This window comes from Anomaloglossus baeobatrachus, unplaced genomic scaffold (genome assembly GCF_048569485.1).
Source record: "Anomaloglossus baeobatrachus isolate aAnoBae1 unplaced genomic scaffold, aAnoBae1.hap1 Scaffold_46, whole genome shotgun sequence".
NCBI classification, from domain to species: Eukaryota; Metazoa; Chordata; class Amphibia; order Anura; family Aromobatidae; genus Anomaloglossus; species Anomaloglossus baeobatrachus.
Genome location: NW_027443940.1, coordinates 908076 through 980164, shown reverse-complemented (window position 1 = coordinate 980164; position 72089 = coordinate 908076).

Here is a 72089-nt window from a genome sequence, read left to right as displayed (position 1 = left end):
CCCATTATGACATCATCAACCCATTATGACATCATCGACCCATTATGACATCATAGACCCATTATGACATCATCGACCCATTATGACATCATCGACCCATTATGACATCATCGACCCATTATGACATCATCGACCCATTATGACATCATAGACCCATTATGACATCATCAACCCATTATGACATCATCGACCCATTATGACATCATAGACCCATTATGACATCATCGACCCATTATGACATCATCAACCCATTATGACATCATCGACCCATTATGACATCATCGACCCATTATGACATCATCGACCTTTTATGACATCATCGACCCATTATGACATCATAGACCCATTATGACATCATCGACCCATTATGACATCATCGACCTTTTATGACATCATCGACCCATTATGACATCATAGACCCATTATGACATCATCGACCCTTTATGACATCATCGACCCATTATGACATCATCGACCCTTTATGACATCATCGACCCATTATGACATCATCGACCCTTTATGACATCATCGACCCAATATGACATCATCGACCCATTATGACATCATCGACCCATTATGACATCATCGACCCTTTATGACATCATCGACCCATTATGACATCATCGACCCATTATGACATCATCGACCTTTTATGACATCATCGACCCATTATGACATCATCGACCCATTATGACATCATCGACCCATTATGACATCATCGACCCATTATGACATCATCGACCCTTTATGACATCATCGACCCATTATGACATCATCGACCCATTATGACATCATCGACCCATTATGACATCATCAACCCTTTATGACATCATCGACCCATTATGACATCATCGACCCATTATGACATCATTGACCCATTATGACATCATAGACCCATTATGACATCATCGACCCATTATGACATCATCAACCCTTTATGACATCATCGACCCATTATGACATCATCGACCCATTATGACATCATCGACCCATTATTACATCATCGACCCATTATGACATCATCGACCCTTTATGACATCATCGACCCTTTAAGACATCATCGACCCATTATGACATCATCGACCCATTATGACATCATCGACAGATTATGACATCATCGACCCTTTATGACATCATCGACCCATTATGACATCATCGACCCATTATGACATCATCGACCCTTTATGACATCATCGACCCATTATGACATCATCGACCCATTATGACATCATCGACCCATTATGACATCATCGACCCTTTATGACATCATCGACCCTTTATGACATCATCGACCCATTATGACATCATCGACCCATTATGACATCATCGACCCATTATGACATCATCGACCCATTATGACATCATCGACCCTTTATGACATCATCGACCCATTATGACATCATCGACCCATTATGACATCATCGACCCTTTGTGACATCATCGACCCATTATGACATCATCGACCCATTATGACATCATCGACCCATTATGACATCATCGACCCATTATGACATCATAGACCCATTATGACATCATCAACCCATTATGACATCATCGACCCTTTGTGACATCATCGACCCATTATGACATCATCGACCCATTATGACATCATAGACCCATTATGACATCATCGACCCCTTATGACATCATCGATCCATTATGACATCATCGACCCATTATGACATCTTTGACCCATTATGACATCATCGACCCATTATGACATCATCGACCCATTATGACATCATCGACCCAATATGACATCATCGACTCATTATGACATCATCGACCCATTATGAAATCATCGACCCAATATGACATCATCGACTCATTATGACATCATCGACCCTTTATGACATCATTGACCCTTTATGACATCATCGACCCATTATGACATCATCGACCCATTATGACATCATAGACCCATTATGACATCATCGACCCATTATGACATCATCGACCTTTTATGACATCATCGACCCATTATGACATCATCGACCTTTTATGACATCATCGACCCATTATGACATCATAGACCCATTATGACATCATCGACCCTTTATGACATCATCGACCCATTATGACATCATCGACCCTTTATGACATCATCGACCCATTATGACATCATCGACCCTTTATGACATCATCGACCCAATATGACATCATCGACCCTTTATGACATCATCGACCCATTATGACATCATCGACCCTTTATGACATCATCGACCCATTATGACATCATCGACCCATTATGACATCATCGACCCATTATGACATCATCGACCCATTATGACATCATCGACCCATTATGACATCATCGACCCATTATGACATCATCGACCCTTTATGACATCATCGACCCATTATGACATCATCGACCCATTATGACATCATCGACCCATTATGACATCATCGACCCATTATGACATCATCGACCCTTTATGACATCATCGACCCATTATGACATCATCGACCCATTATGACATCATCGACCCTTTGTGACATCATCGACCCATTATGACATCATTGACCCATTATGACATCATAGACCCATTATGACATCATCGACCCATTATGACATCATCAACCCTTTATGACATCATCGACCCATTATGACATCATCGACCCTTTATGACATCATCGACCCATGATGACATCATCGACCCATTATGACATCTTTGACCCATTATTACATCATCGACCCATTATGACATCATCGACCCAATATGACATCATCGACTCATTATGACATCATCGACCCTTTATGACATCATCGACCCTTTATGACATCATCGACCCATTATGACATCATCGACCCATTATGACATCATCGACCCATTATGACATCATCGACCCATTATGACATCATCGACCCTTTATGACATCATCAACCCATTATGACATCATCGACCCATTATGACATCATCGACCCTTTGTGACATCATCGACCCATTATGACATCATTGACCCATTATGACATCATAGACCCATTATGACATCATCGACCCATTATGACATCATCAACCCTTTATGACATCATCGACCCATTATGACATCATCGACCCATTATGACATCATCGACCCATTATGACATCATCGACCCATTATGACATCATCGACCCTTTATGACATCATCGACCCTTTATGACATCATCGACCCATTATGACATCATCGACCCTTTATGACATCATCGACCCATTATGACATCATCGACCCATTATGACATCATCGACCCTTTATGACATCATCGACCCATTATGACATCATCGACCCTTTATGACATCATCGACCCATGATGACATCATCGACCCATTATGACATCATCGACCCATTATGACATCATCGACCCATTATGACATCATAGACCCATTATGACATCATCGACCCATTATGACATCATCGACCCATTATGACATCATCGACCCTTTATGACATCATCGACCCATTATGACATCATCGACCCATTATGACACCATCGACCCATTATGACATCATCGACCCAATATGACATCATCGACTCATTATGACATCATCGACCCTTTATGACATCATCGACCCATTATGACATCATAGACCCATTATGACATCATCGACCCTTTATGACATCATCGACCCATTATGACATCATCGACCCTTTATGACATCATCGACCCATTATGACATCATCGACCCATTATGACATCATCGACCCATTATGACATCATCGACCCATTATGACATCTTCGACCCATTATGACATCATCGACCCATTATGACATCATCGACCCTTTATGACATCATAGACCCATTATGACATCATCGACCCATTATGACATCATCGACCCTTTATGACATCATCGACCCATTATGACATCATCGACTCATTATGACATCATCGACCCATTATGACATCATCGACTCATTATGACATCATCGCCCCATTATGACATCATCGACCCTTTATGACATCATCGACCCATTATGACATCATCAACCTTTTATGACATCATCGACCCATTATGACATCATAGACCCATTATGACATCATTGACACATTATGACATCATCGACCCTTTATGACATCATCGACCCATTATGACATCATCGACCCATTATGACATCATAGACCCATTATGACATCATCGACCCATTATGACATCATCGACCCATTATGACATCATCGACCCATTATGACATCATCGACCCTTTATGACATCATCGACCCATTATGACATCATAGACCCATTATGACATCATCGACCCATTATGACATCATCGACCCTTTATGACATCATCGACTTATTATGACATCATCGACCCTTTATGACATCATCGACCCATGATGACATCATCGACAGATTATGACATCATCGACCCTTTATGACATCATCGACCCATTATGACATCATCGACCCTTTATGACATCATCGACCCATTATGACATCATCGACCCATTATGACATCATCGACCCATTATGACATCATCGACCCTTTATGACATCATCGACCCATTATGACATCATCGACCCATTATGACATCATCGACCCTTTATGACATCATCGACCCATTATGACATCATCGACCCATTATGACATCATCGACCCATTATGACATCATCAACCCTTTATGACATCATCGACCCATTATGACATCATCGACCCATTATGACATCATTGACCCATTATGACATCATAGACCCATTATGACATCATCGACCCATTATGACATCATCAACCCTTTATGACATCATCGACCCATTATGACATCATCGACCCATTATGACATCATCGACCCATTATGACATCATCGACCCAATATGACATCATCGACTCATTATGACATCATCGACCCTTTATGACATCATCGACCCATTATGACATCATCGACCCATTATGACATCATCGACCCATTATGACATCATCGACCCATTATGACATCATCGACCCTTTATGACATCATCGACCCATTATGACATCATCGACCCATTATGACATCATCGACCCTTTGTGACATCATCGACCCATTATGACATCATTGACCCATTATGACATCATAGACCCATTATGACATCATCGACCCATTATGACATCATCAACCCTTTATGACATCATCGACCCATTATGACATCATCGACCCATTATGACATCATTGACCCATTATGACATCATAGACCCATTATGACATCATCGACCCATTATGACATCATCAACCCTTTATGACATCATCGACCCATTATGACATCATCGACCCATTATGACATCATCGACCCATTATGACATCATCGACCCATTATGACATCATCGACCCATTATGACATCATCGACCCTTTATGACATCATCGACCCATTATGACATCATCGACCCTTTATGACGTCATCGACCCATTATGACATCATCGACCCATTATGACATCATCGACCCATTATGACATCATCGACCCATGATGACATCATCGACCCATTATGACATCATCGACCCATTATAACATCATCGACCCATTATGACATCATCGACCCATTATGACATCATCGACCCATTATGACATCATCGACCCATTATGACATCATCGACCCTTTATGACATCATCGACCCATTATGACATCATCGACCCTTTATGACATCATAGACCCATTATGACATCATCAACCCATTATGACATCATCGACCCATTATGACATCATAGACCCATTATGACATCATCGACCCATTATGACATCATCGACCCATTATGACATCATCGACCCATTATGACATCATCGACCCATTATGACATCATAGACCCATTATGACATCATCAACCCATTATGACATCATCGACCCATTATGACATCATAGACCCATTATGACATCATCGACCCATTATGACATCATCAACCCATTATGACATCATCGACCCATTATGACATCATCGACCCATTATGACATCATCGACCTTTTATGACATCATCGACCCATTATGACATCATAGACCCATTATGACATCATCGACCCATTATGACATCATCGACCTTTTATGACATCATCGACCCATTATGACATCATAGACCCATTATGACATCATCGACCCTTTATGACATCATCGACCCATTATGACATCATCGACCCTTTATGACATCATCGACCCATTATGACATCATCGACCCTTTATGACATCATCGACCCAATATGACATCATCGACCCATTATGACATCATCGACCCATTATGACATCATCGACCCTTTATGACATCATCGACCCATTATGACATCATCGACCCATTATGACATCATCGACCTTTTATGACATCATCGACCCATTATGACATCATCGACCCATTATGACATCATCGACCCATTATGACATCATCGACCCATTATGACATCATCGACCCTTTATGACATCATCGACCCATTATGACATCATCGACCCATTATGACATCATCGACCCATTATGACATCATCAACCCTTTATGACATCATCGACCCATTATGACATCATCGACCCATTATGACATCATTGACCCATTATGACATCATAGACCCATTATGACATCATCGACCCATTATGACATCATCAACCCTTTATGACATCATCGACCCATTATGACATCATCGACCCATTATGACATCATCGACCCATTATTACATCATCGACCCATTATGACATCATCGACCCTTTATGACATCATCGACCCTTTAAGACATCATCGACCCATTATGACATCATCGACCCATTATGACATCATCGACAGATTATGACATCATCGACCCTTTATGACATCATCGACCCATTATGACATCATCGACCCATTATGACATCATCGACCCTTTATGACATCATCGACCCATTATGACATCATCGACCCATTATGACATCATCGACCCATTATGACATCATCGACCCTTTATGACATCATCGACCCTTTATGACATCATCGACCCATTATGACATCATCGACCCATTATGACATCATCGACCCATTATGACATCATCGACCCATTATGACATCATCGACCCTTTATGACATCATCGACCCATTATGACATCATCGACCCATTATGACATCATCGACCCTTTGTGACATCATCGACCCATTATGACATCATCGACCCATTATGACATCATCGACCCATTATGACATCATCGACCCATTATGACATCATAGACCCATTATGACATCATCAACCCATTATGACATCATCGACCCTTTGTGACATCATCGACCCATTATGACATCATCGACCCATTATGACATCATAGACCCATTATGACATCATCGACCCCTTATGACATCATCGATCCATTATGACATCATCGACCCATTATGACATCTTTGACCCATTATGACATCATCGACCCATTATGACATCATCGACCCATTATGACATCATCGACCCAATATGACATCATCGACTCATTATGACATCATCGACCCATTATGAAATCATCGACCCAATATGACATCATCGACTCATTATGACATCATCGACCCTTTATGACATCATTGACCCTTTATGACATCATCGACCCATTATGACATCATCGACCCATTATGACATCATAGACCCATTATGACATCATCGACCCATTATGACATCATCGACCTTTTATGACATCATCGACCCATTATGACATCATCGACCTTTTATGACATCATCGACCCATTATGACATCATAGACCCATTATGACATCATCGACCCTTTATGACATCATCGACCCATTATGACATCATCGACCCTTTATGACATCATCGACCCATTATGACATCATCGACCCTTTATGACATCATCGACCCAATATGACATCATCGACCCTTTATGACATCATCGACCCATTATGACATCATCGACCCTTTATGACATCATCGACCCATTATGACATCATCGACCCATTATGACATCATCGACCCATTATGACATCATCGACCCATTATGACATCATCGACCCATTATGACATCATCGACCCATTATGACATCATCGACCCTTTATGACATCATCGACCCATTATGACATCATCGACCCATTATGACATCATCGACCCATTATGACATCATCGACCCATTATGACATCATCGACCCTTTATGACATCATCGACCCATTATGACATCATCGACCCATTATGACATCATCGACCCTTTGTGACATCATCGACCCATTATGACATCATTGACCCATTATGACATCATAGACCCATTATGACATCATCGACCCATTATGACATCATCAACCCTTTATGACATCATCGACCCATTATGACATCATCGACCCTTTATGACATCATCGACCCATGATGACATCATCGACCCATTATGACATCTTTGACCCATTATTACATCATCGACCCATTATGACATCATCGACCCAATATGACATCATCGACTCATTATGACATCATCGACCCTTTATGACATCATCGACCCTTTATGACATCATCGACCCATTATGACATCATCGACCCATTATGACATCATCGACCCATTATGACATCATCGACCCATTATGACATCATCGACCCTTTATGACATCATCAACCCATTATGACATCATCGACCCATTATGACATCATCGACCCTTTGTGACATCATCGACCCATTATGACATCATTGACCCATTATGACATCATAGACCCATTATGACATCATCGACCCATTATGACATCATCAACCCTTTATGACATCATCGACCCATTATGACATCATCGACCCATTATGACATCATCGACCCATTATGACATCATCGACCCATTATGACATCATCGACCCTTTATGACATCATCGACCCTTTATGACATCATCGACCCATTATGACATCATCGACCCTTTATGACATCATCGACCCATTATGACATCATCGACCCATTATGACATCATCGACCCTTTATGACATCATCGACCCATTATGACATCATCGACCCTTTATGACATCATCGACCCATGATGACATCATCGACCCATTATGACATCATCGACCCATTATGACATCATCGACCCATTATGACATCATAGACCCATTATGACATCATCGACCCATTATGACATCATCGACCCATTATGACATCATCGACCCTTTATGACATCATCGACCCATTATGACATCATCGACCCATTATGACACCATCGACCCATTATGACATCATCGACCCAATATGACATCATCGACTCATTATGACATCATCGACCCTTTATGACATCATCGACCCATTATGACATCATAGACCCATTATGACATCATCGACCCTTTATGACATCATCGACCCATTATGACATCATCGACCCTTTATGACATCATCGACCCATTATGACATCATCGACCCATTATGACATCATCGACCCATTATGACATCATCGACCCATTATGACATCTTCGACCCATTATGACATCATCGACCCATTATGACATCATCGACCCTTTATGACATCATAGACCCATTATGACATCATCGACCCATTATGACATCATCGACCCTTTATGACATCATCGACCCATTATGACATCATCGACTCATTATGACATCATCGACCCATTATGACATCATCGACTCATTATGACATCATCGCCCCATTATGACATCATCGACCCTTTATGACATCATCGACCCATTATGACATCATCAACCTTTTATGACATCATCGACCCATTATGACATCATAGACCCATTATGACATCATTGACACATTATGACATCATCGACCCTTTATGACATCATCGACCCATTATGACATCATCGACCCATTATGACATCATAGACCCATTATGACATCATCGACCCATTATGACATCATCGACCCATTATGACATCATCGACCCATTATGACATCATCGACCCTTTATGACATCATCGACCCATTATGACATCATAGACCCATTATGACATCATCGACCCATTATGACATCATCGACCCTTTATGACATCATCGACTTATTATGACATCATCGACCCTTTATGACATCATCGACCCATGATGACATCATCGACCCATTATGACATCATAGACCCATTATGACATCATCGACCCATTATGACATCATCGACCCTTTATGACATCATTGACCCTTTATGACATCATCGACCCATGATGACATTATCGACCCATTATGACATCATCGACCCTTTATGACATCATCGACCCATTATGACATCATCGACCCATGATGACATCATCGACCCATTATGACATCATCGACCCATTATAACATCATAGACCCATTATGACATCATCGACCCATTATGACATCATCGACCCTTTATGACATCATCGACCCATTATGACATCATCGACCCATTATGACATCATCGACCCATTATGACATCATCGACCCATTATGACATCATCGACCCTTTATGACATCATCGACCCATTATGACATCATAGACCCATTATGACATCATCGACCCCTTATGACATCATCGATCCATTATGACATCATCGACCCATTATGACATCTTTGACCCATTATGACATCATCGACCCATTATGACATCATCGACCCATTATGACATCATCGACCCAATATGACATCATCGACTCATTATGACATCATCGACCCATTATGACATCATCGACCCAATATGACATCATCGACTCATTATGACATCATCGACCCTTTATGACATCATTGACCCTTTATGACATCATCGACCCATTATGACATCATCGACCCATTATGACATCATAGACCCATTATGACATCATCGACCCATTATGACATCATCGACCCTTTATGACATCATTGACCCTTTATGACATCATCGACCCATGATGACATTATCGACCCATTATGACATCATCGACCCTTTATGACATCATCGACCCATTATGACATCATCGACCCATGATGACATCATCGACCCATTATGACATCATTGACCCATTATGACATCATAGACCCATTATGACATCATCGACCCATTATGACATCATCGACCCTTTATGACATCATCGACCCATTATGACATCATCGACCCTTTATGACATCATCGACCCATTATGACATCATCGACCCATTATGACATCATCGACCTTTTATGACATCATCGACCCATTATGACATCATCGACCCTTTATGACATCATCGACGCATTATGACATCATCGACCCATTATGACATCTTTGACCCATTATTACATCATCGACCCATTATGACATCATCGACCCAATATGACATCATCGACTCATTATGACATCATCGACCCTTTATGACATCATCGACCCTTTATGACATCATCGACCCATTATGACATCATCGACCCATTATGACATCATCGACCCATTATGACATCATCGACCCATTATGACATCATCGACCCTTTATGACATCATCGACCCATTATGACATCATCGACCCATTATGACATCATCGACCCTTTGTGACATCATCGACCCATTATGACATCATTGACCCATTATGACATCATAGACCCATTATGACATCATCGACCCATTATGACATCATCAACCCTTTATGACATCATCGACCCATTATGACATCATCGACCCATTATGACATCATCGACCCATTATGACATCATCGACCCATTATGACATCATCGACCCTTTATGACATCATCGACCCTTTATGACATCATCGACCCATTATGACATCATCGACCCATTATGACATCATCGACCCATTATGACATCATCGACCCTTTATGACATCATCGACCCATTATGACATCATCGACCCATTATGACATCATCGACCCTTTATGACATCATCGACCCATTATGACATCATCGACCCTTTATGACATCATCGACCCATGATGACATCATCGACCCATTATGACATCATCGACCCATTATGACATCATCGACCCATTATGACATCATAGACCCATTATGACATCATCGACCCATTATGACATCATCGACCCATTATGACATCATCGACCCTTTATGACATCATCGACCCATTATGACATCATCGACCCATTATGACACCATCGACCCATTATGACATCATCGACCCAATATGACATCATCGACTCATTATGACATCATCGACCCTTTATGACATCATCGACCCATTATGACATCATAGACCCATTATGACATCATCGACCCTTTATGACATCATCGACCCATTATGACATCATCGACCCTTTATGACATCATCGACCCATTATGACATCATCGACCCATTATGACATCATCGACCCATTATGACATCATCGACCCATTATGACATCTTCGACCCATTATGACATCATCGACCCATTATGACATCATCGACCCTTTATGACATCATAGACCCATTATGACATCATCGACCCATTATGACATCATCGACCCTTTATGACATCATCGACCCATTATGACATCATCGACTCATTATGACATCATCGACCCATTATGACATCATCGACTCATTATGACATCATCGCCCCATTATGACATCATCGACCCTTTATGACATCATCGACCCATTATGACATCATCAACCTTTTATGACATCATCGACCCATTATGACATCATAGACCCATTATGACATCATTGACCCATTATGACATCATCGACCCTTTATGACATCATCGACCCATTATGACATCATCGACCCATTATGACATCATAGACCCATTATGACATCATCGACCCATTATGACATCATCGACCCATTATGACATCATCGACCCATTATGACATCATCGACCCTTTATGACATCATCGACCCATTATGACATCATAGACCCATTATGACATCATCGACCCATTATGACATCATCGACCCTTTATGACATCATCGACTTATTATGACATCATCGACCCTTTATGACATCATCGACCCATGATGACATCATCGACCCATTATGACATCATAGACCCATTATGACATCATCGACCCATTATGACATCATCGACCCTTTATGACATCATTGACCCTTTATGACATCATCGACCCATGATGACATTATCGACCCATTATGACATCATCGACCCTTTATGACATCATCGACCCATTATGACATCATCGACCCATGATGACATCATCGACCCATTATGACATCATCGACCCATTATAACATCATCGACCGATTATGACATCATCGACCCATTATGACATCATCGACCCATTATGACATCATCGACCCATTATGACATCATCGACCCATTATGACATCATCGACCCATTATGACATCATCGACCCTTTATGACATCATCGACCCATTATGACATCATCGACCCATTATGACATCATTGAACTTTTATGACATCATCGACCCATTATGACATCATAGACCTATTATGACATCATCGACCCATTATGACATCATAGACCCTTTATGACATCATCGACCAATTATGACATCATCGACCCATTATGACATCATAGACCCATTATGACATCATCGACCCATTATGACATCATCGACCCATTATGACATCATCAACCCATTATGACATCATCGACCCATTATGACATCATCGACCCAATATGACATCATCGACCCATTATGACATCATCGACCCATTATGGCATCATAGACCCATTATGACATCATCGACCCATTATGACATCATCGACCCATTATGACATCATCGACCCATTATGACATCATCGACCCTTTATGACATCATCGACCCATTATGACATCATCGACCCATTATGACACCATCGACCCATTATGACATCATCGACCCAATATGACATCATCGACTCATTATGACATCATCGACCCTTTATGACATCATCGACCCTTTATGACATCATCGACCCATTATGACATCATAGACCCATTATGACATCATCGACCCATTATGACATCATCGACCCTTTATGACATCATCGACCCATTATGACATGATCGACCCATTATGACATCATCGACCCTTTATGACATCATCGACCCATTATGACATGATCGACCCATTATGACATCATCGACCTTTTCATCGACCCATTATGACATCATCGACCCATTATGACATCATCGACCCATTATGACATCATCGACCCTTTATGACATCATCGACCCATTATGACATGATCGACCCATGATGACATCATCGACCCATTATGACATCATCGACCCATTATGACATCATCGACCCATTATGACATCATCGACCCATTATGACATCATCGACCCATTATGACATCATCGACCCATTATGACATCATCGACCCTTTATGACATCATAGACCCATTATGACATCATCGACCGATTATCACATCATCGACCCATTATGACATCATCGACCCATTATGACATCATCGACCCATTATGACATCATCGACCCATTATGACATCATCGACCCATTATGACATCATCGACCCATTATGACATCATCGACCCATTATGACATCATAGACCCATTATGACATCATCGACCCATTATGACATCATCGACCCATTATGACATCATCGACCCATTATGACATCATCGACCCTTTATGACATCATCGACCCATTATGACATCATCGACCCATTATGACACCATCGACCCATTATGACATCATCGACCCAATATGACATCATCGACTCATTATGACATCATCGACCCTTTATGACATCATCGACCCTTTATGACATCATCGACCCATTATGACATCATAGACCCATTATGACATCATCGACCCATTATGACATCATAGACCCATTATGACATCATCGACCCATTATGACATCATCGACCCATTATGACATCATCGACCCATTATGACATCTTTGACCCATTATGACATCATCGACCCATTATGACATCATCGACTCAATATGACATCATCGACTCATTATGACATCATCGACCCTTTATGACATCATAGACCCATTATGACATCATCGACCCATTATGACATCATCGACCCATTATGACATCATCGACCCATTATGACATCATCGACCCATTATGACATCATCGACCCATTATGACATCATCGACCCATTATGACATCATCGACCCTTTATGACATCATCGACCCATTATGACGTCATAGACCCATTATGACATCATTGACCCATTATGACATCATCGACCCTTTATGACATCATCGACCCATTATGACATCATCGACCCATTATGACATCATAGACCCATTATGACATCATCGACCCATTATGACATCATCGACCCTTTATGACATCATCGACCCTTTGTGACATCATCGACCCATTATGACATCATCGACCCATTATGACACCATCGACCCATTATGACATCATCGACCCAATATGACATCATCGACTCATTATGACATCATCGACCCTTTATGACATCATTGACCCTTTATGACATCATCGACCCATTATGACATCATAGACCCATTATGACATCATCGACCCATTATGACATCATCGACCCTTTATGACATCATCGACCCATTATGACATGATCGACCCATTATGACATCATCGACCCTTTATGACATCATCGACCCATTATGACATGATCGACCCATTATGACATCATCGACCTTTTCATCGACCCATTATGACATCATCGACCCATTATGACATCATCGACCCATTATGACATCATCGATCCTTTATGACATCATCGACCCATTATGACATGATCGACCCATTATGACATCATCGACCCATTATGACATCATCGACCCATTATGACATCATCGACCCATTATGACATCATAGACCCATTATGACATCATCGACCCATTATGACATCATCGACCCTTTATGACATCATCGACCCATTATGACATCATAGGCCCATTATGACATCATCGACCCATTATGACATAATCGACCCAATATGACATCATCGACTCATTATGACATCATCGACCCTTTATGACATCATCGACCCATTATGACATCATCGACCCATTATGACATCATAGACCCATTATGACATCATCGACCCATTATGACATCATCGACCCATTATGACATCATCGACCCAATATGACATCATCGACCCATTATGACATCATCGACCCATTATGACATCATCGACCCTTTATGACATCATCGACCCATTATGACATCATAGACCCATTATGACATCATCGACCCTTTATGACATCATCGACCCATTATGACATCATCGACCCATTATGACATCATAGACCCATTATGACATCATAGACCCATTATGACATCATCGACCCATTATGACATCATCGACCCTTTATGACATCATCGACCCATTATGACATCATCGACCCATTATGACATCATCGACCCATTATGACATCATCGACCCTTTATGACATCATCGACCCATTATGACATCATCGACCCTTTATGACATCATCGACCCATGATGACATCATCGACCCATTATGACATCATCGACCCATTATGACATCATCGACCCATTATGACATCATAGACCCATTATGACATCATCGACCCATTATGACATCATCGACCCTTTATGACATCATCGACCCATTATGACATCATCGACTTATTATGACATCATCGACCCATTATGACATCATCGACCCTTTATGACATCATCGACCCATTATGACATCATCGACCCATTATGACATCATCGACCCATTATGACATCATCGACCCATTATGACATCATCGACCCAATATGACATCATCGACTCATTATGACATCATCGACCCATTATGACATCATCGACCCAATATGACATCATCGACTCATTATGACATCATCGACCCTTTATGACATCATTGACCCTTTATGACATCATCGACCCATTATGACATCATCGACCCATTATGACATCATCGACCCATTATGACATCATCGACCCTTTATGACATCATCGACCCATTATGACATCATCGACCCATTATGACATCATCGACCCTTTATGACATCATCGACCCATTATGACATCATCGACCCTTTATGACATCATCGACCCATGATGACATCATCGACCCTTTATGATATCATCAACCCATTATGACATCATCGACCCATTATGACATCATCGACCCATTATGACATTATCGACCCTTTATGACATCATCGATCCATTATGACATCATCGACCCATTATGACATCTTTGACCCATTATGACATCATCGACCCATTATGACATCATCGACCCATTATGACATCATCGACCCAATATGACATCATCGACTCATTATGACATCATCGACCCATTATGACATCATCGACCCAATATGACATCATCGACTCATTATGACATCATCGACCCTTTATGACATCATTGACCCTTTATGACATCATCGACCCATTATGACATCATCGACCCATTATGACATCATAGACCCATTATGACATCATCGACCCATTATGACATCATCGACCCTTTATGACATCATCGACCCATTATGACATCATCGACCCATTATGACATCATCGACCCATTATGACATCATCGACCCTTTATGACATCATCGACCCATTATGACATCATCGACCCTTTATGACATCATCGACCCATTATGACATCATCGACCCTTTATGACATCATCGACCCATGATGACATCATCGACCCATTATGACATCATCGACCCATTATGACATCATCGACCCATTATGACATCATAGACCCATTATGACATCATCGACCCATTATGACATCATCGACCCATTATGACATCATCGACCCTTTATGACATCATCGACCCATTATGACATCATCGACCCATTATGACACCATCGACCCATTATGACATCATCGACCCAATATGACATCATCGACTCATTATGACATCATCGACCCTTTATGACATCATCGACCCATTATGACATCATAGACCCATTATGACATCATCGACCCTTTATGACATCATCGACCCATTATGACATCATCGACCCTTTATGACATCATCGACCCATTATGACATCATCGACCCATTATGACATCATCGACCCATTATGACATCATCGACCCATTATGACATCTTCGACCCATTATGACATCATCGACCCATTATGACATCATCGACCCTTTATGACATCATAGACCCATTATGACATCATCGACCCATTATGACATCATCGACCCTTTATGACATCATCGACCCATTATGACATCATCGACTCATTATGACATCATCGACCCATTATGACATCATCGACTCATTATGACATAATCGCCCCATTATGACATCATCGACCCTTTATGACATCATCGACCCATTATGACATCATCAACCTTTTATGACATCATCGACCCATTATGACATCATAGACCCATTATGACATCATTGACCCATTATGACATCATCGACCCTTTATGACATCATCGACCCATTATGACATCATCGACCCATTATGACATCATCGACCCATTATGACATCATCGACCCATTATGACATCATCGACCCATTATGACATCATCGACCCTTTATGACATCATCGACCCATTATGACATCATAGACCCATTATGACATCATCGACCCATTATGACATCATCGACCCTTTATGACATCATCGACTTATTATGACATCATCGACCCTTTATGACATCATCGACCCATGATGACATCATCGACCCATTATGACATCATAGACCCATTATGACATCATCGACCCATTATGACATCATCGACCCTTTATGACATCATTGACCCTTTATGACATCATCGACCCATGATGACATTATCGACCCATTATGACATCATCGACCCTTTATGACATCATCGACCCATTATGACATCATCGACCCATGATGACATCATCGACCCATTATGACATCATCGACCCATTATAACATCATCGACCGATTATGACATCATCGACCCATTATGACATCATCGACCCATTATGACATCATCGACCCATTATGACATCATCGACCCATTATGACATCATCGACCCATTATGACATCATCGACCCTTTATGACATCATCGACCCATTATGACATCATCGACCCATTATGACATCATTGAACTTTTATGACATCATCGACCCATTATGACATCATAGACCTATTATGACATCATCGACCCATTATGACATCATAGACCCTTTATGACATCATCGACCAATTATGACATCATCGACCCATTATGACATCATAGACCCATTATGACATCATCGACCCATTATGACATCATCGACCCATTATGACATCATCAACCCATTATGACATCATCGACCCATTATGACATCATCGACCCAATATGACATCATCGACCCATTATGACATCATCGACCCATTATGGCATCATAGACCCATTATGACATCATCGACCCATTATGACATCATCGACCCATTATGACATCATCGACCCATTATGACATCATCGACCCTTTATGACATCATCGACCCATTATGACATCATCGACCCATTATGACACCATCGACCCATTATGACATCATCGACCCAATATGACATCATCGACTCATTATGACATCATCGACCCTTTATGACATCATCGACCCTTTATGACATCATCGACCCATTATGACATGATCGACCCATTATGACATCATCGACCTTTTCATCGACCCATTATGACATCATCGACCCATTATGACATCATCGACCCATTATGACATCATCGACCCTTTATGACATCATCGACCCATTATGACATGATCGACCCATGATGACATCATCGACCCATTATGACATCATCGACCCATTATGACATCATCGACCCATTATGACATCATCGACCCATTATGACATCATCGACCCATTATGACATCATCGACCCTTTATGACATCATAGACCCATTATGACATCATCGACCGATTATCACATCATCGACCCATTATGACATCATCAACCCATTATGACATCATCGACCCATTATGACATCATCGACCCATTATGACATCATTGAACTTTTATGACATCATCGACCCATTATGACATCATAGACCTATTATGACATCATCGACCCATTATGACATCATAGACCCTTTATGACATCATCGACCAATTATGACATCATCGACCCATTATGACATCATAGACCCATTATGACATCATCGACCCATTATGACATCATCGACCCATTATGACATCATCAACCCATTATGACATCATCGACCCATTATGACATCATCGACCCAATATGACATCATCGACCCATTATGACATCATCGACCCATTATGGCATCATAGACCCATTATGACATCATCGACCCATTATGACATCATCGACCCATTATGACATCATCGACCCTTTATGACATCATCGACCCATTATGACATCATCGACCCATTATGACACCATCGACCCATTATGACATCATCGACCCAATATGACATCATCGACTCATTATGACATCATCGACCCTTTATGACATCATCGACCCTTTATGACATCATCGACCCATTATGACATGATCGACCCATTATGACATCATCGACCTTTTCATCGACCCATTATGACATCATCGACCCATTATGACATCATCGACCCATTATGACATCATCGACCCTTTATGACATCATCGACCCATTATGACATGATCGACCCATGATGACATCATCGACCCATTATGACATCATCGACCCATTATGACATCATCGACCCATTATGACATCATCGACCCATTATGACATCATCGACCCATTATGACATCATCGACCCATTATGACATCATCGACCCTTTATGACATCATAGACCCATTATGACATCATCGACCGATTATCACATCATCGACCCATTATGACATCATCAACCCATTATGACATCATCGACCCATTATGACATCATCGACCCATTATGACATCATCGACCCATTATGACATCATCGACCCATTATGACATCATCGACCCATTATGACATCATAGACCCATTATGACATCATCGACCCATTATGACATCATCGACCCATTATGACATCATCGACCCATTATGACATCATCGACCCTTTATGACATCATCGACCCATTATGACATCATCGACCCATTATGACACCATCGACCCATTATGACATCATCGACCCAATATGACATCATCGACTCATTATGACATCATCGACCCTTTATGACATCATCGACCCTTTATGACATCATCGACCCATTATGACATCATAGACCCATTATGACATCATCGACCCATTATGACATCATAGACCCATTATGACATAATCGACCCATTATGACATCATCGACCCATTATGACATCATCGACCCATTATGACATCATCGACCCATTATGACATCTTTGACCCATTATGACATCATCGACCCATTATGACATCATCGACTCAATATGACATCATCGACTCATTATGACATCATCGACCCTTTATGACATCATAGACCCATTATGACATCATCGACCCATTATGACATCATCGACCCATTATGACATCATCGACCCATTATGACATCATCGACCCATTATGACATCATCGACCCATTATGACATCATCGACCCATTATGACATCATCGACCCTTTATGACATCATCGACCCATTATGACGTCATAGACCCATTATGACATCATTGACCCATTATGACATCATCGACCCTTTATGACATCATCGACCCATTATGACATCATCGACCCATTATGACATCATAGACCCATTATGACATCATCGACCCATTATGACATCATCGACCCTTTATGACATCATCGACCCTTTGTGACATCATCGACCCATTATGACATCATCGACCCATTATGACACCATCGACCCATTATGACATCATCGACCCAATATGACATCATCGACTCATTATGACATCATCGACCCTTTATGACATCATTGACCCTTTATGACATCATCGACCCATTATGACATCATAGACCCATTATGACATCATCGACCCATTATGACATCATCGACCCTTTATGACATCATCGACCCATTATGACATGATCGACCCATTATGACATCATCGACCCTTTATGACATCATCGACCCATTATGACATGATCGACCCATTATGACATCATCGACCTTTTCATCGACCCATTATGACATCATCGACCCATTATGACATCATCGACCCATTATGACATCATCGATCCTTTATGACATCATCGACCCATTATGACATGATCGACCCATTATGACATCATCGACCCATTATGACATCATCGACCCATTATGACATCATCGACCCATTATGACATCATAGACCCATTATGACATCATCGACCCATTATGACATCATCAACCCTTTATGACATCATCGACCCATTATGACATCATAGGCCCATTATGACATCATCGACCCATTATGACATAATCGACCCAATATGACATCATCGACTCATTATGACATCATCGACCCTTTATGACATCATCGACCCTTTATGACATCATCGACCCATTATGACATCATCGACCCATTATGACATCATCGACCCTTTATGACATCATCGACCCATTTTGACATCATCGACCCATTATGACATCATCGACCCTTTATGACATCATCGACCCATTATGACATCATCGACCCTTTATAACATCATCGACCCATTATGACATCATCGACCCTTTATGACATCATCGACCCATTATGACATCATCGACCCATTATGACATCATCGAACTTTTATGACATCATCGACCCATTATGACATCATAGACCTATTATGACATCATCGACCCATTATGACATCATAGACCCTTTATGACATCATCGACCAATTATGACATCATCGACCCATTATGACATCATAGACCCATTATGACATCATCGACCCATTATCACATCATCGACCCATTATGACATCATCGACCCATTATGACATCATCGACCCATTATGACATCATCGACCCATTATGACATCATCGACCCATTATGACATCATAGACCCATTATGACATCATCGACCCATTATGACATCATCGACCCATTATGACATCATCGACCCATTATGACATCATCGACCCTTTATGACATCATCGACCCATTATGACATCATCGACCCATTATGACACCATCGACCCATTATGACATCATCGACCCAATATGACATCATCGACTCATTATGACATCATCGACCCTTTATGACATCATCGACCCTTTATGACATCATCGACCCATTATGACATCATAGACCCATTATGACATCATCGACCCATTATGACATCATCGACCCTTTATGACATCATCGACCCATTATGACATCATCGACTCATTATGACATCATCGACCCATTATGACATCATCGACCCTTTATGACATCATCGACCCATTATGACATCATCGACCCTTTATGACATCATCGACCCATTATGACATCATAGACCCATTATGACATCATCGACCCTTTATGACATCATCGACCCATTATGACATCATCGACCCATTATGACATCATAGACCCATTATGACATCATCGACCCATTATGACATCATCGACCCTTTATGACATCATCGACCCATTATGACATCATCGACCCATTATGACATCATCGACCCATTATGACATCATCGACCCATTATGACATCATCGACCCTTTATGACATCATCGACCCATTATGACATCATCGACCCTTTATGACATCATCGACCCATTATGACATCATCGACCCTTTATGACATCATAGACCCATTATGACATCATCGACCCATTATGACATCATCAACCCATTATGACATCATCGACCCATTATGACATCATCGACCCATTATGACATTATCGATCCATTATGACATCATCGACCCATTATGACATCATCGACCCATTATGACATCATCGACCCATTATGACATCATCGACCCAATATGACATCATCGACTCATTATGACATCATCGACCCATTATGACATCATTGACCCAATATGACATCATCGACTCATTATGACATCATCGACCCTTTATGACATCATTGACCCTTTATGACATCATCGACCCATTATGACATCATAGACCCATTATGACATCATCGACCCATTATGACATCATCGACCCTTTATGACATCATCGACCCATTATGACATCATCGACCCATTATGACATCATCGACCCATTATGACATCATCGACCCATTATGACATCATCGACCCTTTATGACATCATCGACCCATTATGACATCATCGACCCTTTATGACATCATCGACCCATGATGACATCATCGACCCATTATGACATCATCGACCCATTATGACATCATCGACCCATTATGACATCATCGACCCATTATGACATCATCGACCCATTATGACATCATCAACCCTTTATGACATCATCGACCCATTATGACATCATCGACCCATTATGACATCATCGACCCATTATGACATCATCGACCCATTATGACATCATCGACCCATTATGACATCATCGACCCATTATGACATCATAGACCCATTATGACATCATCGACCCATTATGACACCATCGACCCATTATGACATCATCGACCCAATATGACATCATCGACCCTTTATGACATCATCGACCCATTATGACATCATCGACCCATTATGACACCATCGACCCATTATGACATCATCGACCCATTATGACATCATCGACCCATGATGACATCATCGACCCTTTATGACATCATCGACCCATTATGACATCATCGACCCATTATGACACCATCGACCCATTATGACATCATCGACCCAATATGACATCATCGACTCATTATGACATCATCGACCCTTTATGACATCATCGACCCTTTATGACATCATCGACCCATTATGACATCATAGACCCATTATGACATCATCGACCCATTATGACATCATAGACCCATTATGACATCATCGACCCATGATGACATCATCGACCCTTTATGACATCATCAACCCATTATGACATCATCGACCCATTATGACATCATCGACCCATTATGACATTATCGACCCTTTATGACATCATCGATCCATTATGACATCATCGACCCATTATGACATCTTTGACCCATTATGACATCATCGACCCATTATGACATCATCGACCCTTTATGACATCATCGACCCATTATGACATCATAGACCCATTATGACATCATCGACCCATTATGACATCATCGACCCTTTATGACATCATCGACTTATTATGACATCATCGACCCTTTATGACATCATCGACCCATGATGACATCATCGACCCATTATGACATCATAGACCCATTATGACATCATCGACCCATTATGACATCATCGACCCTTTATGACATCATTGACCCTTTATGACATCATCGACCCATGATGACATTATCGACCCATTATGACATCATCGACCCTTTATGACATCATCGACCCATTATGACATCATCGACCCATGATGACATCATCGACCCATTATGACATCATCGACCCATTATAACATCATCGACCGATTATGACATCATCGACCCATTATGACATCATCGACCCATTATGACATCATCGACCCATTATGACATCATCGACCCATTATGACATCATCGACCCATTATGACATCATCGACCCTTTATGACATCATCGACCCATTATGACATCATCGACCCATTATGACATCATTGAACTTTTATGACATCATCGACCCATTATGACATCATAGACCTATTATGACATCATCGACCCATTATGACATCATAGACCCTTTATGACATCATCGACCAATTATGACATCATCGACCCATTATGACATCATAGACCCATTATGACATCATCGACCCATTATGACATCATCGACCCATTATGACATCATCAACCCATTATGACATCATCGACCCATTATGACATCATCGACCCAATATGACATCATCGACCCATTATGACATCATCGACCCATTATGGCATCATAGACCCATTATGACATCATCGACCCATTATGACATCATCGACCCATTATGACATCATCGACCCATTATGACATCATCGACCCTTTATGACATCATCGACCCATTATGACATCATCGACCCATTATGACACCATCGACCCATTATGACATCATCGACCCAATATGACATCATCGACTCATTATGACATCATCGACCCTTTATGACATCATCGACCCTTTATGACATCATCGACCCATTATGACATCATAGACCCATTATGACATCATCGACCCATTATGACATCATCGACCCTTTATGACATCATCGACCCATTATGACATGATCGACCCATTATGACATCATCGACCCTTTATGACATCATCGACCCATTATGACATGATCGACCCATTATGACATCATCGACCTTTTCATCGACCCATTATGACATCATCGACCCATTATGACATCATCGACCCATTATGACATCATCGACCCTTTATGACATCATCGACCCATTATGACATGATCGACCCATGATGACATCATCGACCCATTATGACATCATCGACCCATTATGACATCATCGACCCATTATGACATCATCGACCCATTATGACATCATCGACCCATTATGACATCATCGACCCTTTATGACATCATAGACCCATTATGACATCATCGACCGATTATCACATCATCGACCCATTATGACATCATCAACCCATTATGACATCATCGACCCATTATGACATCATCGACCCATTATGACATCATCGACCCATTATGACATCATCGACCCATTATGACATCATCGACCCATTATGACATCATAGACCCATTATGACATCATCGACCCATTATGACATCATCGACCCATTATGACATCATCGACCCATTATGACATCATCGACCCTTTATGACATCATCGACCCATTATGACATCATCGACCCATTATGACACCATCGACCCATTATGACATCATCGACCCAATATGACATCATCGACTCATTATGACATCATCGACCCTTTATGACATCATCGACCCTTTATGACATCATCGACCCATTATGACATCATAGACCCATTATGACATCATCGACCCATTATGACATCATAGACCCATTATGACATCATCGACCCATTATGACATCATCGACCCATTATGACATCATCGACCCATTATGACATCATCGACCCATTATGACATCTTTGACCCATTATGACATCATCGACCCATTATGACATCATCGACTCAATATGACATCATCGACTCATTATGACATCATCGACCCTTTATGACATCATAGACCCATTATGACATCATCGACCCATTATGACATCATCGACCCATTATGACATCATCGACCCATTATGACATCATCGACCCATTATGACATCATCGACCCATTATGACATCTTCGACCCATTATGACATCATCGACCCTTTATGACATCATCGACCCATTATGACGTCATAGACCCATTATGACATCATTGACCCATTATGACATCATCGACCCTTTATGACATCATCGACCCATTATGACATCATCGACCCATTATGACATCATAGACCCATTATGACATCATCGACCCATTATGACATCATCGACCCTTTATGACATCATCGACCCTTTGTGACATCATCGACCCATTATGACATCATCGACCCATTATGACACCATCGACCCATTATGACATCATCGACCCAATATGACATCATCGACTCATTATGACATCATCGACCCTTTATGACATCATTGACCCTTTATGACATCATCGACCCATTATGACATCATAGACCCATTATGACATCATCGACCCATTATGACATCATCGACCCTTTATGACATCATCGACCCATTATGACATGATCGACCCATTATGACATCATCGACCCTTTATGACATCATCGACCCATTATGACATGATCGACCCATTATGACATCATCGACCTTTTCATCGACCCATTATGACATCATCGACCCATTATGACATCATCGACCCATTATGACATCATCGATCCTTTATGACATCATCGACCCATTATGACATGATCGACCCATTATGACATCATCGACCCATTATGACATCATCGACCCATTATGACATCATCGACCCATTATGACATCATAGACCCATTATGACATCATCGACCCATTATGACATCATCGACCCTTTATGACATCATCGACCCATTATGACATCATAGGCCCATTATGACATCATCGACCCATTATGACATAATCGACCCAATATGACATCATCGACTCATTATGACATCATCGACCCTTTATGACATCATCGACCCTTTATGACATCATCGACCCATTATGACATCATCGACCCATTATGACATCATCGACCCTTTATGACATCATCGACCCATTTTGACATCATCGACCCATTATGACATCATCGACCCTTTATGACATCATCGACCGATTATGACATCATCGACCCATTATGACATCATCGACCCATTATGACATCATCGACCCATTATGACATCATCGACCCATTATGACATCATCGACCCATTATGACATCATCGACCCTTTATGACATCATCGACCCATTATGACATCATCGACCCATTATGACATCATCGACCCATTATGACATCATCGACCCATTATGACATCATTGAACTTTTATGACATCATCGACCCATTATGACATCATAGACCTATTATGACATCATCGACCCATTATGACATCATAGACCCTTTATGACATCATCGACCAATTATGACATCATCGACCCATTATGACATCATAGACCCATTATGACATCATCGACCCATTATGACATCATCGACCCATTATGACATCATCAACCCATTATGACATCATCGACCCATTATGACATCATCGACCCAATATGACATCATCGACCCATTATGACATCATCGACCCATTATGGCATCATAGACCCATTATGACATCATCGACCCATTATGACATCATCGACCCATTATGACATCATCGACCCATTATGACATCATCGACCCTTTATGACATCATCGACCCATTATGACATCATCGACCCATTATGACACCATCGACCCATTATGACATCATCGACCCAATATGACATCATCGACTCATTATGACATCATCGACCCTTTATGACATCATCGACCCTTTATGACATCATCGACCCATTATGACATCATAGACCCATTATGACATCATCGACCCATTATGACATCATCGACCCTTTATGACATCATCGACCCATTATGACATGATCGACCCATTATGACATCATCGACCCTTTATGACATCATCGACCCATTATGACATGATCGACCCATTATGACATCATCGACCTTTTCATCGACCCATTATGACATCATCGACCCATTATGACATCATCGACCCATTATGACATCATCGACCCTTTATGACATCATCGACCCATTATGACATGATCGACCCATGATGACATCATCGACCCATTATGACATCATCGACCCATTATGACATCATCGACCCATTATGACATCATCGACCCATTATGACATCATCGACCCATTATGACATCATCGACCCTTTATGACATCATAGACCCATTATGACATCATCGACCGATTATCACATCATCGACCCATTATGACATCATCAACCCATTATGACATCATCGACCCATTATGACATCATCGACCCATTATGACATCATCGACCCATTATGACATCATCGACCCATTATGACATCATCGACCCATTATGACATCATCGACCCATTATGACATCATAGACCCATTATGACATCATCGACCCATTATGACATCATCGACCCATTATGACATCATCGACCCATTATGACATCATCGACCCTTTATGACATCATCGACCCATTATGACATCATCGACCCATTATGACACCATCGACCCATTATGACATCATCGACCCAATATGACATCATCGACTCATTATGACATCATCGACCCTTTATGACATCATCGACCCTTTATGACATCATCGACCCATTATGACATCATAGACCCATTATGACATCATCGACCCATTATGACATCATAGACCCATTATGACATCATCGACCCATTATGACATCATCGACCCATTATGACATCATCGACCCATTATGACATCATCGACCCATTATGACATCTTTGACCCATTATGACATCATCGACCCATTATGACATCATCGACTCAATATGACATCATCGACTCATTATGACATCATCGACCCTTTATGACATCATAGACCCATTATGACATCATCGACCCATTATGACATCATCGACCCATTATGACATCATCGACCCATTATGACATCATCGACCCATTATGACATCATCGACCCATTATGACATCATCGACCCTTTATGACATCATCGACCCATTATGACGTCATAGACCCATTATGACATCATTGACCCATTATGACATCATCGACCCTTTATGACATCATCGACCCATTATGACATCATCGACCCATTATGACATCATAGACCCATTATGACATCATCGACCCATTATGACATCATCGACCCTTTATGACATCATCGACCCTTTGTGACATCATCGACCCATTATGACATCATCGACCCATTATGACACCATCGACCCATTATGACATCATCGACCCAATATGACATCATCGACTCATTATGACATCATCGACCCTTTATGACATCATTGACCCTTTATGACATCATCGACCCATTATGACATCATAGACCCATTATGACATCATCGACCCATTATGACATCATCGACCCTTTATGACATCATCGACCCATTATGACATGATCGACCCATTATGACATCATCGACCCTTTATGACATCATCGACCCATTATGACATGATCGACCCATTATGACATCATCGACCTTTTCATCGACCCATTATGACATCATCGACCCATTATGACATCATCGACCCATTATGACATCATCGATCCTTTATGACATCATCGACCCATTATGACATGATCGACCCATTATGACATCATCGACCCATTATGACATCATCGACCCATTATGACATCATCGACCCATTATGACATCATAGACCCATTATGACATCATCGACCCATTATGACATCATCGACCCTTTATGACATCATCGACCCATTATGACATCATAGGCCCATTATGACATCATCGACCCATTATGACATAATCGACCCAATATGACATCATCGACTCATTATGACATCATCGACCCTTTATGACATCATCGACCCTTTATGACATCATCGACCCATTATGACATCATCGACCCATTATGACATCATCGACCCTTTATGACATCATCGACCCATTTTGACATCATCGACCCATTATGACATCATCGACCCTTTATGACATCATCGACCCATTATGACATCATCGACCCTTTATAACATCATCGACCCATTATGACATCATCGACCCTTTATGACATCATCGACCCATTATGACATCATCGACCCATTATGACATCATCGAACTTTTATGACATCATCGACCCATTATGACATCATAGACCTATTATGACATCATCGACCCATTATGACATCATAGACCCTTTATGACATCATCGACCAATTATGACATCATCGACCCATTATGACATCATAGACCCATTATGACATCATCGACCCATTATCACATCATCGACCCATTATGACATCATCGACCCATTATGACATCATCGACCCATTATGACATCATCGACCCATTATGACATCATCGACCCATTATGACATCATAGACCCATTATGACATCATCGACCCATTATGACATCATCGACCCATTATGACATCATCGACCCATTATGACATCATCGACCCTTTATGACATCATCGACCCATTATGACATCATCGACCCATTATGACACCATCGACCCATTATGACATCATCGACCCAATATGACATCATCGACTCATTATGACATCATCGACCCTTTATGACATCATCGACCCTTTATGACATCATCGACCCATTATGACATCATAGACCCATTATGACATCATCGACCCATTATGACATCATCGACCCTTTATGACATCATCGACCCATTATGACATCATCGACTCATTATGACATCATCGACCCATTATGACATCATCGACCCTTTATGACATCATCGACCCATTATGACATCATCGACCCTTTATGACATCATCGACCCATTATGACATCATAGACCCATTATGACATCATCGACCCTTTATGACATCATCGACCCATTATGACATCATCGACCCATTATGACATCATAGACCCATTATGACATCATCGACCCATTATGACATCATCGACCCTTTATGACATCATCGACCCATTATGACATCATCGACCCATTATGACATCATCGACCCATTATGACATCATCGACCCATTATGACATCATCGACCCTTTATGACATCATCGACCCATTATGACATCATCGACCCTTTATGACATCATCGACCCATTATGACATCATCGACCCTTTATGACATCATAGACCCATTATGACATCATCGACCCATTATGACATCATCAACCCATTATGACATCATCGACCCATTATGACATCATCGACCCATTATGACATTATCGATCCATTATGACATCATCGACCCATTATGACATCATCGACCCATTATGACATCATCGACCCATTATGACATCATCGACCCAATATGACATCATCGACTCATTATGACATCATCGACCCATTATGACATCATTGACCCAATATGACATCATCGACTCATTATGACATCATCGACCCTTTATGACATCATTGACCCTTTATGACATCATCGACCCATTATGACATCATAGACCCATTATGACATCATCGACCCATTATGACATCATCGACCCTTTATGACATCATCGACCCATTATGACATCATCGACCCATTATGACATCATCGACCCATTATGACATCATCGACCCATTATGACATCATCGACCCTTTATGACATCATCGACCCATTATGACATCATCGACCCTTTATGACATAATCGACCCATGATGACATCATCGACCCATTATGACATCATCGACCCATTATGACATCATCGACCCATTATGACATCATCGACCCATTATGACATCATCGACCCATTATGACATCATCAACCCTTTATGACATCATCGACCCATTATGACATCATCGACCCATTATGACATCATCGACCCATTATGACATCATCGACCCATTATGACATCATCGACCCATTATGACATCATCGACCCATTATGACATCATAGACCCATTATGACATCATCGACCCATTATGACACCATCGACCCATTATGACATCATCGACCCAATATGACATCATCGACCCTTTATGACATCATCGACCCATTATGACATCATCGACCCATTATGACACCATCGACCCATTATGACATCATCGACCCATTATGACATCATCGACCCATGATGACATCATCGACCCTTTATGACATCATCGACCCATTATGACATCATCGACCCATTATGACACCATCGACCCATTATGACATCATCGACCCAATATGACATCATCGACTCATTATGACATCATCGACCCTTTATGACATCATCGACCCTTTATGACATCATCGACCCATTATGACATCATAGACCCATTATGACATCATCGACCCATTATGACATCATAGACCCATTATGACATCATCGACCCATGATGACATCATCGACCCTTTATGACATCATCAACCCATTATGACATCATCGACCCATTATGACATCATCGACCCATTATGACATTATCGACCCTTTATGACATCATCGATCCATTATGACATCATCGACCCATTATGACATCTTTGACCCATTATGACATCATCGACCCATTATGACATCATCGACCCTTTATGACATCATCGACCCATTATGACATCATAGACCCATTATGACATCATCGACCCATTATGACATCATCGACCCTTTATGACATCATCGACTTATTATGACATCATCGACCCTTTATGACATCATCGACCCATGATGACATCATCGACCCATTATGACATCATAGACCCATTATGACATCATCGACCCATTATGACATCATCGACCCTTTATGACATCATTGACCCTTTATGACATCATCGACCCATGATGACATTATCGACCCATTATGACATCATCGACCCTTTATGACATCATCGACCCATTATGACATCATCGACCCATGATGACATCATCGACCCATTATGACATCATCGACCCATTATAACATCATCGACCGATTATGACATCATCGACCCATTATGACATCATCGACCCATTATGACATCATCGACCCATTATGACATCATCGACCCATTATGACATCATCGACCCATTATGACATCATCGACCCTTTATGACATCATCGACCCATTATGACATCATCGACCCATTATGACATCATTGAACTTTTATGACATCATCGACCCATTATGACATCATAGACCTATTATGACATCATCGACCCATTATGACATCATAGACCCTTTATGACATCATCGACCAATTATGACATCATCGACCCATTATGACATCATAGACCCATTATGACATCATCGACCCATTATGACATCATCGACCCATTATGACATCATCAACCCATTATGACATCATCGACCCATTATGACATCATCGACCCAATATGACATCATCGACCCATTATGACATCATCGACCCATTATGGCATCATAGACCCATTATGACATCATCGACCCATTATGACATCATCGACCCATTATGACATCATCGACCCATTATGACATCATCGACCCTTTATGACATCATCGACCCATTATGACATCATCGACCCATTATGACACCATCGACCCATTATGACATCATCGACCCAATATGACATCATCGACTCATTATGACATCATCGACCCTTTATGACATCATCGACCCTTTATGACATCATCGACCCATTATGACATCATAGACCCATTATGACATCATCGACCCATTATGACATCATCGACCCTTTATGACATCATCGACCCATTATGACATGATCGACCCATTATGACATCATCGACCCTTTATGACATCATCGACCCATTATGACATGATCGACCCATTATGACATCATCGACCTTTTCATCGACCCATTATGACATCATCGACCCATTATGACATCATCGACCCATTATGACATCATCGACCCTTTATGACATCATCGACCCATTATGACATGATCGACCCATGATGACATCATCGACCCATTATGACATCATCGACCCATTATGACATCATCGACCCATTATGACATCATCGACCCATTATGACATCATCGACCCATTATGACATCATCGACCCATTATGACATCATCGACCCTTTATGACATCATAGACCCATTATGACATCATCGACCGATTATCACATCATCGACCCATTATGACATCATCAACCCATTATGACATCATCGACCCATTATGACATCATCGACCCATTATGACATCATCGACCCATTATGACATCATCGATCCATTATGACATCATCGACCCATTATGACATCATCGACCCATTATGACATCATAGACCCATTATGACATCATCGACCCATTATGACATCATCGACCCATTATGACATCATCGACCCATTATGACATCATCGACCCTTTATGACATCATCGACCCATTATGACATCATCGACCCATTATGACACCATCGACCCATTATGACATCATCGACCCAATATGACATCATCGACTCATTATGACATCATCGACCCTTTATGACATCATCGACCCTTTATGACATCATCGACCCATTATGACATCATAGACCCATTATGACATCATCGACCCATTATGACATCATAGACCCATTATGACATCATCGACCCATTATGACATCATCGACCCATTATGACATCATCGACCCATTATGACATCATCGACCCATTATGACATCTTTGACCCATTATGACATCATCGACCCATTATGACATCATCGACTCAATATGACATCATCGACTCATTATGACATCATCGACCCTTTATGACATCATAGACCCATTATGACATCATCGACCCATTATGACATCATCGACCCATTATGACATCATCGACCCATTATGACATCATCGACCCATTATGACATCATCGACCCTTTATGACATCATCGACCCATTATGACGTCATAGACCCATTATGACATCATTGACCCATTATGACATCATCGACCCTTTATGACATCATCGACCCATTATGACATCATCGACCCATTATGACATCATAGACCCATTATGACATCATCGACCCATTATGACATCATCGACCCTTTATGACATCATCGACCCTTTGTGACATCATCGACCCATTATGACATCATCGACCCATTATGACACCATCGACCCATTATGACATCATCGACCCAATATGACATCATCGACTCATTATGACATCATCGACCCTTTATGACATCATTGACCCTTTATGACATCATCGACCCATTATGACATCATAGACCCATTATGACATCATCGACCCATTATGACATCATCGACCCTTTATGACATCATCGACCCATTATGACATGATCGACCCATTATGACATCATCGACCCTTTATGACATCATCGACCCATTATGACATGATCGACCCATTATGACATCATCGACCTTTTCATCGACCCATTATGACATCATCGACCCATTATGACATCATCGACCCATTATGACATCATCGATCCTTTATGACATCATCGACCCATTATGACATGATCGACCCATTATGACATCATCGACCCATTATGACATCATCGACCCATTATGACATCATCGACCCATTATGACATCATAGACCCATTATGACATCATCGACCCATTATGACATCATCGACCCTTTATGACATCATCGACCCATTATGACATCATAGGCCCATTATGACATCATCGACCCATTATGACATAATCGACCCAATATGACATCATCGACTCATTATGACATCATCGACCCTTTATGACATCATCGACCCTTTATGACATCATCGACCCATTATGACATCATCGACCCATTATGACATCATCGACCCTTTATGACATCATCGACCCATTTTGACATCATCGACCCATTATGACATCATCGACCCTTTATGACATCATCGACCCATTATGACATCATCGACCCTTTATAACATCATCGACCCATTATGACATCATCGACCCTTTATGACATCATCGACCCATTATGACATCATCGACCCATTATGACATCATCGACCCTTTATGACATCATCGACCCTTTATGACATCATCGACCCATTATGACATCATCGACCCATTATGACACCATAGACCTATTATGACATCATCGACCCATTATGACATCATAGACCCTTTATGACATCATCGACCAATTATGACATCATCGACCCATTATGACATCATAGACCCATTATGACATCATCGACCCATTATCACATCATCGACCCATTATGACATCATCGACCCATTATGACATCATCGACCCATTATGACATCATCGACCCATTATGACATCATCGACCCATTATGACATCATCGACCCATTATGACATCATCGACCCATTATGACATCATAGACCCATTATGACATCATCGACCCATTATGACATCATCGACCCATTATGACATCATCGACCCATTATGACACCATCGACCCATTATGACATCATCGACCCAATATGACATCATCGACTCATTATGACATCATCGACCCTTTATGACATCATCGACCCTTTATGACATCATCGACCCATTATGACATCATAGACCCATTATGACATCATCGACCCATTATGACATCATCGACCCTTTATGACATCATCGACCCATTATGACATCATCGACCCATTATGACATCATCGACCCATTATGACATCATCGACCCATTATGACATCATCAACCCTTTATGACATCATCGACCCATTATGACATCATCGACCCTTTATGACATCATCGACCCATTATGACATCATCGACCCTTTATGACATCATAGACCCATTATGACATCATCGACCCATTATGACATCATCAACCCATTATGACATCATCGACCCATTATGACATCATCGACCCATTATGACATTATCGATCCATTATGACATCATCGACCCATTATGACATCATCGACCCATTATGACATCATCGACCCATTATGACATCATCGACCCAATATGACATCATCGACTCATTATGACATCATCGACCCATTATGACATCATTGACCCAATATGACATCATCGACTCATTATGACATCATCGACCCTTTATGACATCATTGACCCTTTATGACATCATCGACCCATTTTGACATCATAGACCCATTATGACATCATCGACCCATTATGACATCATCGACCCTTTATGACATCATCGACCCATTATGACATCATCGACCCATTATGACATCATCGACCCATTATGACATCATCGACCCATTATGACATCATCGACCCTTTATGACATCATCGACCCATTATGACATCATCGACCCTTTATGACATCATCGACCCATGATGACATCATCGACCCATTATGACATCATCGACCCATTATGACATCATCGACCCATTATGACATCATCGACCCATTATGACATCATCGACCCATTATGACATCATCAACCCTTTATGACATCATCGACCCATTATGACATCATCGACCCATTATGACATCATCGACCCATTATGACATCATCGACCCATTATGACATCATCGACCCATTATGACATCATCGACCCATTATGACATCATAGACCCATTATGACATCATCGACCCATTATGACACCATCGACCCATTATGACATCATCGACCCAATATGACATCATCGACCCTTTATGACATCATCGACCCATTATGACATCATCGACCCATTATGACACCATCGACCCATTATGACATCATCGACCCATTATGACATCATCGACCCATGATGACATCATCGACCCTTTATGACATCATCGACCCATTATGACATCATCGACCCATTATGACACCTTCGACCCATTATGACATCATCGACCCAATATGACATCATCGACTCATTATGACATCATCGACCCTTTATGACATCATCGACCCTTTATGACATCATCGACCCATTATGACATCATAGACCCATTATGACATCATCGACCCATTATGACATCATAGACCCATTATGACATCATCGACCCATGATGACATCATCGACCCTTTATGACATCATCAACCCATTATGACATCATCGACCCATTATGACATCATCGACCCATTATGACATTATCGACCCTTTATGACATCATCGATCCATTATGACATCATCGACCCATTATGACATCTTTGACCCATTATGACATCATAGACCCATTGTGACATCATCGACCCTTTATGACATCATCGACCCTTTATGACATCATCGACTTATTATGACATCATCGACCCTTTATGACATCATCGACCCATGATGACATCATCGACCCATTATGACATCATCGACCCATTATGACATCATCGACCCTTTATGACATCATCGACCCATTATGACATCATCGACCCATTATGACATCATCGACCCTTTATGACATCATCGACCCATTATGACATCATCGACCCTTTATGACATCATCGACCCATTATGACATCATCGACCCTTTATGACATCATCGACCCATTATGACATCATCGACCCATTATGACATCATCGAACTTTTATGACATCATCGACCCATTATGACATCATAGACCCTTTATGACATCATCGACCAATTATGACATCATCGACCCATTATGACATCATAGACCCATTATGACATCATCGACCCATTATCACATCATCGACCCATTATGACATCATCGACCCATTATGACATCATCGACCCATTATGACATCATCGACCCATTATGACATCATCGACCCATTATGACATCATCGACCCTTTATGACATCATCGACCCATTATGACACCATCGACCCATTATGACATCATCGACCCAATATTACATCATCGACTCATTATGACATCATCGACCCTTTATGACATCATCGACCCTTTATGACATCATCGACCCATTATGACATCATCGACCCATTATGACATCATCGACCCTTTATGACATCATCAACCCATTATGACATCATCGACCCATTATGACATCATCGACCCTTTATGACATCATCGACCCATTATGACATCATCGACCCATTATGACATCATCGACCCTTTATGACATCATCGACCCATTATGACATCATCGACCCATTATGACATCATCGACCCTTTATGACATCATCGACCCATTATGACATCATCGACCCATTATGACATCATCGACCCATTATGACATCATCGACCCTTTATGACATCATCGACCCATTATGACATCATCGACCCATTATGACATCATCGACCCATTATGACATCATAGACCCATTATGACATCATCGACCCATTATGACATCATCGACCCATTATGACATCATCGACCCTTTATGACATCATCGACCCATTATGACATCATCGACCCATTATGACATCATCGACCCTTTATGACATCATCAACCCATTATGACATAATCGACCCATTATGACATCATCGACCCTTTATGACATCATCGACCCATTATGACATCATCGACCCTTTATGACATCATCGACCCATGATGACATCATCGACCCTTTATGACATCATCAATCCATTATGACATCATCGACACATTATGACATCATCGACCCCTTATGACATCATCGACCCATTATGACATCATCGACCCATTATGACATCATCGACCCATTATGACATCATAGACCCATTATGACATCATCGACCCATTATGACATCATCGACCCATTATGACATCATCGACCCTTTATGACATCATCGACCCATTATGACATCATCGACCCATTATGACATCATCGACCCTTTATGACATCATCAACCCATTATGACATCATCGACCCATTATGACATCATCGACCCTTTATGACATCATCGACCCATTATGACATCATCGACCCTTTATGACATCATCGACCCATTATGACATCATCGACCCATTATGACATCATCGACCCAATATGACATCATCGACTCATTATGACATCATCGACCCTTTATGACATCATCGACCCTTTATGACATCATCGACCCATTATGACATCATCGACCCTTTATGACATCATCGACCCATTATGAAATCATCGACCCATTATGACATCATAGACCCATTATGACATCATCGACCCATTATGACATCATAGACCCATTATGACATCATCGACCCATTATGACATCATCGTCCCATTATGACATCATCGATCCATTATGACATCATCGACCCTTTATGACATCATCGACCCATTATGACATCATAGACCCATTATGACATCATCGACCCATTATGACATCATCGACCCTTTATGACATCATCGACCCATTATGACATCATCGACCCATTATGACATCTTTGACCCATTATGACATCATCGACCCATTATGACATCATCGACCCAATATGACATCATCGACTCATTATGACATCATCGACCCTTTATGACATCATAGACCCATTATGACATCATCGACCCATTATGACATCATCGACCCATTATGACATCATCGACCCATTATGACATCATCGACCCATTATGACATCATCGACCCATTATGACATCATCGACCCTTTATGACATCATCGACCCATTATGACATCATAGACCCATTATGACATCATCGACCCATTATGACATCATAGACCCATTATGACATCATAGACCCATTATGACATCATCGACCCATTATGACATCATCGACCCTTTATGACATCATCGACCCATTATGACATCATCGACCATTTATGACATCATCGACCCATTATGACATCATCGACCCATTATGACATCATCGACCTTTTATGACATCATCGACCCATTATGACATCATCGACCCATTATGACATCATAGACCCATTATGACATATTCGACCCATTATGACATCATCGACCCTTTATGACATCATCGACCCATTATGACATCATCGACCCATTATGACATCATCGACCCATTATGACATCATCGACCCTTTATGACATCATCGACCCATTATGACATCATCGACCCATTATGACATCATCGACCTTTTATGACATCATCGACTCATTATGACATCATCGACCCATTATGACATCATCGACCCATTATGACATCATCGACCCATTATGACATTTTTGACCCATTATGACATCATTGACCCATTATGACATCATCGACCCTTTATGACATCATCGACTCATTATGACATCATCGACCCTTTATGACATCATCGATCCTTTATGACATCATCGACCCATTATGACATCATCGACCCATTATGACATCATAGACCCATTATGACATCATCGACCCATTATGACATCATCGACCCTTTATGACATCATCGACCCATTATGACATCATCGACCCATTATGACATCATCGACCCATTATGACATCATCGACCCATTATGACATCATCGACCCTTTATGACATCATCGACCCATTATGACATCATCGACCCTTTATGACATCATCGACCCATTATGACATCATCGACCCATTATGACATCATCGACCCATTATGACATCATCGACCCATTATGACATCTTTGACCCATTATGACATCATCGACCCTTTATGACATCATCGACCCATTATGACATCATCGACCCATTATGACATCATCAACCTTTTATGACATCATCGACCCATTATGACATCATCGACCCATTATGACATCATCGACCCATTATGACATCATCGACCCATTATGACATCTTTGACCCATTATGACATCATCGACCCATTATGACATCATCGACCCAATATGACATCATCGACTCATTATGACATCATCGACTCTTTATGACATCATCGATCCTTTATGACATCATCGACCCATTATGACATCATCGACCCATTATGACATCATCGACCCATTATGACATCATCGACCCATTATGACATCATCGACCCTTTATGACATCATCGACCCATTATGACATCATTGACCCATTATGACATCATCGACCCTTTATGACATCATCGACCCATTATGACATCATCGACCCATTATGACATCATCGACCTTTTCATCGACCCATTATGACATCATCGACCCATTATTACATCATCGACCCATTATGACATCATCGACCCATTATGACATCATCGACCCATTATGACATCATCGACCCATTATGACATCATCGACTCATTATGACATCATCGTTTCTTTATGACATCATCGACCCTTTATGACATCATCGACCCATTATGACATCATCGACCCATTATGACATCATCGACCCATTATGACATCATCGACCCATTATGACATCATCGACCCTTTATGACATCATCGACCCATTATGACATCATCGACCCATTATGACATCATCGACCCTTTGTGACATCATCGACCCATTATGACATCATTGACCCATTATGACATCATAGACCCATTATGACATCATCGACCCATTATGACATCATCGACCCTTTATGACATCATCGACCCATTATGACATCATCGACCCATTATGACATCATCGACCTTTTATGACATCATCGACCCTTTATGACATCATCGATCCTTTATGACATCATCGACCCATTATGACATCATCGACCCATTATGACATCATAGACCCATTATGACATCATCGACCCATTATGACATCATCGACCCTTTATGACATCATCGACCCATTATGACATCATCGACCCATTATGACATCATCGACCCATTATGACATCATCGACCCTTTATGACATCATCGACCCATTATGACATCATCGACCCATTATGACATCATCGACCTTTTATGACATCATCGACCCATTATGACATCATCGACCCATTATGACATCATCGACCCATTATGACATCTTTGACCCATTATGACATCATCGACCCATTATGACATCATCGACCCAATATGACATCATCGACTCATTATGACATCATCGACCCTTTATGACATCATCAATCCTTTATGACATCATCGACCCATTATGAAATCATCGACCCATTATGACATCATAGACCCATTATGACACCATCGACCCATTATGACATCATCAACCCTTTATGACATCATCGACCCATTATGACATCATCGACCCATTATGACATCATCGACCCATTATGACATCATCGACCCTTTATGACATCATCGACCCATTATGACATCATCGACCCATTATGACATCTTTGACCCATTATGACATCATCGACCCATTATGACATCATTGACCCATTATGACATCATCGACCCAATATGACATCATCAACTCATTATGACATCATCGACCCTTTATGACATCATTGACCCTTTATGACATCATCGACCCATTATGACATCATCGACCCATTATGACATCATCGACCCATTATGACATCATCGACCCTTTATGACATCATCGACCCATTATGACATCATCGACCCATTATGACATCATCGACCCTTTATGACATCATCGACCCATTATGACATCATCGACCCATTGTGACATCATTGACCCTTTATGACATCATCGACCCATTATGACATGATCGACCCATTATGACATCATAGACCCATTATGACATCATCGACCCATTATGACATCATCGACCCATTATGACATCATCGACCCATTATGACATCATAGACCCATTATGACATCATCGACCCATTATGACATCATCGACCCTTTATGACATCATCGACCCATTATGACATCATAGGCCCATTATGACATCATCGACCCATTATGACATCATCGACTCAATATGACATCATCGACTCATTATGACATCATCGACCCTTTATGACATCATCGACCCTTTATGACATCATCGACCCATTATGACATCATCGACCCATTATGACATCATCGACCCATTATGACATCATCGACCCATTATGACATCATCGACCCTTTATGACATCATCGACCCATTATGACATCATCGACCCATTATGACATCATCGACCCTTTGTGACATCATCGACCCATTATGACATCATAGACCCATTATGACATCATCGACCCATTATGACATCATCGACCCTTTGTGACATCATCGACCCATTATGACATCATTGACCCATTATGACATCATAGACCCATTATGACATCATCGACCCATTATGACATCATCGACCCTTTATGACATCATCGACCCATTATGACATCATCGACCCTTTATGACATCATCGACCCATTATGACATCATCGACCCATTATGACATCATCGACCTATTATGACATCATCGACCCATTATGACATCTTTGACCCATTATGACATCATCGACCCTTTATGACATCATCGACCCATTATGACATCATCGACCCATTATGACATCATCAACCTTTTATGACATCATCGACCCATTATGACATCATCGACCCATTATGACATCATCGACCCATTATGACATCATCGACCCATTATGACATCTTTGACCCATTATGACATCATCGACCCATTATGACATCATCGACCCAATATGACATCATCGACTCATTATGACATCATCGACCCTTTATGACATCATCGATCCTTTATGACATCATCGACCCATTATGACATCATCGACCCATTATGACATCATCGACCCATTATGACATCATCGACCCATTATGACATCATCGACCCTTTATGACATCATCGACCCATTATGACATCATTGACCCATTATGACATCATCGACCCTTTATGACATCATCGACCCATTATGACATCATCGACCCATTATGACATCATCGACCTTTTCATCGACCCATTATGACATCATCGACCCATTATTACATCATCGACCCATTATGACATCATCGACCCATTATGACATCATAGGCCCATTATGACATCATCGACCCATTATGACATCATCGACCCAATATGACATCATCGAGTCATTATGACATCATCGTTTCTTTATGACATCATCGACCCTTTATGACATCATCGACCCATTATGACATCATCGACCCATTATGACATCATAGACCCATTATGACATCATAGGCCCATTATGACATCATCGACCCATTATGACATCATCGACCCAATATGACATCATCGACTCATTATGACATCATCGACCCTTTATGACATCATCGACCCTTTATGACATCATCGACCCATTATGACATCATCGACCCATTATGACATCATCGACCCATTATGACATCATCGACCCATTATGACATCATCAACCCATTATGACATCATCGACCCATTATGACATCATCGACCCATTATGACATCATAGACCCATTATGACATCATCGACCCATTATGACATCATCGACCCATTATGACATCATCGACCCTTTATGACATCATCGACCCATTATGACATCATCGACCCATTATGACATCATCGACCTTTTATGACATCATCGACCCATTATGACATTATCGACCCATTATGACATCATCGACCCATTTTGACATCTTTGACCCATTATGACATCATCGACCCATTATGACATCATCGACCCATTATGACATCTTTGACCCATTATGACATCATCGACCCATTATGACATCATCGACCCAATATGACATCATAGACTCATTATGACATCATCGACCCTTTATGACATCGTCGATCCTTTATGACATCATCGACCCATTATGACATCATCGACCCATTATGACATCATAGACCCATTATGACATCATCGACCCAATATGACATCATCGACCCTTTATGACATCATCGACCCATTATGACATCATCGACCCATTATGACATCATCGACCCATTATGACATCATCGACCATTTATGACATCATCGACCCATTATGACATCATCGACCCATTATGACATCATCGACCTTTTATGACATCATCGACCCATTATGACATCATCGACCCATTATGACATCATAGACCCATTATGACATATTCGACCCATTATGACATCATCGACCCTTTATGACATCATCGACCCATTATGACATCATCGACCCATTATGACATCATCGACCCATTATGACATCATCGACCCTTTATGACATCATCGACCCATTATGACATCATCGACCCATTATGACATCTTTGACCCATTATGACATCATCGACCCATTATGACATCATTGACCCATTATGACATCATCGACCCAATATGACATCATCGACTCATTATGACATCATCGACCCTTTATGACATCATTGACCCTTTATGACATCATCGACCCATTATGACATCATCGACCCATTATGACATCATAGACCCATTATGACATCATCGACCCATTATGACATCATCGACCCTTTATGACATCATCGACCCATTATGACATCATCGACTCATTATGACATCATCGACCCATTATGACATCATTGACCCATTATGACATCATAGACCCATTATGACATCATCGACCCATTATGACATCATCGACCATTTATGACATCATCGACCCATTATGACATCATCGACCCATTATGACATCATCGACCTTTTATGACATCATCGACCCATTATGACATCATCGACCCATTATGACATCATAGACCCATTATGACATATTCGACCCATTATGACATCATCGACCCTTTATGACATCATCGACCCATTATGACATCATCGACCCATTATGACATCATCGACCCTTTATGACATCATCGACCCATTATGACATCATCGACCCATTATGACATCTTTGACCCATTATGACATCATCGACCCATTATGACATCATTGACCCATTATGACATCATCGACCCAATATGACATCATCGACTCATTATGACATCATCGACCCTTTATGACATCATTGACCCTTTATGACATCATCGACCCATTATGACATCATCGACCCATTATGACATCATAGACCCATTATGACATCATCGACCCATTATGACATCATCGACCCTTTATGACATCATCGACCCATTATGACATCATCGACTCATTATGACATCATCGACCCATTATGACATCATTGACCCATTATGACATCATAGACCCATTATGACATCATCGACCCATTATGACATCATCGACCCTTTATGACATCATCGACCCATTATGACATCATCGACCCATTATGACATCATCGACCCTTTATGACATCATCGACCCATTATGACATCATCGACCCATTATGACATCATCGACCTTTTATGACATCATCGACCCATTATGACATCATCGACCCATTATGACATCATCGACCCATTATGACATCATCGACCCATTATTACATCTTTGACCCATTATGACATCATCGACCCATTATGACATCATCGACCCAATATGACATCATCGACTCATTATGACATCATCGACCCTTTATGACATCATCGATCCTTTATGACATCATCAACCCATTATGACATCATCGACCCATTACGACATCATAGACCCATTATGACATCATCGACCCATTATGACATCATCGACCCTTTATGACATCATCGACCCATTATGACATCATCGACCCATTATGACATCATCGACCCTTTATGACATCATCGACCCATTATGACATCATCGACCCATTATGACATCATCGACCTTTTATGACATCATCGACCCATTATGACATCATCGACCCATTATGACATCATCGACCCATTATGACATCATCGACCCATTATGACATCTTTGACCCATTATGACATCATCGACCCATTATGACATCATCGACCCAATATGACATCATCGACTCATTATGACATCATCGACCCTTTATGACATCATCGATCCTTTATGACATCATCGACCCATTATGACATCATCGACCCATTATGACATCATAGACCCATTATGACATCATCGACCCATTATCACATCATCGACCCAATATGACATCATCGACTCATTATGACATCATCGACCCTTTATGACATCATCGACGCTTTATGACATCATCGACCCATTATGACATCATAGGCCCATTATGACATCATCGACCCATTATGACATCATCGACCCAATATGACATCATCGACTCATTATGACATCATCGACCCTTTATGACATCATCGACGCTTTATGACATCATCGACCCATTATGACATCAAAGGCCCATTATGACATCATCGACCCATTATGACATCATCGACCCAATATGACATCATCGACTCATTATGACATCATCGACCCTTTATGACATCATCGACCCTTTATGACATCATCCACCCATTATGACATCATCGACCCATTATGACATCATCGACCCATTATGACATCATCGACCCTTTATGACATCATCGACCCAATATGACATCATCGACTCATTATGACATCATCGACCCTTTATGACATCATCGACCCTTTATGACATCATCGACCCATTATGACATCATAGGCCCATTATGACATCATCGACCCATTATGACATCATCGACCCAATATGACATCATCGACTCATTATGACATCATCGACCCTTTATGACATCATCGACCCTTTATGACATCATCGACCCATTATGACATCATCGACCCATTATGACATCATCGACCCATTATGACATCATCGACCCTTTATGACATCATCGACCCTTTATGACATCATCGACCCATTATGACATCATCGACCCATTATGACATCATCGACCTTTTATGACATCATCGACCCATTATGACATCATCGACCCATTATGACATCATCGACCCATTATGACATCATCGACCCTTTGTGACATCATCGACCATTATGACATTATTGACCCATTATGACATCATAGACCCATTATGACATCATCGACCCATTATGACATCATCGACCCTTTATGACATCATCGACCCATTATGACATCATCGACCCTTTATGACATCATCGACCCATTATGACATCATCGACCCATTATGACATCATCAACCTTTTATGACATCATCGACCCATTATGACATCATCGACCCATTATGACATCATCGACCCATTATGACATCATCGACCCATTATGACATCTTTGACCCATTATGACATCATCGACCCATTATGACATCATCGACCCAATATGACATCATCGACTCATTATGACATCATCGACCCTTTATGACATCATCGATCCTTTATGACATCATCGACCCATTATGACATCATCGACCCATCATGACATCATAGACCCATTATGACATCATCGACCCATTATGACATCATCGACCCTTTATGACATCATCGACCCATTATGACATCATCGACCCATTATGACATCATCGACCCTTTATGACATCATCGACCCATTATGACATCATCGACCCATTATGACATCATCGACCTTTTATGACATCATCGACCCATTATGACATCATTGACCCAATATGACATCATCGACCCATTATGACATCTTTGACCCATTATGACATCATCGACCCATTATGACATCATCGACCCAATATGACATCATCGACTCATTATGACATCATCGACCCTTTATGACATCATCGACCCTTTATGACATCATCGACCCATTATGACATCATAGGCCCATTATGACATCATCGACCCATTATGACATCATCGACCCAATATGACATCATCGACTCATTATGACATCATCGACCCTTTATGACATCATCGACCCTTTATGACATCATCGACCCATTATGACATCATCGACCCATTATGACATCATCGACCCTTTATGACATCATCGACCCATTATGACATCATCGACCCATTATGACATCATCGACCCTTTGTGACATCATCGACCCATTATGACATCATTGACCCATTATGACATCATTGACCCATTATGACATCATAGACCCATTATGACATCATCGACCCATTATGACATCATCGACCCTTTATGACATCATCGACCCATTATGACATCATCGACCATTTATGACATCATCGACCCATTATGACATCATCGACCCATTATGACATCATCGACCTTTTATGACATCATCGACCCATTATGACATCATCGACCCATTATGACATCATAGACCCATTATGACATATTCGACCCATTATGACATCATCGACCCTTTATGACATCATCGACCCATTATGACATCATCGACCCATTATGACATCATCGACCCATTATGACATCATCGACCCTTTATGACATCATCGACCCATTATGACATCATCGACCCATTATGACATCATCGACCTTTTATGACATCATCGACCCATTATGACATCATCGACCCATTATGACATTTTTGACCCATTATGACATCATTGACCCATTATGACATCATCGACCCTTTATGACATCATCGACTCATTATGACATCATCGACCCTTTATGACATCATCGATCCTTTATGACATCATCGACCCATTATGACATCATCGACCCATTATGACATCATAGACCCATTATGACATCATCGACCCATTATGACATCATCGACCCTTTATGACATCATCGACCCATTATGACATCATCGACCCATTATGACATCATCGACCCATTATGACATCATCGACCCATTATGACATCTTTGACCCATTATGACATCATCGACCCATTATGACATCATCGACCCAATATGACATCATCGACTCATTATGACATCATCGACCCTTTATGACATCGTCGATCCTTTATGACATCATCGACCCATTATGACATCATCGACCCATTATGACATCATAGACCCATTATGACATCATCGACCCAATATGACATCATCGACCCTTTATGACATCATCGACCCATTATGACATCATCGACCCATTATGACATCATCGACCATTTATGACATCATCGACCCATTATGACATCATCGACCCATTATGACATCATCGACCTTTTATGACATCATCGACCCATTATGACATCATCGACCCATTATGACATCATAGACCCATTATGACATATTCGACCCATTATGACATCATCGACCCTTTATGACATCATCGACCCATTATGACATCATCGACCCATTATGACATCATCGACCCATTATGACATCATCGACCCTTTATGACATCATCGACCCATTATGACATCATCGACCCATTATGACATCTTTGACCCATTATGACATCATCGACCCATTATGACATCATTGACCCATTATGACATCATCGACCCAATATGACATCATCGACTCATTATGACATCATCGACCCTTTATGACATCATTGACCCTTTATGACATCATCGACCCATTATGACATCATCGACCCATTATGACATCATAGACCCATTATGACATCATCGACCCATTATGACATCATCGACCCTTTATGACATCATCGACCCATTATGACATCATCGACTCATTATGACATCATCGACCCATTATGACATCATTGACCCATTATGACATCATAGACCCATTATGACATCATCGACCCATTATGACATCATCGACCCTTTATGACATCATCGACCCATTATGACATCATCGACCCATTATGACATCATCGACCCTTTATGACATCATCGACCCATTATGACATCATCGACCCATTATGACATCATCGACCTTTTATGACATCATCGACCCATTATGACATCATCGACCCATTATGACATCATCGACCCATTATGACATCATCGACCCATTATGACATCTTTGACCCATTATGACATCATCGACCCAATATGACATCATCGACTCATTATGACATCATCGACCCTTTATGACATCATCGATCCTTTATGACATCATCAACCCATTATGACATCATCGACCCATTACGACATCATAGACCCATTATGACATCATCGACCCATTATGACATCATCGACCCTTTATGACATCATCGACCCATTATGACATCATCGACCCATTATGACATCATCGACCCTTTATGACATCATCGACCCATTATGACATCATCGACCCATTATGACATCATCGACCTTTTATGACATCATCGACCCATTATGACATCATCGACCCATTATGACATCATCGACCCATTATGACATCATCGACCCATTATGACATCTTTGACCCATTATGACATCATCGACCCATTATGACATCATCGACCCAATATGACATCATCGACTCATTATGACATCATCGACCCTTTATGACATCATCGATCCTTTATGACATCATCGACCCATTATGACATCATCGACCCATTATGACATCATAGACCCATTATGACATCATCGACACATTATCACATCATCGACCCAATATGACATCATCGACTCATTATGACATCATCGACCCTTTATGACATCATCGACGCTTTATGACATCATCGACCCATTATGACATCATAGGCCCATTATGACATCATCGACCCATTATGACATCATCGACCCAATATGACATCATCGACTCATTATGACATCATCGACCCTTTATGACATCATCGACGCTTTATGACATCATCGACCCATTATGACATCAAAGGCCCATTATGACATCATCGACCCATTATGACATCATCGACCCAATATGACATCATCGACTCATTATGACATCATCGACCCTTTATGACATCATCGACCCTTTATGACATCATCGACCCATTATGACATCATCGACCTATTATGACTTCATCGACCCATTATGACATCATCGACCCTTTATGACATCATCGACCCAATATGACATCATCGACTCATTATGACATCATCGACCCTTTATGACATCATCGACCCTTTATGACATCATCGACCCATTATGACATCATAGGCCCATTATGACTTCATCGACCCATTATGACATCATCGACCCAATATGACATCATCGACTCATTATGACATCATCGACCCTTTATGACATCATCGACCCTTTATGACATCATCGACCCATTATGACATCATCGACCCATTATGACATCATCGACCCATTATGACATCATCGACCCTTTATGACATCATCGACCCTTTATGACATCATCGACCCATTATGACATCATCGACCCATTATGACATCATCGACCTTTTATGACATCATCGACCCATTATGACATCATCGACCCATTATGACATCATCGACCCATTATGACATCATCGACCCTTTGTGACATCATCGACCATTATGACATTATTGACCCATTATGACATCATAGACCCATTATGACATCATCGACCCATTATGACATCATCGACCCTTTATGACATCATCGACCCATTATGACATCATCGACCCATTATGACATCATCGACCCTTTATGACATCATCGACCCATTATGACATCATCGACCCATTATGACATCATCGACCTTTTATGACATCATCGACCCATTATGACATCATCGACCCATTATGACATCATCGACCCATTATGACATCATCGACCCATTATGACATCTTTGACCCATTATGACATCATCGACCCATTATGACATCATCGACCCAATATGACATCATCGACTCATTATGACATCATCGACCCTTTATGACATCATCGATCCTTTATGACATCATCGACCCATTATGACATCATCGACCCATCATGACATCATAGACCCATTATGACATCATCGACCCATTATGACATCATCGACCCTTTATGACATCATCGACCCATTATGACATCATCGACCCATTATGACATCATCGACCCTTTATGACATCATCGACCCATTATGACATCATCGACCCATTATGACATCATCGACCTTTTATGACATCATCGACCCATTATGACATCATTTACCCAATATGACATCATCGACCCATTATGACATCTTTGACCCATTATGACATCATCGACCCATTATGACATCATCGACCCAATATGACATCATCGACTCATTATGACATCATCGACCCTTTATGACATCATCGACCCTTTATGACATCATCGACCCATTATGACATCATAGGCCCATTATGACATCATCGACCCATTATGACATCATCGACCCAATATGACATCATCGACTCATTATGACATCATCGACCCTTTATGACATCATCGCCCCTTTATGACATCATCGACCCATTATGACATCATCGACCCATTATGACATCATCGACCCATTATGACATCATCGACCCTTTATGACATCATCGACCCATTATGACATCATCGACCCATTATGACATCATCGACCCTTTGTGACATCATCGACCCTTTGTGACATCATCGACCCATTATGACATCATTGACCCATTATGACATCATAGACCCATTATGACATCATCGACCCATTATGACATCATCGACCCTTTATGACATCATCGACCCATTATGACATCATCGACCATTTATGACATCATCGACCCATTATGACATCATCGACCCATTATGACATCATCGACCTTTTATGACATCATCGACCCATTATGACATCATCGACCCATTATGACATCATAGACCCATTATGACATATTCGACCCATTATGACATCATCGACCCTTTATGACATCATCGACCCATTATGACATCATCGACCCATTATGACATCATCGACCCTTTATGACATCATCGACCCATTATGACATCATCGACCCATTATGACATCTTTGACCCATTATGACATCATCGACCCATTATGACATCATTGACCCATTATGACATCATCGATCCAATATGACATCATCGACTCATTATGACATCATCGACCCTTTATGACATCATTGACCCTTTATGACATCATCGACCCATTATGACATCATCGACCCATTATGACATCATAGACCCATTATGACATCATCGACCCATTATGACATCATCGACCCTTTATGACATCATCGACCCATTATGACATCATCGACCCATTATGACATCATCGACCCTTTATGACATCATCGACCCATTATGACATCATCGACCCTTTATGACATCATCGACCCATTATTACATCATCGACCCATTATGACATCATCGACCCATTATGACATCATCGACCCATTATGACATCATCGACCCATTATGACATCATCGACCCTTTATGACATCATCGACCCATTATGACATCATCGACCCATTATGACATCATCGACCCTTTATGACATCATCGACCCATTATGACATCATCGACTCATTATGACATCATCGACCCATTATGACATCATCGACCCTTTATGACATCATCGACCCATTATGACATCATCGAACTTTTATGACATCATCGACCCATTATGACATCATAGACCTGTTATGACATCATCGACCCATTATGACATCATAGACCTTTTATGACATCATCGACCCATTATGACATCATAGACCCATTATGACATCATTGACCCATTATGACATCATCGGCCCTTTATGACATCATCGACCCATTATGACATCATCGACCCATTATGACATCATAGACTCATTATGACATCATCGACCCATTATGACATCATCGACCCATTATGACATCATCGACCCATTATGACATCATCGACCCATTAAGACATCATCGACCTTTTATGACATCATCGACCCATTATGACATCATAGACCCATTATGACATCATTGACCCATTATGACATCATCGGCCCTTTATGACATCATCGACCCATTATGACATCATCGACCCATTATGACATCATAGACCCATTATGACATCATCGACCCATTATGACATCATCGACCCATTATGACATCATCGACCCATTATGACATCATCGACCCTTTATGACATCATCGACCCATTATGACATCATAGACCCATTATGACATCATCGACCCATTATGACATCATCGACCCTTTATGACATCATCGACTTATTATGACATCATCGACCCTTTATGACATCATCGAACCATGATGACATCATCGACCCATTATGACATCATCGACCCATTATGACATCATCGACCCTTTATGACATCATCGACCCATTATGACATCATCGACCCATTATGACATCATCGACCCTTTATGACATCATCGACCCATTATGACATCATCGACCCTTTATGACATCATCGACCCATTATGACATCATCGACCCTTTATGACATCATCGACCCATTATGACATCATCGACCCATTATGACATCATCGAACTTTTATGACATCATCGACCCATTATGACATCATAGACCTATTATGACATCATCGACCCATTATGACATCATAGACCCTTTATGACATCATCGACCAATTATGACATCATCGACCCATTATGACATCATAGACCCATTATGATATCATCGACCCATTATCACATCATCGACCCATTATGACATCATCGACCCATTATGACATCATCGACCCATTATAACATCATCGACCCATTATGACATCATCGACCCTTTATGACATCATCGACCCATTATGACATCATAGACCCTTTATGACATCATCGACCCATTATGACATCATCGACCCTTTATGACATCATCGACCCATGATGACATCATCGACCCATTATGACATCATCGACTCATTATGACATCATCGACCCATTATGACATCATCGACCCTTTATGACATCATCGACCCATTATGACATCATCGACCCTTTATGACATCATCGACCCTTTATGACATCATCGACCCATTATGACATCATCGACACATTATGACATCATCGACCCATTATGACATCATCGACCCAATATGACATCATCGACCCTTTATGACATCATCGACCCTTTATGACATCATCGACCCATTATGACATCATCGACCCATTATGACATCATCGACCCTTTATGACATCATCGACCCATTATGACATCATAGACCCATTATGACTTCATCGACACATTATCACATCATTGACCCATTATCACATCATCGACCCATTATGACATCATCGACCCATTATGACATCATCGACCCATTATGACATCATCGACCCATTATGACATCATAGACCCATTATGACATCATCGACCCATTATGACATCATCGACCCATTATGACATCATCGACCCATTATGACATCATCGACCCATTATGACATCATCGACCCATTATGACATCATCGACCCATTATGACATTATCGACCCTTTATGACATCATCGATCCATTATGACATCATCGACCCATTATGACATCTTTGACCCATTATGACATCATCGACCCATTATGACATCATCGACCCATTATGACATCATCGACCCAATATGACATCATCGACTCATTATGACGTCATCGACCCATTATGACATCATCGACCCAATATGACATCATCGACTCATTATGACATCATCGACCCTTTATGACATCATTGACCCTTTATGACATCATCGACCCATTATGACATCATCGACCCATTATGACATCATAGACCCATTATGACATCATCGACCCATTATGACATCATCGACCCTTTATGACATCATCGACCCATTATGACATCATCGACCCATTATGACATCATCGACCCTTTATGACATCATCGACCCATTATGACATCATCGACCCATTATGACATCATCGACCCATTATGACATCATCGACCCTTTATGACATCATCGACCCATTATGACATCATCGACCCATTATGACATCATCGACCCATTATGACATCATAGACCCATTATGACATCATCGACCCATTATGACATCATCGACCCATTATGACATCATCGACCCTTTATGACATTATCGACCCATTATGACATCATCGACCCATTATGACATCATCGACCCTTTATGACATCATCAACCCATTATGACATAATCGACCCATTATGACATCATCGACCCTTTATGACATCATCGACCCATTATGACATCATCGACCCTTTATGACATCATCGACCCATGATGACATCATCGACCCTTTATGACATCATCAATCCATTATGACATCATCGACCCATTATGACATCATCGACCCCTTATGACATCATCGACCCATTATGACATCATCGACCCATTATGACATCATCGACCCATTATGACATCATAGACCCATTATGACATCATCGACCCATTATGACATCATCGACCCATTATGACATCATCGACCCTTTATGACATCATCGACCCATTATGACATCATCGACCCATTATGACATCATCGACCCTTTATGACATCATCAACCCATTATGACATCATCGACCCATTATGACATCATCGACCCTTTATGACATCATCGACCCATTATGACATCATCGACCCTTTATGACATCATCGACCCATTATGACATCATCGACCCATTATGACATCATCGACCCAATATGACATCATCGACTCATTATGACATCATCGACCCTTTATGACATCATCGACCCATTATGACATCATAGACCCTTTATGACATCATCGACCCATTATGACATCATCGACCCATTATGACATCATCGACCCATTATGACATCATAGACCCATTATGACATCATCGACCCATTATGACATCATCGTCCCATTATGACATCATCGATCCATTATGACATCATCGACCCTTTATGACATCATCGACCCATTATGACATCATAGACCCATTATGACATCATCGACCCATTATGACATCATCGACCCTTTATGACATCATCGACCCATTATGACATCATCGACCCATTATGACATCTTTGACCCATTATGACATCATCGACCCATTATGACATCATCGACCCAATATGACATCATCGACTCATTATGACATCATCGACCCTTTATGACATCATAGACCCATTATGACATCATCGACCCATTATGACATCATCGACCCATTATGACATCATCGACCCATTATGACATCATCGACCCATTATGACATCATCGACCCATTATGACATCATCGACCCTTTATGACATCATCGACCCATTATGACATCATAGACCCATTATGACATCATCGACCCATTATGACATCATAGACCCATTATGACATCATAGACCCATTATGACATCATCGACCCATTATGACATCATCGACCCTTTATGACATCATCGACCCATTATGACATCATCGACCATTTATGACATCATCGACCCATTATGACATCATCGACCCATTATGACATCATCGACCTTTTATGACATCATCGACCCATTATGACATCATCGACCCATTATGACATCATAGACCCATTATGACATATTCGACCCATTATGACATCATCGACCCTTTATGACATCATCGACCCATTATGACATCATCGACCCATTATGACATCATCGACCCATTATGACATCATCGACCCTTTATGACATCATCGACCCATTATGACATCATCGACCCATTATGACATCATCGACCTTTTATGACATCATCGACTCATTATGACATCATCGACCCATTATGACATCATCGACCCATTATGACATCATCGACCCATTATGACATTTTTGACCCATTATGACATCATTGACCCATTATGACATCATCGACCCTTTATGACATCATCGACTCATTATGACATCATCGACCCTTTATGACATCATCGATCCTTTATGACATCATCGACCCATTATGACATCATCGACCCATTATGACATCATAGACCCATTATGACATCATCGACCCATTATGACATCATCGACCCTTTATGACATCATCGACCCATTATGACATCATCGACCCATTATGACATCATCGACCCATTATGACATCATCGACCCATTATGACATCATCGACCCATTATGACATCATCGACCATTTATGACATCATCGACCCATTATGACATCATCGACCCATTATGACATCATCGACCTTTTATGACATCATCGACCCGTTATGACATCATCGACCCATTATGACATCATAGACCCATTATGACATATTCGACCCATTATGACATCATCGACCCTTTATGACATCATCGACCCATTATGACATCATCGACCCATTATGACATCATCGACCCATTATGACATCATCGACCCTTTATGACATCATCAACCCATTATGACATCATCGACCCATTATGACATCTTTGACCCATTATGACATCATCGACCCATTATGACATCATTGACCCATTATGACATCATCGACCCAATATGACATCATCGACTCATTATGACATCATCGACCCTTTATGACATCATTGACCCTTTATGACATCATCGACCCATTATGACATCATCGACCCATTATGACATCATAGACCCATTATGACATCATCGACCCATTATGACATCATCGACCCTTTATGACATCATCGACCCATTATGACATCATCGACTCATTATGACATCATCGACCCATTATGACATCATTGACCCATTATGACATCATAGACCCATTATGACATCATCGACCCATTATGACATCATCGACCCTTTATGACATCATCGACCCATTATGACATCATCGACCCATTATGACATCATCGACCCTTTATGACATCATCGACCCATTATGACATCATCGACCCATTATGACATCATCGACCTTTTATGACATCATCGACCCATTATGACATCATCGACCCATTATGACATCATCGACCCATTATGACATCATCGACCCATTATGACATCTTTGACCCATTATGACATCATCGACCCAATATGACATCATCGACTCATTATGACATCATCGACCCTTTATGACATCATCGATCCTTTATGACATCATCAACCCATTATGACATCATCGACCCATTACGACATCATAGACCCATTATGACATCATCGACCCATTATGACATCATCGACCCTTTATGACATCATCGACCCATTATGACATCATCGACCCATTATGACATCATCGACCCTTTATGACATCATCGACCCATTATGACATCATCGACCCATTATGACATCATCGACCTTTTATGACATCATCGACCCATTATGACATCATCGACCCATTATGACATCATCGACCCATTATGACATCTTTGACCCATTATGACATCATCGACCCAATATGACATCATCGACTCATTATGACATCATCGACCCTTTATGACATCATCGATCCTTTATGACATCATCGACCCATTATGACATCATCGACCCATTATGACATCATAGACCCATTATGACATCATCGACCCATTATCACATCATCGACCCAATATGACATCATCGACTCATTATGACATCATCGACCCTTTATGACATCATCGACGCTTTATGACATCATCGACCCATTATGACATCATAGGCCCATTATGACATCATCGACCCATTATGACATCATCGACCCAATATGACATCATCGACTCATTATGACATCATCGACCCTTTATGACATCATCGACGCTTTATGACATCATCGACCCATTATGACATCAAAGGCCCATTATGACATCATCGACCCATTATGACATCATCGACCCAATATGACATCATCGACTCATTATGACATCATCGACCCTTTATGACATCATCGACCCTTTATGACATCATCGACCCATTATGACATCATCGACCTATTATGACATCATCGACCCATTATGACATCATCGACCCTTTATGACATCATCGACCCAATATGACATCATCGACTCATTATGACATCATCGACCCTTTATGACATCATCGACCCTTTATGACATCATCGACCCATTATGACATCATAGGCCCATTATGACTTCATCGACCCATTATGACATCATCGACTCATTATGACATCATCGACCCTTTATGACATCATCGACCCTTTATGACATCATCGACCCATTATGACATCATCGACCCATTATGACATCATCGACCCATTATGACATCATCGACCCTTTATGACATCATCGACCCTTTATGACATCATCGACCCATTATGACATCATCGACCCATTATGACATCATCGACCCTTTATGACATCATCGATCCTTTATGACATCATCAACCCATTATGACATCATCGACCCATTACGACATCATAGACCCATTATGACATCATCGACCCATTATGACATCATCGACCCTTTATGACATCATCGACCCATTATGACATCATCGACCCATTATGACATCATCGACCCTTTATGACATCATCGACCCATTATGACATCATCGACCCATTATGACATCATCGACCTTTTATGACATCATCGACCCATTATGACATCATCGACCCATTATGACATCATCGACCCATTATGACATCATCGACCCATTATGACATCTTTGACCCATTATGACATCATCGACCCATTATGACATCATCGACCCAATATGACATCATCGACTCATTATGACATCATCGACCCTTTATGACATCATCGATCCTTTATGACATCATCGACCCATTATGACATCATCGACCCATTATAACATCATAGACCCATTATGACATCATCGACCCATTATCACATCATCGACCCAATATGACATCATCGACTCATTATGACATCATCGACCCTTTATGACATCATCGACGCTTTATGACATCATCGACCCATTATGACATCATAGGCCCATTATGACATCATCGACCCATTATGACATCATCGACCCAATATGACATCATCGACTCATTATGACATCATCGACCCTTTATGACATCATCGACGCTTTATGACATCATCGACCCATTATGACATCAAAGGCCCATTATGACATCATCGACCCATTATGACATCATCGACCCAATATGACATCATCGACTCATTATGACATCATCGACCCTTTATGACATCATCGACCCTTTATGACATCATCGACCCATTATGACATCATCGACCTATTATGACATCATCGACCCATTATGACATCATCGACCCTTTATGACATCATCGACCCAATATGACATCATCGACTCATTATGACATCATCGACCCTTTATGACATCATCGACCCTTTATGACATCATCGACCCATTATGACATCATAGGCCCATTATGACTTCATCGACCCATTATGACATCATCGACCCAATATGACATCATCGACTCATTATGACATCATCGACCCTTTATGACATCATCGACCCTTTATGACATCATCGACCCATTATGACATCATCGACCCATTATGACATCATCGACCCTTTATGACATCATCGACCCTTTATGACATCATCGACCCATTATGACATCATCGACCCATTATGACATCATCGACCTTTTATGACATCATCGACCCATTATGACATCATCGACCCATTATGACATCATCGACCCATTATGACATCATCGACCCTTTGTGACATCATCGACCATTATGACATTATTGACCCATTATGACATCATAGACCCATTATGACATCATCGACCCATTATGACATCATCGACCCTTTATGACATCATCGACCCATTATGACATCATCGACCCATTATGACATCATCGACCCTTTATGACATCATCGACCCATTATGACATCATCGACCCATTATGACATCATCGACCTTTTATGACATCATCGACCCATTATGACATCATCGACCCATTATGACATCATCGACCCATTATGACATCATCGACCCATTATGACATCTTTGACCCATTATGACGTCATCGACCCATTATGACATCATCGCCCCCATATGACATCATCGACTCATTATGACATCATCGACCCTTTATGACATCATCGATCCTTTATGACATCATCGACCCATTATGACATCATCGACCCATCATGACATCATAGACCCATTATGACATCATCGACCCATTATGACATCATCGACCCTTTATGACATCATCGACCCATTATGACATCATCGACCCATTATGACATCATCGACCCTTTATGACATCATCGACCCATTATGACATCATCGACCCATTATGACATCATCGACCTTTTATGACATCATCGACCCATTATGACATCATTGACCCAATATGACATCATCGACCCATTATGACATCTTTGACCCATTATGACATCATCGACCCATTATGACATCATCGACCCAATATGACATCATCGACTCATTATGACATCATCGACCCTTTATGACATCATCGACCCTTTATGACATCATCGACCCATTATGACATCATAGGCCCATTATGACATCATCGACCCATTATGACATCATCGACCCAATATGACATCATCGACTCATTATGACATCATCGACCCTTTATGACATCATCGCCCCTTTATGACATCATCGACCCATTATGACATCATCGACCCATTATGACATCATCGACCCATTATGACATCATCGACCCTTTATGACATCATCGACCCATTATGACATCATCGACCCATTATGACATCATCGACCCTTTGTGACATCATCGACCCATTATGACATCATTGACCCATTATGACATCATAGACCCATTATGACATCATCGACCCATTATGACATCATCGACCCTTTATGACATCATCGACCCATTATGACATCATCGACCATTTATGACATCATCGACCCATTATGACATCATCGACCCATTATGACATCATCGACCTTTTATGACATCATCGACCCATTATGACATCATCGACCCATTATGACATCATAGACCCATTATGACATATTCGACCCATTATGACATCATCGACCCTTTATGACATCATCGACCCATTATGACATCATCGACCCATTATGACATCATCGACCCATTATGACATCATCGACCCTTTATGACATCATCGACCCATTATGACATCATCGACCCATTATGACATCTTTGACCCATTATGACATCATCGACCCATTATGACATCATTGACCCATTATGACATCATCGATCCAATATGACATCATCGACTCATTATGACATCATCGACCCTTTATGACATCATTGACCCTTTATGACATCATCGACCCATTATGACATCATCGACCCATTATGACATCATAGACCCATTATGACATCATCGACCCATTATGACATCATCGACCCTTTATGACATCATCGACCCATTATGACATCATCGACCCATTATGACATCATCGACCCTTTATGACATCATCGACCCATTATGACATCATCGACCCTTTATGACATCATCGACCCATTATTACATCATCGACCCATTATGACATCATCGACCCATTATGACATCATCGACCCATTATGACATCATCGACCCATTATGACATCATCGACCCTTTATGACATCATCGACCCATTATGACATCATCGACCCATTATGACATCATCGACCCTTTATGACATCATCGACCCATTATGACATCATCGACTCATTATGACATCATCGACCCATTATGACATCATCGACCCTTTATGACATCATCGACCCATTATGACATCATCGAACTTTTATGACATCATCGACCCATTATGACATCATAGACCTATTATGACATCATCGACCCATTATGACATCATAGACCTTTTATGACATCATCGACCCATTATGACATCATAGACCCATTATGACATCATTGACCCATTATGACATCATCGGCCCTTTATGACATCATCGACCCATTATGACATCATCGACCCATTATGACATCATAGACTCATTATGACATCATCGACCCATTATGACATCATCGACCCATTATGACATCATCGACCCATTATGACATCATCGACCCATTAAGACATCATCGACCTTTTATGACATCATCGACCCATTATGACATCATAGACCCATTATGACATCATTGACCCATTATGACATCATCGGCCCTTTATGACATCATCGACCCATTATGACATCATCGACCCATTATGACATCATAGACCCATTATGACATCATCGACCCATTATGACATCATCGACCCATTATGACATCATCGACCCATTATGACATCATCGACCCTTTATGACATCATCGACCCATTATGACATCATCGACCCATTATGACATCATCGACCCTTTATGACATCATCGACTTATTATGACATCATCGACCCTTTATGACATCATCGAACCATGATGACATCATCGACCCATTATGACATCATCGACCCATTATGACATCATCGACCCTTTATGACATCATCGACCCATTATGACATCATCGACCCATTATGACATCATCGACCCTTTATGACATCATCGACCCATTATGACATCATCGACCCTTTATGACATCATCGACCCATTATGACATCATCGACCCTTTATGACATCATCGACCCATTATGACATCATCGACCCATTATGACATCATCGAACTTTTATGACATCATCGACCCATTATGACATCATAGACCTATTATGACATCATCGACCCATTATGACATCATAGACCCTTTATGACATCATCGACCAATTATGACATCATCGACCCATTATGACATCATAGACCCATTATGATATCATCGACCCATTATCACATCATCGACCCATTATGACATCATCGACCCATTATGACATCATCGACCCATTATAACATCATCGACCCATTATGACATCATCGACCCTTTATGACATCATCGACCCATTATGACATCATAGACCCTTTATGACATCATCGACCCATTATGACATCATCGACCCTTTATGACATCATCGACCCATGATGACATCATCGACCCATTATGACATCATCGACTCATTATGACATCATCGACCCATTATGACATCATCGACCCTTTATGACATCATCGACCCATTATGACATCATCGACCCTTTATGACATCATCGACCCTTTATGACATCATCGACCCATTATGACATCATCGACACATTATGACATCATCGACCCATTATGACATCATCGACCCAATATGACATCATCGACCCTTTATGACATCATCGACCCTTTATGACATCATCGACCCATTATGACATCATCGACCCATTATGACATCATCGACCCTTTATGACATCATCGACCCATTATGACATCATAGACCCATTATGACTTCATCGACACATTATCACATCATTGACCCATTATCACATCATCGACCCATTATGACATCATCGACCCATTATGACATCATCGACCCATTATGACATCATCGACCCATTATGACATCATAGACCCATTATGACATCATCGACCCATTATGACATCATCGACCCATTATGACATCATCGACCCATTATGACATCATCGACCCATTATGACATCATCGACCCATTATGACATCATCGACCCATTATGACATTATCGACCCTTTATGACATCATCGATCCATTATGACATCATCGACCCATTATGACATCTTTGACCCATTATGACATCATCGACCCATTATGACATCATCGACCCATTATGACATCATCGACCCAATATGACATCATCGACTCATTATGACATCATCGACCCATTATGACATCATCGACCCAATATGACATCATCGACTCATTATGACATCATCGACCCTTTATGACATCATTGACCCTTTATGACATCATCGACCCATTATGACATCATCGACCCATTATGACATCATAGACCCATTATGACATCATCGACCCATTATGACATCATCGACCCTTTATGACATCATCGACCCATTATGACATCATCGACCCATTATGACATCATCGACCCTTTATGACATCATCGACCCATTATGACATCATCGACCCATTATGACATCATCGACCCATTATGACATCATCGACCCTTTATGACATCATCGACCCATTATGACATCATCGACCCATTATGACATCATCGACCCATTATGACATCATAGACCCATTATGACATCATCGACCCATTATGACATCATCGACCCATTATGACATCATCGACCCTTTATGACATCATCGACCCATTATGACATCATCGACCCATTATGACATCATCGACCCTTTATGACATCATCAACCCATTATGACATAATCGACCCATTATGACATCATCGACCCTTTATGACATCATCGACCCATTATGACATCATCGACCCTTTATGACATCATCGACCCATGATGACATCATCGACCCTTTATGACATCATCAATCCATTATGACATCATCGACCCATTATGACATCATCGACCCCTTATGACATCATCGACCCATTATGACATCATCGACCCATTATGACATCATCGACCCATTATGACATCATAGACCCATTATGACATCATCGACCCATTATGACATCATCGACCCATTATGACATCATCGACCCTTTATGACATCATCGACCCATTATGACATCATCGACCCATTATGACATCATCGACCCTTTATGACATCATCAACCCATTATGACATCATCGACCCATTATGACATCATCGACCCTTTATGACATCATCGACCCATTATGACATCATCGACCCTTTATGACATCATCGACCCATTATGACATCATCGACCCATTATGACATCATCGACCCAATATGACATCATCGACTCATTATGACATCATCGACCCTTTATGACATCATCGACCCTTTATGACATCATCGACCCATTATGACATCATCGACCCTTTATGACATCATCGACCCATTATGAAATCATCGACCCATTATGACATCATAGACCCTTTATGACATCATCGACCCATTATGACATCATCGACCCATTATGACATCATCGACCCATTATGACATCATAGACCCATTATGACATCATCGACCCATTATGACATCATCGACCCATTATGACATCATCGATCCATTATGACATCATCGACCCTTTATGACATCATCGACCCATTATGACATCATAGACCCATTATGACATCATCGACCCATTATGACATCATCGACCCTTTATGACATCATCGACCCATTATGACATCATCGACCCATTATGACATCTTTGACCCATTATGACATCATCGACCCATTATGACATCATCGACCCAATATGACATCATCGACTCATTATGACATCATCGACCCTTTATGACATCATAGACCCATTATGACATCATCGACCCATTATGACATCATCGACCCATTATGACATCATCGACCCATTATGACATCATCGACCCATTATGACATCATCGACCCATTATGACATCATCGACCCTTTATGACATCATCGACCCATTATGACATCATAGACCCATTATGACATCATCGACCCATTATGACATCATAGACCCATTATGACATCATCGACCCATTATGACATCATAGACCCATTATGACATCATCGACCCATTATGACATCATCGACCCATTATGACATCATCGACCCTTTATGACATCATCGACCCATTATGACATCATCGACCCATTATGACATCATAGACCCATTATGACATCATCGACCCATTATGACATCATCGACCCTTTATGACATCATCGACCCATTATGACATCATAGGCCCATTATGATATCATCGACCTATTATGACATCATCGACCCTTTATGACATCATCGACTCATTATGACATCATCGATTCATTATGACATCATCGACCCATTATGACATCATCGACCCATTATGACATCATAGACCCATTATGACATCATCGGCCCATTATGACATCATCGACCCATTATGACATCATCGGCCCATTATGACATCATCGACCCATTATGACATCATCGACCCATTATGACATCATCGACCCATTATGACATCATCGACCCAATATGACATCATCGACTCATTATGACATCATCGACCCTTTATGACATCATCGACCCTTTATGACATCATCGACCCATTATGACATCATCGACCCATTATGACATCATAGACCCATTATGACATCATCGACCCATTATGACATCATCGACCCTTTATGACATCATCGACCCATTATGACATCATCGACCCATTATGACATCATCAACCCTTTATGACATCATCGACCCATTATGACATCATCGACCCATTATGACATCATCGACCCTTTATGACATCATCGACCCATTATGACATCATCGACCCATTATGACATCATCGACCCATTATGACATCATAGACCCATTATGACATCATCGACCCATTATGACATCATCGACCCATTATGACATCATCGACCCTTTATGACATCATCAACCCATTATGACATCATCGACCAATTATGACATCATCGACCCTTTATGACATCATCGACCCATTATGACATCATCGACCCTTTATGACATCATCGACCCATGATGACATCATCGACCCTTTATGACATCATCAACCCATTGTGACATCATCGACCCATTATGACATCATCGACCCTTTATGACATCATCGACCCATTATGACATCATCGACCCATTATGACATCATCGACCCATTATGACATCTTAGACCCATTATGACATCATCGACCCATTATGACATCATCGACCCATTATGACATCATCGACCCTTTATGACATCATCGACCCATTATGACATTATCGACCCATTATGACATCATCGACCCTTTATGACATCATCAACCCATTATGACATCATCGACCCATTATGACATCATCGACCCTTTATGACATCATCGACCCATTATGACATCATCGACCCTTTATGACATCATCGACCCATTATGACATCATCGACCCATTATGACATCATCGACCCATTATGACATCATCGACCCATTATGACATCATAGACCCATTATGACATCATCGACCCATTATGACATCATCGACCCATTATGACATCATCGACCCATTATGACATCATCGACCCATTATGACATCATCGACCCTTTATGACATCATCGACCCATTATGACATCATCGACCCTTTATGACATCATCGACCCATTATGACATCATAGACCCATTATGACATCATCGACCCTTTATGACATCATAGACCCATTATGACATCATCGACCCATTATGACATCATCGACCCATTATGACATCATCGACCCATTATGACATCATCGACCCTTTATGACATCATCGACCCATTATGACATCATAGACCCATTATGACATCATCGACCCTTTATGACATCATAGACCCATTATGACATCATCGACCCATTATGACATCATCGACCCATTATGACATCATCATTATGACATCATCAACCCATTGTGACATCATCGACCCATTATGACATCATCGACCCATTATGACATCATCGACCCTTTATGACATCATCGACCCATTATGACATCATCGACCCATTATGACATCATCGACCCATTGTGACATCATCGACCCATTATGACATCATCGACCCATTATGACATCATAGACCCATTATGACATCATCGACCCATTATGACATCATCGACCCTTTATGACATCATCGACCCATTATGACATCATAGACCCATTATGACATCATCGACCCATTATGACATCATCGACCCATTATGACATCATCGACCCATTATGACATCATAGACCCATTATGACATCATCGACCCATTATGACATCATCGACCCTTTATGACATCATCGACTCATTATGACATCATCGACCCTTTATGACATCATCGACCCTTTATGACATCATCGACCCATTATGACATCATCGACCCATTATGACATCATGGACCCTTTATGACATCATCGACCCATTATGTCATCATCGAACCATTATGACATCATCGACCCATTATGACATCATCGACCCATTATGACATCATCAACCCTTTATGACATCATCGACCCATTATGACATCATCGACCCATTATGACATCATCGACCCTTTATGACATCATCGACCCATTATGACATCATCGACCTTTTATGACATCATCGACCCATTATGACATCATAGACCCATTATGACATCATCGACCCATTATGACATCATCGTCCCTTTATGACATCATCGACCCATTATGACATCATCGACCCATTACGACATCATCCACCCATTATGACATCATCGACCCTTTATGAGATCATCGACCCATTATGACATCATCGACCCATTAGGACATCATCGACCCTTTATGAGATCATCGACCCATTATGACATCATCGACCCATTAGGACATCATCGACCCTTTATGACATCGTCGACCCATTATGACATCATCGACCCATTATGATATCATCGACCCTTTA